Source organism: Lepidothrix coronata, unplaced genomic scaffold, assembly GCF_001604755.1.
Source record: "Lepidothrix coronata isolate B3197 unplaced genomic scaffold, Lepidothrix_coronata-1.0 Scaffold196, whole genome shotgun sequence".
Lineage (NCBI taxonomy): Eukaryota > Metazoa > Chordata > Aves > Passeriformes > Pipridae > Lepidothrix > Lepidothrix coronata.
In genome coordinates, this window is record NW_016690376.1 from 1100162 (window position 1) to 1170866 (window position 70705).

At 43.0% G+C, this 70705-nt stretch overlaps 2 protein-coding genes across 3 annotated transcripts; one reads left to right on the forward strand and one right to left on the reverse strand.

Moving 5' to 3' along the window:
• Window positions 1-8929: 8929 nt before the first annotated feature.
• AP5M1 (adaptor related protein complex 5 mu 1 subunit) lies at window positions 8930-17427 on the reverse strand. The gene is made up of 8 exons (XM_017831779.1): window positions 17314-17427; window positions 13062-13707; window positions 11666-11893; window positions 11069-11208; window positions 10290-10375; window positions 10074-10189; window positions 9736-9832; window positions 8930-9086 (listed from the first exon to the last, which is right to left on the reverse strand). Exons 1-8 carry the CDS (start codon window positions 17379-17381, stop codon window positions 9004-9006), a joined length of 1464 nt encoding a protein of 487 aa, XP_017687268.1. The 5' UTR covers window positions 17382-17427; the 3' UTR covers window positions 8930-9003.
• A 215-nt stretch (window positions 17428-17642) lies between these two features.
• Window positions 17643-44641, forward strand: EXOC5 (exocyst complex component 5). 2 transcript variants are annotated; one of them, XM_017831771.1, is made up of 19 exons: window positions 17643-17747; window positions 22125-22216; window positions 24815-24962; window positions 25355-25549; window positions 30386-30450; window positions 30890-30918; window positions 31057-31166; window positions 31627-31671; window positions 31771-31911; window positions 32992-33074; window positions 33533-33742; window positions 33978-34013; window positions 34889-35036; window positions 37095-37203; window positions 37905-38025; window positions 38449-38535; window positions 40888-40996; window positions 41991-42206; window positions 42350-44641. In XM_017831771.1, exons 1-19 carry the CDS (start codon window positions 17721-17723, stop codon window positions 42536-42538), a joined length of 2160 nt encoding a protein of 719 aa, XP_017687260.1. In that variant the 5' UTR covers window positions 17643-17720; the 3' UTR covers window positions 42539-44641. The 2 variants fall into 2 exon arrangements, with proteins under 2 accessions (XP_017687260.1, XP_017687261.1); XM_017831772.1 differs by lacking the exon at window positions 33978-34013.
• Window positions 44642-70705: the final 26064 nt, after the last annotated feature.

Below are 70705 nucleotides of genomic sequence, written 5' to 3' on the forward strand. Positions count from 1 at the left end.
ATATTTTCTCTCTCTCTATATAAATGTATTTAAATAAGTATAAATATATATAAAATATATAAGTATGTGTATAAAAGTATATATATAAAATATATAAGTATATGTATAAAAGTATATATATAAAATATATATATATATGTAGTCACTGGAGAAGGAGAGAAGGTTGGTTTTTTTTTTAGCAAAAAGCAAGGTGAATCTCAAGGAATAACACTGAACAGCTTAAAACTGGAAAATATCGTCCCTCATCTGCTTTTTCAAGAGCAAAGATCTTTCACACACGCCACGTGCTAATTTGAAATAAAGAGGCATCTTTGGAAGAGCGAGGGAAAAGCAGGTCCCGGGAAAAATCCCAGGGGGTGGGAATATCTCGGGTTTGGAGGCGACGTCTGCGCCGCGCGTCCCGTTCCATCGGGACCGAGCAGCATTTGGAATTCAATTGACTTTCTAACTTGGGAGACAGGACTTTCCATCTTCAAATGCTGCAAATAGATTGCATTCTTGGCCCTTCCCTTTGAACGGCTGGGGAGAATAAACGCACACCCTGGTCGTGTTCTAGTGATCTCCCTAATCTCGGTTGCACTTTGTCAGGACGAGGTAACTGGTAGTTAAGTGAAATACCTTAGATCAAAGGGGGATTAATCGCCAACTGAATCCTTGCTGAATAAACCTGTCATTCAAGAAAATTATTTCCACTGAACTTAGCAGAGGATTGAAGGTATTTGCATAACAGGGACCCAACGTACTTCAGCCAGGTTAAAAGGTTCCGAATTCAGGCAGTGTTTAGCTTTTTGGCTCCTTTTCCTTTCAGCGGCCCTGTACAATGGTTTTTAATCTGATAATACAGCTAACTATCTAAATGATGTCAGAACAGGAAAGTATTGCAAAGTTTGGCTGAGGGATGGATCAATTTCACTTTCAGTAACTCCTAAATCTGATTTGTCGGAATTTAAGATGTAATCCTTAAAAAAAAAAAAAAAAAAAAAAAAAGTCCCTTTAAACTGGAGGGCTGTTTATTAACATCCCTTTTTTTATTTGACCTTTGTCTTAGGAAAAGCGGGTCTTGCCTGCTGCCATAACCGGGGCTCCTTGGGATCATTTTGGACAGGTTTATACCAGCATCCACCAGTGGTGCCCATGGATTCGTGTGCCCACGGATCTGGGTAAACACACACACACACACAGACAGATTTTTCAGGGTTTTTTCCCCCTTTTTAAGCCCATCTTTCGGAGGTCACGCTGAATTTGAATGTAAGTGAGAGGGAGATAATTAAATAACGGGACCCAACAGGCTCCCATCATTTCCCAGGATCAGCCTTGGAAGAGATTTAAGCGCCGCAGCCTCGCTCGGGGTTTGTTTTGTGGTTGTGGCGATGATTTCAAGCCACATGAATTTATCCCTGGTTTATGGCTGTGAGTTTTAACGGGGAATTCATTTCTCTAAGAGTGAAGAGGGGCTCTTCCAGACAACGGCTTTTTAATCTGTGCTATAAAAAAACGGAAAGAGCAGCTAAAAATACACGTATTTCTGGAGGATGCTTCATGCCACCTCCCTCCCCAGCCTTCCTGGGGTTCATTTGCGAGCGCTCCCACCTCTCCTACCTTTCAGGCATGTGGAATGATGTCAAGCTACACGGAGGACGTCAGGTTTCATAATCAGATTTTGACAATAAATGGAATTTAGGCACTTCTGCATCCAGCCCGAGCCCGACACCATTCATTCCTTGGGTGGGTGCAGCTCATATTCGTCGCAAACTCAAAGCATCTTTCAAGTCAAAAAAATCGCAAAGAATGGTTATCAAAGAAAATGAATAAAATCCATATTGAGATAATTTTTTAGAAAATGATTGAAGTTTTAACCCAAGAAAGGACTCTTAGAGTTTCTTATAGCTTAGAATAAGAACGTGTCAATCACGATTAAGCTTCTGGAATTGGAATCCCTTTGAAATGCAGCTGTTTCTTCTTTAATTGTGGCAGCGGACTCAAAAGAAAAGAAAGGTCCAGCCTTAAAGATGAGTAAGGAATACAAAATAGCTCAGGATTAGTTGTGGAGTTCAAAGGTCGCTAATTACACTAAGGAGTTCCCAGACACAGGGAAAACATTAAACAGGTCACCTACCAAACGGGAAACAGACTTTGACTTCAAAAAAAATAAAGAAAAAAGAGGGGGAAAAAAAAAAGATCTTGAAAAGATTGGTTTCTAGAGAAAATCAAAAGCGACCAGCTGATCTCATTGGGAAGAAAATGGGTTGGGTTTAGTTCTTTGCTGTTACTACAGAAGGCATCAGGCTTTCAAAAATTCATCTAGAGCTCAACCAGGTTTCAAGGAAGCAAAGCAAGAAGGGGAAAAGGGGGCAGGCCTGTGCCCTAAAATACCTGAATTTCAGTCAGACTGTGGGTGGAGAGTCCTTGGGAAAAAGCATCCATGAGGGTAGAGACCTCCCTGTGGTATTTAACTTGGTTTGTTGAGGATGTGGCATCTTGGTGAACAGGTGCATCTTTAATGGGAAGCCTCTTGGGAGAGTCTTATGGCCCCTTTGTGGGCAGTGAGGTGAGGTTTGGGGTGCAGTGGGACATCCCACTCCCCTGGGAGAAGCACAGCTCCTGTTTTCCAGCTCCTCCCTGGCCTCATTGACTTGGGATAGACTGGTGAGGCTGCTGTCCTTCCAGACATCTCACACATGCAGCAGCTCCTTATGGATCAGCACTGAAGTTCCTAGGATGCTCATTTCCTCTGAAATCCTCCTGGGAATATGCAGCTGGTTGTCCTGTCTTTTGGAGGGCTGCTGTAAGCTATGAACCTCTGGTCCTTTAGATCTGGCTGTGGGTGGAGAGAGGCAGTGGTTTATTGCCAGCCTGCTCACAAGAGAGAGAATTCCCATTTTTGGGGGGGTACAAAGCCTTTTTTTCTCTCAGATCCTTCTCCCCTGCATGAATTACCAACTTATTTCTGCAAAAAAGTCAGCAAATTAGTGCATCTTAAGGCAACATGGGATTTGTGGAAATAAGAAAGAAAAATTTCAGAAAATCAAGGAGATGCACTATCCAAGTGGCCTGTGCTGGGCCCATACAGGATCCTGCTTGTGCCCCTGGAATTTTTAGCATTGAAACTAGGAGCCACTGCGAGTTAAAACTCTGTTCTCTGTTTCCTGCCCCTGAATAACTTCAGGGTGTTGTACTGGGTTTGTGTGGCAAGGCTTTGGTAGCAGTGAGGGGCTACAGGGGTGGCTTCTGTGAGAAGATGCCAGAAGCTTTCCCTGTGGCCTAGGGAGCCAATGCCAACCACGTGCAGGACAGACCTGCCACTGGCCAAGGCTGAGCCCATCAGCAACAGCGGCAGCACCTCTGGAATAACGTATTTTAGAAGGGAAGAAAAAAGACTTGGGAACCTCAGAAGGAGAGAGGAGTGAGAATATGTGAGAGAAACAGCTCTGCAGATCCCCAGGGCAGCGCAGAAGGAGGGGCAGGATGTGCTCCAGGCGCTGGAGCAGAAATTCTCCCACAGCCTGTGGTGCAGCCCATGGAGAGGCAGCTGTGCCCCTGCAGCCCATGGAGGTCCATGGAGCAACAGAGATCCACCTGCAGCTCCTGAAGGAGCCCATGCTGGAATGGGTGGATGCATCCAAAGGAGTCTGTGACCCCACGGGAAGCCCACACTGGAGCAGGCTCCTGGCAGGACCTGTGACTCCATGAAGAGGAACCCAGGCTGGAGCAGGTTTTCTGGCAGTACTCACAACTCCATGGAGAACCCACTCTGGAGCAGACTGTTCCTGAAGGACTGACCCTGTGGGAGGGACCCACACTGGAGAAGATCATTAAGAACTGCAACCCATGAGAAGGATCCATGTGGGAGAAGTCCCTCCTCCTGTGGGAGGGATCTCATGCCAGAACAGGGGAGGAGGGTGAGGAGAAAGGAGCAGAAGAGATGACATTGTGATGAACTGACCACAGTCCCCATTTCTCATCCCCCTGTGCCACTGGGGGGAGTATGCAGAGAAATTGGGAGTGAAGGAAGGGTGGGGCAAAGATCTTTTAAGATTTGGTTTTATTTTCCATATCCTATTCTGATTTGACTGGTAGTAAATGAAATTCATTTCCCCAAGTCGAACCTGAGTGCTCTCCCTGTCCTTATGTCTCTTGTCCTAATTTTCTCTCCCTGTCCTGCTGAGGAGAGCAATGACAGAGCTGCTTTGGAGGGCACCTGGTGTCCAGCCAAAGTCAACTCACCACAGGGGATGTGAAGGGAGCGGAGTTTAGGAACAATTCCAAGGTGCCCCTATGGGATTCCCACTGACAGTCCTACAGGGACTATGGCAGCTCTACAGGGACTATGGCAGCTCTTCCAAGGAAGCTTGCACTTCCCAAACTGGGATCCACAAAACTCATCTAATGTCTTCTTTAGGACTGAGGGCTGCAGGGATTTCCTGTCCTGGTGCTCTCAGGATGGACTCTCAGGATGGCTGGGCTTGGTTTTCTCCACTCAAAAAGATGCTGGAAAATACACTTGTATTTTGTCCACCCTCTAAGGGATGAGAGAACAAGGTGGTGGTGAAGGAGTCAGCAGGAGTAGTGAGGGACAAACATGGACTTACTCACAAACTCTCATGACTTAAATCTCAGCAGGGCTTGTACAAAGACGACAAAGTGTGGGAAATTCCTAGGACAGTGTGAATAAACAGAGGACAACTGCCGTTGATTGTTTAATATCTTGTTGTTTCAATGTTTACTGTTCACAAGTGGCCAAAGTAGTTAATGCTGGGAAAAACAGTGAAAAATTGCAGCGAAGGGCTGAATTATGTAAAAAAAGTGGCTGCTTCCAAATTATCTGAAGGAATGGGGTTTACCCCAAATACTTGAGGGACTGGCATATACCATCTTGGGGCTGTCACCAAGTGCCTTGGGATCCTGGGGGAGGGAAGGGCTTCCAGAAAACTGGAAAAGCACCAAATTACTGATTAGTGATCAGTAAGAACCGGCACAAATTTGACCACACGGAGACATGTTAGGTGGGCTAAACCCCTCCTGTGGTGAGAGGAACAGGCCCTGGGAATTTGGAGGGGAAATTTGTGTCACACATGGACACTGGTGATAGCTTGACTCTGCCTCCCAACTTGACAAGCAAACTCAGGAGTCAAATTGAAGTGACAGTGGAAGGATGGTATTCCCAGGGGCCTGGGAAGCTGTTCTCCAGCAGTAGTTCCCAGTCAGGAAAGGTGGGCTTCCTGGTCCTGTCTTTCTTCTGGTACAGCTCAGGATTTGGAGCAGGAAGAACGCACATGAGACACCTGAAGAGGTTCTTCTCACTGTGGCACCTTGGTACAACCCCTTGGACTCCACACTTTGAGGGAGAGGCAGGTTACACCAGGGTTACACCAGGGTTACACCAGGGTAGTGAGGGGGTAGGGGTGAAGAACAAGGGAGACTTGGAGGTCTTGGTGAGCTCAGGATTTCTCAGGAGCTTCAGGGTCTAGATATTTTCCTAGAAATAAGGGCTGTTTGGGCTGGTGAGGATCACACCAGTGCCAGGTACTCCAGGAGTGATTGCTCTGGTCCTTCTGGCCACAGCAGTGCCCACCTAAGCCACATATTAGGAATTTTTGACACTTTTTGGTCCCCTTCTCCTCTCACCATGTATCATGTATCTTCTTGGATCCACACTTTGGCACCTGCTTGTGCTGAAACATCTATTTCCCCCCAAAAAAAAAACCTCATTGAAACCCTGATGGTTTCAACAAGGTTGAAATGGTTTCAGCATTGGCAGAAGTTGCTGCTTCTCAGCCACTGCACCTTCTGTGACTTTCAGTGCAAATTCCCTGATTCCTTCCACAAAGTTTTAAGTAAAACTTGGAGGCTCCAAAATGTGTTTGATCCCCCTCACCACTGGATTTGGAAGTCTCAGCCTTTTTTACTGAGATTTGGTAGGTTATACATGAATTTTCCATTATTGTAATTTCTTAGAGGTCTGTTACATCAATTCTCATTGCCAACTGAATGTTCAATCTAAAAAACTTGACAGTGTGTATTTGCTTTAAATTAATTTTAATTGCCATTTCTTACATTACTCTCAAATTTTAATGAAATGAAACAAATAAATAAACTAATGAAGTGGGTTACATAATATCTTCTAAATATTTATACACATTATTTTATATGGGAAAATGTCAGGTTGGCAACCCAACGTTTATTTAAGTCCCTACATTTCTTGTTTTCAATTATTTCCATCTTAGTTTTCCTCTGGCCCTCTGAAATGCAACATAACTTCTAGAGAACCCTTTGGCCACTTATTTTTGGAAGTCTTTGAAGTTATCTCCATAGATCTCATACAGCCTGTACCTGTGAGGAAATTATAAATAAAAGCAATCCAAGCAGCAAACACTCTTGTAGAAGAAACAGCACTCTGTACAAAAGAGAAATATTTTTTTCCCCTTTAACACTTTTTTAAAGAAACTGTTGTGTTAAAAACTAGCGGATTTTATTGAAGAGTTAAAGGAATACCACTGACACTTGATGACCTTTGGAGCCCACCAGAACCACTGTTAGATGCCAGCTCTGCCATGGAGTCCCCAGGCTCATATGAGCCCTCAATCATATTAATCAATTCCTGATTTAAGTTTTGAAGATTTTGTTGTTTTTTTTTTCTCTCTCTTAAAACAGGAAAAGTGGTCAGACCATGTAGAGAAACAGTGAAATTGTCTGGGCAACTACCAGGGAACAGAGAGAGAGAGGCAGACAGGTTTAGTCATTTATAAATCCTTGAACTCTTCCAGCGTCCCCTCTTGTGCCTGAGTTGTGACACACCTGAGCTGTGATCCATCTCATTTACCAAGCCTACTAAGTTTAGTACAGAGCTCACTTTACTAGTTTTCTACCTTACAAATATTTCTGAAGTATCCATGGGAATGGGCCCTTCCCAGAAGAGAAGTGTAGCCAGCAGGACAGGGGAAAGGCTTCCTCTGACTTCCCTCCCCCCAGCGTGGGTGTCTCACACTTGTTGCACAAGGCTTTAGGATGAAGGTGGGTACCTTTAACCTGGTTTGTTTTGCTGTCTGACCCGTCCATGGTGCTTCCCAAAGAATAGGCCGTGCTGCACACTCACACCTGCCAGAGACACCTCAGCCACTCTCTTAAAACAGGCAGACAGAGCTGCTTTCCCCACTTCTCTTACCACAGAGCTGCCCCAGAGCACTGCAGGAAGGGTGTGCAGGATTCTAATCCAAGGGTTTATGGAGCAAACCCTGATAACAAATCAAAACAGGTGATGGCTTGCATGAAGCTGTAAAAAACTGCTCAGGGCTAGAAAAGAAACATCACCCACTCCCTCTCTCTCTCCAAACCTGCACTGATGGGTGTGGGTGTGCAAAGTGACCCAGAGCCACAGTCCTCCCTTCCTGAGCACTGCAACTCCCTCAACCATGAGAGAGCTAGAGGGAAACAAAAAGGAACAGGATTTGGAAGAACCCCCTGCTGTTAAGTGCAAAGGGTCTCCTTTTCTAACACACTGTGAGTTTTGGCAGCCCCATTTCTTCCCAGTGTTTTTTTTTGGGTGGCACTTTTTGAGCAAGAAGAGCCATCCCTCCCCTGTGCTGCTGTGCAGAGCTCCCACCTTTTCTCACGGGCAGGAGAAAACGAAACCTGAGTGGCCTGGTGGACAGAGCATGATCTGAGCCCTTCCAGCAGAGACCACCTCTCCCCACTCACATCCTGGTGCTCAAACACACGGACAACTGTAACAGGTAGGGGCTGGATCCAGGGCAAAATCACTAATTCACCTGTCACCTGCTGAGCAAAGCAGACAGCTCACCTGTGTGAAGCAGGTTGCAGCACAGCTCTGTTTCCTAAGTTCTGCTTCCTGAGTTTGCCCAGCAGTTTCAGCTGGACGGTGTTTCACACGGATTGATCCACCCTTTAGAACATTCAACCAAGCAATTAGATCACTATCTCAATCTAAGTATTTTTTAAATTATAGAGCTTGGAACTTCTCTCCTTACGTAATCACTAATCTGATTTATCACACGGGGTACAGTGAAGCAGGAGGTAGGGCAGGAGCAGCTGGTGCACGTGGTTATTACTCAGCATTCTCTGCTTTTGTGCTGCTCTCCAGGCTCTGTCAGCTCTTCACCAGCTTTCCAGAATCTGCACATTTCCTGATGACTCTCCTAAAGTCCATTCGTTCCCTCTGTTCCTGCAGATATTATTCTAAAAATCAGAGATCTGTCTCCGTAAATTGAGTCCTTTTCCACCTATTTTTCCAGGTAAAACAGCTCAGTGATGTTTTTTGGGACCTCCAGCAAACTTGGCTGATTTTGCCTGCCCAGAGCTAGTCTTGTGATTTGAAAAAACATGTTCACACCTCTGAGCAAGCAGCTAACAGGCATGTGGGAAAGGGAGTCACCACTTCTGCTGACAGAGGCAATAAAGACTCTTGTGTCATCTCCACTTCCAGAGGTGCTGCTCATGCCATGCTGCCCTTCTTAAAATGTGGCAAATCATTGATAATTTATTGACAATTTATATTGACATATAAATTATCTATGTATTCTGTAGGCATCTTGTGAAAATAACAGAACTCCTGCTTTTAACTGTCCTCTTAGTCTGGGGTCTGATCAGATTCTTGTGATTTCAGGACAGGAGTAAGATACTGAAACCTTTCCCATCCTGAGAGCTCTCTGCTTTACAAAACCAGTGAAGTAACTGGAGTCCTATGTCTGTATCACCAGGTGCTTATATTTTGTACCAGTTAGTTTTAGAAGGGAAAGTAAAAACAGCCACAGCAAGTACATTTCAAATTGTCTTCCCTAGGGTGTCATCCAGGACTAAACAATATAAAAACCAACTTATGTTTTTAAGAGACTTACGTTTTTAAAAAAACCCTCTTTTGTTTTTTCTCAACAGAAAATTTTAAGGACACACACAAGGCACAAGTGCTGGAAAATATTTATTTTCACTCTATCATCATCTCATTAACTATAGGCTTTGATTAAATACAAAAAATTATTTGCAAGCAAATTAGTCCAGTGAGGTTTTGTACACCATGGGTGCTGGTGCTTTGGAATTCCAGAGGTAGTAATCAGAAGAAATCAGTTCCCGGGCTAAAGAGGAAAAAAAAAGGCAGGAAAAATAAGCATTACAGGATGCCTTACAATCAGACATTCCTTCATCCAACTTAAGTGATTACTAATCCATCCTTACTAGTTTACAGAAAAGGCATAATGGCCTCTTTAAACTGTAAGACTCTTACTATTATTTGAAAATCGTTTCTGATAATGAGACATTTAAAGTCTCAGCTTCAATTACCTTTACTAATGTATCAGTCATGAGCTTAAAATTCAAACAGAGGTTAAGTCAAAAGCAGGTGGATGGCTTGGATTTTGCTTGATGAATATAAATTGCACACTCAGTATAAAACACACAGGAAGAAAACGCTGCTTTTTCTGCGTTACAATTTGGGGCAGAATGTGCCCTGTCACAAAGTTAACAGTGCAGACCACAATTTTTATAAGGCATTTACAGACTTCTGCTGACATGACTGGCAGAAGTTGCAACAGACAGGCAGCTACAAATAAAAATGCTTCCATTAGGCAGAGCTGCTCGGGTTTAATGAGTGCCTTCTGTGCCCCAGTTAGTGTAATTTTGGAGAACAAAAGTTCAACGTCAGCTCCACAATTCTGGTCATTGTCACACAGTTCATAACTTCAATATGCAGTTGCAGTTAAATAAATGGCATTTTTAGCAACTCACCTGCAGTAATTTTGGGTTTCCCTGGTACAAAGATCTGAACAGAATGCTGGTCTACGTAACATCCAGTAAGTGTAAAGTCTGGGATCCTAAAATGCAGCTACAGGAAGAGAGGGAAAACATGATCAGGTGCATGTTGCCACCCTTGCTGTGCAAATACTGGCAATCTGTGCTACGTGCTCTTGGTGTGAAACAAACTCCAAAGGGACAGGATGTCAAATCCTCCAAGCAGGAAAACAAAACTCCATGCTGAGAATAAAGATTTTAAACCAATTTTAGCCAGCTCAAGGCAGTTAAAAAAGTGCCTACTAAGGCCTCTTTTTCCAGAGCCTGTGACTTACTTTGACATAAGCAGTGTTCCCAGTGCACATGTAATCACTAGGGTGCTCTTTGCCTGCAGGGCCAAAAGACAAGGTTCCAGTCAGAGAAACTTCCAAAGACTTGGGGAACTTCTGTCCTAAAGCCAGAAACAGGATCTGTTAGAAATGCTCCAGCTGTGCCCACACTCTGGAGAACTGACTGGGGAGGAAGGAGAGTGCACAGGGTGTGTTTCTTACCGATGACCCAAACCAGGAGGCTCTTCTCCCGGGACAAATCCAGTTGGCCATAACTAACTTTGTACTCCAGCTGAGCAATTGGGCCCCTACGTGTGACAGAGGAGAAAGAAAACCATTGGAATAACTACAATTTAATGCCTATTTTGTTAAAGAAAGCAAGGATTATTTATGTGCATAGAGACAAACCACCCCTATGTGAGCACACTGCTGATTTATGAGGAGAAATTACAGAGCAGGAGGGTCTCAACCCAGGAGTCACAAAGGGGCTGTTGCTGATCTTTCAGTTCACTGATACTGTTTTACCAACACTATGATCAGCATCAGCCACTTTGTATCATCTCACCTTTAAATTTTCATGATAATTATGTGCCAGCGCAGCCCTGGCAGATGTCAGAGAGGCTTAAGTGCAGACTATCATTTTAATTTGAAATAGCTATGTTTTTGATAAGCTGATCTGTAGCTGGGATTAGCAGCCTTAAGGAACAGGTAGCCCCTAGGCTGGAAGTGATCTCGAGGCTTAATCCACCTGGAGGATTGTGGCACGTGAAAACAATCCCCAGGGAAACAGGATGAACAAGAGAAGTATCTGGAATGTTACCAAACAACCTGGTACAATTCTGTATCCTGGAAATTACAGGAAATCCAACGGGGCTTCCCAGCATTTGCAAGGTCAGTGTCCACTGGTGATAGAGCATAACCTGTTATATTGAATCCTCACAAGTTCATTTCAAGATCACAGAGCAATGGAAGGAATTTATTTAGGATTTCTTTATTCTCACCTGTTGAAAAAAGGTATCCGAGCTTCGCAGTACTCAAAAGAATTCTTTATGCTTTCATGGAGCTTTAAATTAACTGTTATTTTTATCTGTGGTCCCTCTTCAACGAGTTGATAACATCCCAAAATCGGTGGAACAGGAACCTGGAGAAAGCTGCATTCATTCTCAAGATATATTAACACCATCATCATAAGATCAGTTATATTACTGTTTACATTGCTGAAGTACTTTAAAAACCAAACATATTAATTACTGACTGTGCCAAACTCTTCAAGGCTGCTTGCAATGCACAGAGTTGTGGTACATGCACTTGACATCTCAGCCTGGATAGATTTTGTCTAATTCGGGCATTTAAGTGGTTCATTTAAAGTTAGAGCAGTGTTGTCAAGAAATAAAAAGTACCAGCAACTCCTGAACTCAGACAACTCAACTCCTGAAGTGCCTTCCAAGCAGTCAGTTATATTAAAAAAACATTTAATTATGTAAAAACCATTTTACTACTTGTATTGGACTCAAATTCATCCCCACAGCTTCAACAACACAGGGGTTTTTATTCCCATTTGAAGACTCAGAAACGACGAGGGTCAGGGATGTCCTTACCTGGGAAGTGTAGTAACACAAGTTGAAGGAATCTGAAGGAGGAATGAAGGGGAATTTGTAAGGTCCATTGTACACAGAATCATCCAGTGGCTCAGCACTAAAGGACATGAGCATGGCAGGGTCAATGGAGGTCACACAGTGATGGATCACGACATCCTGGAGCGGAGGAGCGTTGGTTGGGAGATTCAGGGTGAGGGTTACTTTTGGTGCAGATCCCTCTATGTCACACTTGAAAAAACAAAGGCGAGAAGTTATTCTAAAATACCTCCATCGAGTCATAATTAGATGTTCAAAAATCTAATACATTTATAGCTTTTGAGAAAACAAACACGCTCAAAATCTTCACCTTAGTGCTGACAATCAGTACTGAGACATTAATATCACACACTTGGGGACAGTCTAACTAATTCAGTCACTTTTACAACATCCACTTAATGGATTCCAGCCTGCTATTAATGGTCATTGTGAGATATTTTAATATTAAACAATGCCCAGAGAAGCTGTGGCTGCCCCATTCCTAGAAGTGTTCAAAGCCAGGCTGGATGGGGCTTGGAGCAACCTGGGCTAGTGGAAGGTGTCCCTGCCCATGGCAGGAGTTTGGAATTGGATGAGCTTTAAGGTCCTTTCCAACCCAAACCATTTTGTGATTCTACACTGAAAACCATTGTAACATATAAAACCATTCAAAATAATTACACAACCCATTTCTTTCACCAGATTCTTTATCAACTGTTCTTATGTCAGCCAAACAACCAACATTTGTGCATTCAAAATGGTGTTGTAATAGCATAAAGCAGTATAGAAGATTAAACTTTTGTCTGGTAGGAAAATTAATTAGAAATGTTCACGTAAAGATACTTGTGGAAGATATTTAGAAATGCTGTTTCTAATCATTATTTAACACATTGCTCATTAGATAGCTGGAAATAAACTTGGTGTTAGCACCACCATTTCTTAGTCTTTATATGCCAATACTATATGAAATTATTTCTCCCTGTTTCCTTTAAAATAAGAAAAATTTGGGAAAATATATGCAATGTAACTACTGCTGGAAACTTAAGTCCTATAAGTAGTTAATGAAAAAAATGCATTAATTATAGAACAATAGAGTGGTTTCAGTTGGGAGAGACCTTAAAGACCATCTAGTCCAACTCCCAGTGCTATGGGGAAAAAAAACCACAGTAAAAATCGAAATAAAAACTAATGCATCAAATTAATGTGTAATATTGGTACACTCTGAAATATTACAGTATTAGAAACTTGCTGGTGAGTTTCTTAACTTTACTGAGGAGTAAATAGCCATTTCACTTTACTTTCACATGTAAAATGACAAGAGTATTTACTTTCCCAGTGTCCCACAAAAACTACTTCGTTCTTGCACATCAGATACTCTCACCTTGCAGTTTACAGCTCCATAAACCTGCCACGTGTCCACCACATCCCTCTGGTCATACTGCATGCACTTGACCTTCTCAGTGATGCAGACATTGACCTGAGGTTTGCCTTTGTAGCTGCTGGATCTCCAAGCCGGCTGATCCTTATCCGCAGGCATCTCCTGGATGTCCTCGAAGGAGCTGTTCAGGCTGCGGATGTTTGCGTTCAAGGGGGTGCCCAGGGGGCAGGCCTGGATGAGCAGGTTTCGGAGCTGGCCCACCTTTGTGTTCATCTCAGCTTCGTTCTTCCGGCTGGGAGAGACGTAGTCCATGATTCCCAACAGAAGAGCCAGTCCCTGGGAGAGCCCGCTGACGGTGAGGAGGGGAGGCCGTGGCTCCAAGGGCCCCTCAACCAGCGGAAGACAAGCGTAGATCAGCCCGCTCTTCTGGAAAGCAAGGACAGGCCAGAGGTCCCCTGAGTCAGTGGACACTGAATACACCGAGGAGTGGTCGATCCGAGTGCAGGTGTCCCGATGCTCCACAAAAATGTGGTCGTCCACCAGCCTCAGCTCAAACAGCAGGGCCTTCAGGAAAGCGCCGTCCGAGGGCACCGGCACGTGCGTGGACCCGTTGAAGGTCTCGGCGCGCAGCTCGACCGTGGGGTAACGCCTGGGGCAAGGAAACAAGAGCCTCTGATTTACCTGTTTATTTATTTATTCACCCAAAATGTCATACCAATGGAGTTGCCAGGAGCAGAGCCACCCAATCCCTCTTCTGGCTGTCAGAGAAAGCAAAAACGTTATAAAAATCTTTGGGTTACTGTTAAAATCAAGGATGGGTTTCTCTTCTCTTCTCTTCTCCAAAACCCACCGGTCCTAAAAATAACCTTGTGTACATGGAAGCCAGAAGCAACTTGGTAGAAACACTGATGGGATCAGAATCTAAATCAATAAAAGTATTTAATGAGTAATTAGGATTCATTCTAGCCCGTGGATTTTTACTGGAAAATTTGAGCAGTTACATTCACTCATTTTTTTAAATAAAATGTGAATCTGCCCCTGCCTGTTGCACAAAGGCACGGGATGATCAATAAACACTAATGAATGACTCCCACCAGTGCAGCAAAACTTCAACACCCAAATATTTCTAAGAGGTGAGATCACACTGAAAACAAGTTCTCAGATATTTAAGAAAATGGAAGTTATTTATATACAGGCTTCCCGTTGCTGTTCTGAGCTTACACAATTGATCAACAAGATCAACTAAAAATCTTTACAATATTACAAATCAAAAAATATTTCACTGTACACATGTCCAATTTTTCCAGCAAGGCCTGTATAATTTGAGTGGACGGGGCACAAAACTGACTTCACGCTGCACATGCAACGTATGTGACTTAAAGCTTTTATGACTATTTCATTTTTTTTCAAGTATTTAAGATGTAATCGTGTCGCAGACACAAGGTACAGCATATTTTAAAACTGCTATGTTGCACCATGTTGCTTTCATTTATTCTGCTTTTTATACCATCTTTTTAAGGTCACGCTGACAGTCTGTTTGTTAAATTGCCACGGAACTTGCAACCCCAGCAATGTGGTACTTTGTTATATCTATGACCTCCATCTGTAGCACTTCCCTCCTGCTTCTGAACACTTCCATGGATCTTATCCTGTTGCCTCTAAGTCCCACCTACACCCTCTTTTCTTAACTGAGTAGCAGAGTCTCTGGCTGGAGGCAGCTACACTTCCTCAGGCTTATTTTCAGTGACTGTGCTTTTTTTTCTTTGATTCCTAATCAGGCATTTAGGGCTTTTGGGTTTGGGTTTTTTTCCAGTAAGGAAAAAGCAAGCACAGGCAGGGCGAAGCCAGAGCTACAAAATCCGTAAACAGGATACAGATGACTTTGTAAAACACCTCCCTGCAGTCTCACATCTATTCTGGAGAGCCAAGCAACAAAGTGCTTGGCTTTTGCAGCTCAATAATTTATGAGGCCTTCCAGAGAGAGGTTGCTCATAAGAGGCTGTGTGTAACCTTGGTGAGCAGCTCTTATTTTTGGTGGACGTTTCCAAAACAAGGGAAGAGGAGATATTTCAGTCTGGTTTTGTCTTGCTCAAGTCCCAGTGCCTCTGCTCTGTATGTCGAAGTTGCCCCCACACCTCAGCAACCTTCTCCTCCTCCCACCGAATTTTCCCAGCTGTAGCTGAGCCATTAGATGATTAATTAGCCCTTCAGATCTCCGTTTTTCAGTATTCCCTTCCGGAGAGCGAGGCAAACTTAAAAAGATGAAAGTTTCCAGGGACGTGGCGATTCAAGAGAGACACCATACTTGTTGCCTGAATTAAGTTATGATCAGCTCAGGGGGAAAAAAAAAAAGGGAATGCTTTGATGTCCCCGATGTCTTCCCCGAGGTTAAAGATCAGGGCTCACGTATCTCCAGCTGAGTGCGTAAGTCCCGAAACCAGCAGCTTCCATGTGATCCCGCATTCTTTATATTGTCTGCGTGCTTTGTTGAATTTAAGGTCAGTTAGGAGGATAAACTTGGGGCTTCCACGGCCCTATTATTGCCTCTGGGAACTTGAAAGATCTAAGTCTGGAAATCACTTGAAGCATCAAGTATAGTTTGCCCTTTCAAAGGGCAAGGACTCCTTGTCTCTGCCGCTCACTGTGTGACAAGTTACTTCACATATCCCTGTCACCAGCCCCCCCTTCCTCCCTGGTGATTACACTCCCTGCTTTTTTGGGACAAGGCTTTCTCTTTATCTGTGTTTGTAGAGGGGAGGCCTCATCTCTAGTCCTGTAGGTAATACAAGGACCATAATGCTAATCCTAAAACAATCAGAGGAATGTCCAATGTGGAGATCTGTCTGCACCTGAAGATGGAAGATAGTCTACTTGCTCTTTTTTATGTTGTTTTTTCTTTAGTCCTAGGTTCTCTCTCTGGTTTTACTGAATTCAGACTAGGACTGTAGCTCTCTTTATCCAGATTTTTTTTCTTAAACTTTCCCTAGCCTCAGTTACTTTTCCTCTCATTGTTTGGAACTGATTTCCTTGAAGTCACAGAGGTAAAAAGGGCAACAAATTTTGCCAGCCCAACAAAAGCAGCCTGTCTAGCCCTAAGTCTTACTTAAAACTCCGCAAGAGTTCTGAATGAAAACTCCTCCTTTGGAGGGCTCCTTAGTGGCCTCCTCCAATAACTTTAAAAACCCCTGTATTTGTATGGAAAAATCAATATCAAATGTAAAGTTAAATTTCTGACTGAAAAAAAGTTACTTTTTGTACAGCTACAGAATAATATGAAGATAACGTAAGTAAAACGTTAGCAAAAAAAATATGTTTTTTTGTTTGCCCGTTTTGTTAATTTGACAGTATTCCATAATCATTGCCTCATCCTTTTCCATGTTAGGACGGAGAAGAGCTGGTTAAAATCTTTACAGAGACGAACAGAAAGAGGAACAGAGCAAGCAAAGTCAGGTGCAAAATGCAGAAGTTGTAAAAAAGCCAAACCCAGATATAGTTAAAAGCACATGATCTGAAGCCAGAAACTTTCGAAATCAGGGTCAGAAGCGAACAGTATCCAGCGGCGCTGGGATGAGCCAGGGGACTTATTTATTCAGCATCATAATGTTTTGGTGTTTCTGCGTCCGTTTGTGGTCCCGAGGATGCTCTGAACACTCCGGAGCCTCCGCGGTGAACCAGGGGAGTTTCCTCTGGGCTTCCCCCGGCACCGAGGGGAGGAGCGGCCGAAACACGGATTCCCCAAAGCACCGGGACACCCCAGAGCACCCAGACCTCCCCAAAGAACACTCGGACCCCCAAGCACATTCTGATTCCCAGAACATCTGGACCCTCAGAGCACCCGCTCACCCAAAAACGCCCGGACCCTCCGAAGGCACCCGGTCCCCCCAGAACACCGGGAGCCCCAAGAACACTCGGACTCCCCTCAGAGCACCCACTCCCCCCAGAGCATCGGGTCCCTCTGGGCATCCAGACCCCGCCAAGAACACCCGCACCCCCTGAGGGCACCCGGACCCCCCCGGAAGATTCTGATTCGCAAAGCACCCAGATCCCCCAAAGCACCCGCTTCCCCAGAGCATCCCCCAGGGCACCCAGACCCCGCCAGAACACCCACCCGCACCCTCTGAGGGCACCCGTTCACCCCAGAGCACCCTCTCCTCCCCCCAAGAACACTCGAACCCCCCCAGGGGCCCAGACCAACCCGCGGACCTGCCCAGCCCGCCGCGCCCGAGCCCTCCTCCCTCCGCCCCGCCGCCGCTACCTGGAGAAGAGCACGGCTCCGCCGGCCGCGGGGTCGTGCCTGAGGAGCCACAGCGCCCGCAGGGCCATGGCGGTGACGCCGATGCCGGCGGTGATGCCGACGGTGATGCCGATGCCGGCGGTGATGCCGATGCCGGCGCTGATGCCGATGCCGGTGGTGATGCCGATGCCGGCGGTGATGCCGGCGCTGATGCCGACGGTGCCGATGGCGGCCGGGGAGGAGCCGCGGCCGGGCCGTGCCCGCCCGGCGCAGCCCCATTTCCGGCGGGCGGAGGCGGCGCCGCGGCCGCCGCTGCTGCTGCCGGGGCGGGGGACACAATGGGCGGCCGCGGCGGGGCGGCGGCGGCGGCCGAGGGGCGCTGAGGGGCCGCCGCCCTCCCTGCTTCCCTGCCTCCCTTCCCCGCGGCCATGGCCACCACGGCCGAGCTCTTCGAGGTGGGTGCGGGCGGCTCCGGGGCTGGGAGGCGGCGGCCGGGCTGGGCCGGCTCGCTGTGAGGGGATGCGGCGGCCTCTCCCCGCGGGGCGTGCGGGGGCACCTGAGGGAGCGGGGGGTGGGTGTGTGGGGCTGAGGGAGCGCGGGGAGCCCGGGCCCTGCCGGGGGGCTGCGGTTCCCTCCTTCGCTCCCTCGTTCCCTGCCCGGGCTGCCCGGGGTGACAGGCCATGCCAGGCCCGGCCCCGCGCTCCCTCTGCCTCCCTCTGCCAAAGGAACACGCTCCTCTGACTCCGGCGCTGGGGTGTCTCAGTGCGGCTCCTGCTGCAAGGAAATAAGGAAATGACTTTGCCCTCCCTCTGTGGAACCGGGGAACGGAAAAGGGAATTGCTCACCCAAGGCCACGGAGGAGCGGGAATGGCAGGAGTCTGTCAGATCCTTCTCGTGGAACCACAGAATGCCCTGAGCTGGAATGGACCTACAAGGATCATCTCCCTCCTGAAGGGAGCCCACTGGAAAGGTCTAGAGGGACTTTTGGCAAGAGCATGGAGTGGCAGGACGAGGGGAAATGGATTCAAACTGACAGACAGCAGGATTAGATGGGATATTGGGAAGGAATTCTTGGCTGGGACGGTGGGGAGGCCCTGGCACAGGTTGTCCAGAGAAGCTGTGCCTGCCCCATCCCTGGAAGTGTCCCAGGCTGGGTTGGACGGGGCTTGGAGCAACCTGGGATAGAGGAAAATGTCCCTGCCTGTGGCAGGGGGTGGAATGAGATGATCTTGAAGGTCCCTTCCAACCCAAACCATTCTGGGTGTCTGTGACTCCAACTCCTGGCCTGGACCATGAGCTCTCATGATGTGACCTGTGATAAACAAAAAGTGTGTCCCCCCCTTCGTGCGTGGGGATGTGGTGTCATCACCAGGTGTCCTGTATTTGCTCTCCAGGTCTCTCATGAGCCAGTTGTTCATTTGATGGGCTATCACTGGGACATGCTTTGCCCAGCCTGCAGGGAAGGTCTTCCTGTTCCTCTGGAAGATCCTATATCTGTGGTTTATGGTAAATGCATTGTGTGCACTCGAATTTATGAATCACAGTTATGGCACAGAAGTGTTATGACTCACATCATTTGGCTTGCGTGGTTTTAAAAAAATAGCAGGACTGAAATGCTGTGTTCCAAGTAGCTGGATGCCAGGTTTTGTGCCCTCTCTATATCTCTCTAGGAGCCCGTTTATTTCTCAACATAATGACAATGCAGTTCTGTTCTTTGTGGGATGTTGGATGTGGGGTAACTTGGATACAGAAAGTAAACTCTTATGTTTTATCTGCTTTGGGCCATGCAACAATTCGCTCCATTTTGCAATTAAATTTCAAATTAGGTGAGAATTTTGCCTAGAGACTGGGCTTGAAATTATGTTTTCCAACATGAAATCCAGTGTTTTTGTCTCTCCTGCTTTCACTACTCTTTCAGCAAGAGAGGTTTTGTTGGCGTTCACTAATTTAATGTTGCCTACTAAGTTAGTTTGAAGTTGCTTCCTTATACATCAGAACATGAAAATGTGCTTGTTATGGGAGTAACCCTTTACCTGTGTGCTGAGGGTGGAATTTGATTACCGTATTTTCATGACTGTGTGTTTTGAAGTCATTTTCATTCTGGATATGTGACACTGTGTAGCAGGGTCTGTGCTGAAAATGGACACAACGTGGACTCCGTTCTCCCTCGCATCACTTAAAGCATAAGTGAACAATTATTACTTCTAAACTGGTTTTTAATTTGGCTGTTAGTATAGTTTCATTTATAAAGACCAGACCAAACCAGGTTATCATCCACTTGAGGCCTATCTCTTATTAAATCAGGAGTATTGGCTGAACGGAGGGGATCACGCTAATTCATCTGGAGCCAGAGGGAAGTTCAAAGCTGGGAAGAAATTGACTGTTGGGGCTCATCTGATAACAGGCAAAGGACTTGCAAATGACATTTGTAATAGCTGATTTTCAGCAATTTCTGCAGGACAGGATAGGAGACTTAAAATAGGAATTAGGCTGTCTGCTCTGGGTAACCCTGTTATCAAGATAACATTTTAAAAAAGCAAATGGATGTGGAAGATACGACATAGAAACTGAACTAAAAGTTTTGGATCTGCAGTGGAACCTGGGAAATCATGTCTTAGAAAGACACTGTTGAACTTCATTTATTCTTTATAAATCAAGTAGATTATTTTTAGCCCAGCCTTTGTGGAAATTTGGAAGAAAAAGCTCTTTTTTTTTTTTTTTTCTCTGTTGATCAATATTCTTCATATAATATCCGCTGCAATTATTGTTCCTTAAAAAATACAGAACGTGATTTATATGATATAAATGTGATATATTTATATGAATAAAGAACTGAAGGACAGCTGTCCCATGCAAGTGTTCCTGAAAAACAGGTATTCTCCAGGTTATGCCCCTTTGAAATATTACACCTGCATATGGGGTCAGCCACAGCGTTTTTGGGATGCAAGGGAGGGAGCTGCAGGAAAGACTGTGATTTTCATGTAAAGGAGAAGTGCTGCAAAGAGCCCTAAGGTAATTGGGAAGCTGGAGGACTCCCCTGAAGGGAATGTTACGGTATCAAATGTCTCAGTTCACCTCTAAGTAAACTTGCAAAGATGCTCCCAAACTTTTAGATGCAAAGGTGGAATAAAGAGAGAATTTATACTGGTATGAAAGCATGGCATTTTGATTTTTGGTGAAGAGGATTCGGGTAAAGGAAGCTTCGTGTTTTGTATAAGGAGGAATTTGGTTAAAGAGATGAGTGACTTGTAGGGAAATTGTTTTTATGCAGCATCAAGCAGTTATTTTTGCAGTTTAACCAGTAAAACACAGTTATTCGAGTCAGTCTGTGCATGAGGAATTACTGGGTGATCTGTTGAAAGGGTGAAATTTCTGCCCCATCCAGCAGGATTCAGTATATTGCAAAGTATATTTAAAAAACTTTTAATCTTTCTCTTTAATGGCTGGGCCTGCCTGAATGGGGCATAATTTGTTTCTGACAAAATAGACCTTGAACTGGCAATATGTGCTTTTTAACCCTTGGTTTTAGCTATTAAACTAACTCTATAATGCTGGGGTTTTTTCCCTCCCTATTACTTGTGACAAAGTTTCAGACATATTGATACCATAACCAATTTTATACCTGTTTATTTTTTATTATTTTCATTTTTTAAGACCAGGTTTTATCAAAAGCATGGTCACATGTGTCATCATCAGAAATGGCAAATACCATCAGTTGTGGCAAATACCTCTAATAACCAGAGCCACTCCCAGCTCTGTTTTGGGTTGTTTCACACTTTCAGAACTGTTGCTGTGTGTAATTTAAAAGGTTTCTATGAAATCCTGATGGTTGTGGGAATAATTTACTTGCTGATTTTAGATGTGCTGAGCTTAGCACCTACTCAACGCTGCTAAATTACCGGTGAAGCTGAAGTGATAAATACTGGGTTTTTAAGGATAAACGTTGGACTGTGTTTAGAGTAATTTAGTATTAACCATGTGAGGAAATGTTTGAGCTGGTGTAAGTATTGTGCCAGCCAAAACAGGAGATGTTGGTTTTATAAATGAGGTTTCTGCCTTCAGGAAACATCGCTGAGTGGAGAAATAATCTTAACTCTTCAGCCTGGAGCGGTATTTTAAGGGAAGAACTAGCAAATATGAAAGAAACTTGCATAACCTTGAGCTTTTAGCATCCCTCATACCCCCTGTTTTTCCTTCTTGGGAAGGTCAAGTCCCTCATGTGTTTGTGTGATTTGTTTTTCCCTTTTTATCTACTTGGTTCCTGCAGCTGCAGTTCGATGTTGCACAATGTCCGGTGGCATCTGGTGCTGGTTTTGCCACGGGGCAGTGCCTTGGCCAGCTCTGGGTGTGATGCCATGTTGTTGCCTCTGACCTGCACCAGAGGGTTGAACCACTTAAAAAAAAAAAAAAACAAAAACAACAAACCCTTATTTTTCCACATAATTTCTTCAGACAGATGAATTCTCCTGCCTGTTCTGCTGTGCAGCTGATGGCTGGTGATGTAACATCCCAAACCAGCGGAGCTGCTGCACGGGGCGGACACTCTGTCAGGACAAGGCACAGGCTCAGCTGGAAATAAGGTCCTTTAGAGCCAACTCACAGACCTGCAGCAAATCCTAAAATCTAGACTAGATGTTCAAAGTCACCATATTAAGAACGGTGTTCTTCAAATTAAATATGTAAAGCTAAGAGGTGATGGGGGTAATTGTCAGCACTGTGCTTCCTCTTGATTGTAATAAGGCTTTTAAACACTTTCAAAATGATGTGTGAGCAGCTGCTTAAGGAAGAACCTGCTGTGGCCCATTGTAAGGAGGTTTTTATTCTGTGGCCAGGAGCCTTTTGTGGCAGATGAATACATTGAACGCCTGGCATGGAGAACACCTGGAGGAGGTTCCAGAGGTGGAGAAGCTTTTGATCCGAAAAGGTAAAACCAAACTGCATAATGGTCAATGTGTCTCTGATTGTACTGTTTCATTCCACATGTAACAAAAAGCCTGTATGTGGTGTTCCTGTGTGTCCAAGGAGGTTTTCATCTGGGAGAATTGCTAAAATTTGTGACCATGAGTTAATTATTCAGAACTAATTACTCAGTGACAAGAATAGGGAAAATCACTTTCCGATTTAGACCTTTTAAATGAAGGAAACTTGGTGTTGTTTGTCCTTGTCAGACACAAATGTTCCAAAGCACTGGAGTTGCTGGATTAAAGCATAACATGAGGCTTCACTGCTGTGCTAGTTAATTTAATGAGTTTCTTACTTCAGCTCCCTGAGCTGCCTTGTCTTAAGACCCCATAGTTGGCAGTCCTGGTGCAAACAAACAGCACAAACAGGTAGGGTGAGAAGAAAGGCAGCTCTAGGGATGTGATCCCATGATAAGCTATTCTGACTTCTGGATCTACCTGGATCTTCTTTTGCTTGAAAGAGTACCTTTCAAATAGTGCTACTTTTTAGCTTTTGTACCAATATTTGTGATATTTTTAGAGACACAACTAAAGTGTTCTCATTTTCCACATGATTATAGATTGGGAGATCACCAACTGCAGTAGCTGTGCCTTGGGGACTTCTCATCCACGAGATCCTATTCCAGATTGAGATGGTTTGCAGTAACCTGAGCTACAGAAATTTAGGAATAGCCAACTTCATAGACCAGCTGTTGCTGTTCAAAAGCAAATAGAAAACACTTTATTAGCATGGCCAAAGACATTCCTCCTGGAGCAGTCTGGCTCTCTGGAGGCACACAAGAAGAGGAAGGATATTGTTGGATTTCTAGCAAGGTGCTGAACCCTCGACATTCAGTCTGGGGCCTGTATCCTGTGCAGAGCTTTACATGGGATTTAAGCAGGAAGAAGCCTGGAAAGACACAACATTGCTTCCTGGAGCTCTTTCTCCACACTTTTTCCTAGGATCTACTTTAGGGTAGTGGATAATTTGTAGCAGGACCAGTTCATTTTAACAGATCCTCTACATTTCTGCTGGTTTGCCTGTGTTAACTTTTGTGATACACCTTCATGTTTTTCAGGAAAAGTAGGAGAATTCTGCAGCAGTTAATATTTTTCTTGTGGCATGTTCTAGTATTGGGAAGGGAGCCAAAATTAATATAAAAAACCCCAGATCTTTTCGTAAAATGTTTTCTGTTCTGTTTTTAGAAGATGCTGCTTTTGTTTGGTTGTAAGTGTGTTGGAGTCTTTATTTATATTTTGAGAAACCTGACCAGCAGCTGCCTCTTCTGCTTGAGCATTCCTTCCTCTCTCACTATACTGAGTACTGTGGCTGAATAAGTGATGAGTTGGCACAATATCTGTTTAAAAAACAAACCCCAGGTTGAATCAGTTTGTTAAAATTAATAGAAACTCTCTGCACTTCCCTAGGGTTTTGTTTGAAAGTGTGCTGTGTGTCACTATCGTTCAGGTTTTATTTCAAATATATTTCTGTAAACTTGGACCTGTTCCTTGTGGTTTTCTGTGGAATCTAACGCAATGTGCTTCCTCTTGGGCTTCTGGCAAGCAGGGAAGGAGTCTGTGAGGGTGGAATAATCCATTCTACCTTTTCTTTCTGGTTGCTGCGAGTCTGTAGCCTGTACTTGGCAAGCCAGGAGAGGAGCAGTGGGCTCATTCTGCCTTGCAGCAGCACCACAGGTTGGAGGGCTTCACATCCACCTTCTGAACAGTGTTTGTGAAAATGCAGGTTCCTGAGTAGTCCAGAAATAGCTCCCTGGAAGGAATTCCCATTTCCTCTCCTCTTCTGCTTGGACATTAAAGCTGGACAGTGGAGTTCTCTAATGGTTCAGATGTTTTCGGTTACTGTCATGAGTTTCATGGCTCTGGAGGATCTGGGAGTAATCATTCCCTGACCATCAGTGACTGGGATGTTTGGAAAAGTAGAAGTGAAAAGGTGACAGGAAGGGGACAGGATGGGCAAGAACAGGAGTGAGAAGGAGAGAGACATTAAGAATGGAATGAAAATAATAGTGGGAATTTAAGAATGCATTGAGGTGTACTGTGATTGAGGAGAGTAAACTGTGAGTCTGAAAGAAAAATCAAAGTGATGGGAAAGGGCAGAAAAAACCTTAAAATGGGTATAGGAAGAAGTGAAATCAATCAAACCAACATTATTAAACTGTGTATTAATTGCCTATTAATAGGATGCTGATTTACAACTTTACAGTAACATGTACAGTAGAAAATATTTTCCCTTTGTAGCCCTTCCATTGAAGGGATTTAGTGGCCTGAGCTCTTTTTGTCCTTATGAGAATTATTAAGGGAAGATGGGGATAGAAGGATTTTGAGCCACGTTCTTGAGTGATTGGAATTTAGTTATCCCCCTACATTCCCTTGGCCCGGTTTTTATGTAGGCATTGAGTGCTGCACAGCCAGGGGGATGGTCCTTAAAACAAAAGAGCCTTTTTAAGTTGTGGTTATATCAGCCTTGTTGGCAAGTTCTTTCCTTCAAGGTGTTTTAAACTCTCTGCAGAAGACAGTGTGTTTCAAACTAAAGTGTTTTCCTCTATTTTGTTCTAAATCAGATTATTGGAAGAATTCGTAAATCATATCCAAGAATTACAGGTAATGGATGAAAGGATTCAGAGGAAGGTGGAGAAACTAGAACAGCAGTGCCAGAAGGAAGCAAAGGAATTTGCCAAGAAAGTGCAAGAGCTGCAGAAAAGCAACCAGGTAAAGTCTGAAGAGTAGAGTCAGTGCAAAGCTGTGCAAGTTTTAAAAGCATCGTGTGCTCCTTTAACGTTTCTTGGTACATTGTGCTACTCTTTGAGATAAGAGTAAAGAGGCTTTGATGGAAAACAGTTTCTCCTGTCAAGGGGGACTTATCTGCATGTTCCATTAATGAGTGTTAGTGATGGTGAAAGTAGTGAATCTTCACAGCAGTTTAAAGGAAGACACTAAACTTCAATGGGATGTGTGTAATTCATTAGTGGTTCTGAGTAGGCCTGTGGTTCTGAGACACAGCACCTGCTTTCACAGTGCCTGTTACTGGAGTAAATCTAGTGTTTCCTGGAGTACATTAAATGGAAATCATGGGTTTAGTGTCCATGTCTCTGTTCTCCCAGGTTGCCTTCCAACATTTCCAAGAGCTGGATGAGCACATCAGCTATGTAGCAACCAAGGTCTGTCACCTTGGCGACCAACTGGAGGGGGTAAACACGCCACGGCAACGGGCTGTGGAGGCTCAGAAGCTGATGAAATACTTTAATGAGTTTCTGGATGGAGAGCTGAAGTCTGATGTTTTTACAAACTCTGAAAAGGTAAGAGCTGTCAGCGGGATGAAAGCAGTTCAAAGCAACGAGCGGTGCTGCCCTAATTACAAGCTGCTACCATGACTTACCATGGTCAGACTTCAAACCACTGGGTGACTGACTTGTTAAAGTGGCATTGTTCTGAAATGTAAATGAACAACACTGGGCTGCAGATTGCTGATAAAGCATTTGTATTCAGCGATGCTTAATGTGGCAATGTTGGCATTTCTCATTTTATGAAATTATCGGAGATTTGAGGAACGCTGGGAGGGCAACTTTGGAGTCCACACAATATCTGCCTTTTCCCTTTGAACCCCTTGCCTCAGTTCCATCCTGTAATGCAGAACAGTTCTGAATGCAACTTCTTTGTGAAACTTTGCTCTGTTGGGTCAGTCCACTGGCCTTGGATACCTTTTTGTCACAGCATGCCTTGGGGCTTTGTATAGTCCTGTGGTTATGTCTCCACCCTTGGAATTTAGAGGAACCAGGCAGGAAAACTTCAAAGAACTGTTAAAGCATTTTGTTTTTCTTATGCTTCAAGAGTGTGTTCATGAAGCAAATACAAGCTGAATGGTGTGGCAAATAGAAATAAACTGAAGGAAAAGAATCCAGCTGTAGACAAAAGAGCACTGGGTTTCCCTATGCAGATTAAGTAGAGTTGGCTTGGTGGAGTTTTCTTTAGAGTTGTTGGTTTGGTGTTTTTTTGAGTTTTTTTAGGTGTGTCTTGAAGAATCTTCCCTCTCTCCTTAAATTCTGTGCAGCGGTAGGATTGTAGTCAGGAAAAAATTATAATAATGTGGGAACAGCAAAAACTTGGTTTGCACATTCAGCAAAGAAATATGTGATTGAAATGCAGCTCATAGAAGACCTGAGAACAGGTTAATAGTCACCCCCTCTCTACTGAGCTGGAGGTCTCTCAGGGAAATGAAAAACTCATCATTTCATGCAGTTGTATTCCCTGACTTTCAGTTCATGGGCTGTGGATAGATGGTAATTACCAGTTGATAGTTTGCCCTAATTCAAGAGGGAGCACAGGAAAAACTTCCTTGGCTTCCAAAGGAAACAGAGAGGTTTCAACATAATGAAAGTTCTTCTCTGACCAGCCTTTTCCAGATCTAGGTAAAGTTTTCTGGTTTTTTTTTTCCTATGTAATAATAAAACATGTATTTTAAAGAGATTTAATGACAGCGTGGCAAATAACAAAGCATAAGTTAGAGAATTATGTGTTGTCTGCTCGAGAGTCTCATAGAATTCAGCTTTCATTTTATTTGTAAATTAGAGTTTCATAATCCACCCTGTTGGAGGATCAGAAAAATCAGGTTTCTAAATAGGGTAAAGCTGGAAATTTGTAAACAAATGGATCTTTATACGTCCCTGAAGAATAACAAGATATTCAGCAAATCTGGAGGAAGACAAATATAGTAAAGGCTGTAAGTCTTGTGCCAGTCTGTAGGGGAAGTGTGTGGGAACACAAACAAGAAATTCTGGATACAAGTTAGCTTACTGAGGTAATTTCAGTCAAGTGGATTCTGTAACTTTTTGCCTCCTACTTTATTAATAAAGTAGTGTTTATAAAAGAACCTGCCTAGACATGTGCTGTTACACCTTAATGCACCTCTGAACTAAAAACAGCTCTAAAGTATGAGATAGTAACAAATGTTCTTAAATGTAAAACCTTTGTACTTTGTCAGTGTCTTCTATCTTTGAACTGATGTGGCTTTTAGATGGTGTTTTGGAGGATGTTAAGATTTTTTTGTGCTGTGCCAGCCCTCACAAGTGTGGGTTTTTCTTTGAGGCATTGAGAGGAAGAGATACTGTGAAAGGAGAGGCACAAAATGAATTATAATGCAGTTATTTCCTAATTGATATTTTCCTCACTAGTGTCAGTTCTTAGAGTCCACTGGATTCCTTTTTTCCCCCCTACACTCAATTTGTTGCTTCCCATATTGCTTTCTCTTGGTCTAACTTCTACCTTGTCACCTCTGTGAAGGTTTTCCCTCCTGTATTGTCCCGTCCTATGTATTGTGTCTTCATCCTCTGAATCCTTACAATTTTCCTTGTGGTACCAGCTGACCAATGTTTCTCCTGTGCTGAAGAGTCTTGAAGTGAGCAAATCACTCCAGTTAATGCAATTAAACTATCAAAATGATCTAGCAGCTCACTTGTTTATCGTGCAATAACATTGTCCTGCTGAATGTGTTTACTGTTATTCTTGTATGTCCCTTTCTCTCTTTATGTTCTGTACTCAACATTATTCCATTATGCATTTTCAGTTGTGCATAAAAATGTGCCTTGTTAAAATTCTCTTATTTCTCCATGATTTCCAGGGTGATTTTTTGCCAGATATGTTCCAGTGCTATTTTATAGAATCTATATTTATTTTGTTTTTAATAGTTTACAGAAGCCTGATTCAATTAAAAATTGAATATGTCCGGATTTAAGCAGAAACCACAGAGGATTGATTTGTCATGGCTTCTGTTGTGCTTAAGAAAAGGCCCTGAATTCAATAAAATATAAGTTTAACAGCTGTTGTGTGAAGAGGAGACAAAGAAAATGTTGTGTCTGTGGGTTTGTTTTTTTTTTGTTTGAGTGTTTTGGTTTTTGTTTTTTTTATATTTTATAGCATTGGTGAATAACTGCTGATATATAGACTATTTACTGACATCAGTATTGATCACAACTGTTGGGTATTAGGGTTGCTGTAAGCCAATAGAAATAACTGCTCTTTCATTGGATTTATTTGAGGAGCGTGGCTGCTTTTGACTTAAGAGGCTATTGTGAGCTGACAGTTCAAAACATAAGCTGCTCTTAATAATCAGAGTGGATATACTTTGAGTGCCCCTATTTTTGCTGAACAACCAACCTCGTGTGATGCCTGTGCTCTCCATTCTTACCTGTGTGTCTGGTTCTATTCTTGCAAAGTTTTAATCCAGCCCGCTCTGAGTGCTGGGAGAATAGGATTTGGTTGCTTCCTTTCCTCTCACTTCAGCTCCCTGGATCATCACTAACAGGAGGAACAAGATAAACTGCATATTCTCCATGTTCTCCATTGTGTCAGCTTATAAAGGTTTTAATCACAGAATAATTCAGGCTGCAAAAGCCCTCTAAGATCCTCAAGTCTAACCATTCCCCCAGCACTGCCAAGCCCACCACTAACCCATGTCCCCAAGTGCCACATCCACACGGCTTTTAAATCCCTCCAGGGATGGGGACTCCACCACTGCCCTGGGCAGCTGTGCCAGGGATGGACAACCCCTTCTGTGAAGAAATGATTCCTAATATCCAATCGAAACCTCCTCTGGCACAACCTGAGGCCATTTCCTCTCATCCTGTCACTTGTTCCCAGGGAGCAGAGCCCGACCCCCACCTGGATCCACCCTCCTGTCAGGGAGTTGGAGAGACCAAGAGGGTCCCCCCTGAGCCTCCTTTTCTCCAGGCTGAGCCCCCCCAGCTCCCTCAGCTTCTCCTCATCGCACTTGTGCTCCAGACCCTTCCCCAGCTCCATTGCCTTCTCTGGACACACTCCAGCCCCTCAGTGTCTTGTCATGAGGGACCCAAAACTGACCCCAGAATTCCAGGTGAGGCCTCACCAGTGCCCAGCACAGGGGGACAGTCACTGCCCTGGTCCTGCTGCCTCGCTGTTGCTGATCCAGGTCAGGTGCCATTGTCCTTCTTGCCCTCCTGGGCACACTCTGGCTCACGTTCAGCCACTGTCAGTCAGTACCCCCAATACACAGACCTTTATTCACCAGCCCCTTTGAGGAGCCTTCTAATCCCCAGGACAGCTCAGTAAAGCCTGTAAAACCATCCCAGAGCTGTGTCCGGTTTGGCCCAGCCAACACTGTGCTTAAATCCACTGAGGTTCAGCTGCAACCAGCTGCGTCCCCCACATTTTCAGATTGGTGTTTTCTGTCATTTTATTCAGGCCAATGGAGCTGAAGTCACTAAGCACTACTTAGATGCACTTCCCATGCTGATCCATGGTGGAAGAATAAATGATAAAAGGTTTTGCTACCAAGGACAGAGCACGAATTTGCATGCTGTGTTATCTTTATTTGTTAACCTTTGTGTTTATACAGCTATTCTTAATTTGTAGCTATGTAATTAACTGACTTTCATCTTGGTTTTTGCTTTGGACCTCAGAGTTTATAATTTCTAATGCAGCCTCTGTTTCTCCTTCCTTGGGAGAATGCTCTGCTTTGATCCCCTTTTTCCCCTTCCTCCTCTCTGTGTGTTGAGCAAGGTCATGGCTTTTTTAGATACAGCCAATTTCATCAGTTTTAAAGCATTTCCCAGTGCTTTCCTTGACAGGGTTGACGAGCCATTTCCCTTCTGAGTTCAACAGAGGTCTCTTCTGGTTGGGTGTGAGTCAGTAAGACTTTCAATCCCAATTACTGTTGAAGTTTGATGTCACAGCTCTGTGTTACGGTTATATATTTTATTCCCAAATGGAGGGGTACAGATTTCCATGAGACTGCTCTACCCAGGTGTGATCTAATCAGCCCTGAGGAATCTTTTGGTCTTCAAGCTCTGTTGGCCTAGTGCAGTGAAGGGATGTTTGTCCAGGTAGCTCATACACCCCCACAGACCTGCCCAGTGGGAACATGCAGCAAGACTTTTCACCATGTTTTGACCTATATAACTTTGTGTTAAAGAAAAATACCTTAAGCATCTTAAAAGTACATACAGGAGGAGCTTGAAGGGGTTGATCTCTTCCATGGGTATGTCAACTCAACCAGCTTTAGAAATAGGAACTATGGGTATGAAATTGGACGGGGGGGTAGGAAAGGAATAGCCCCCAATCAGACCTTCTTTAATAATTCTGTCATGCTTTCCTCTCAACAGATTAAAGAGGCAGCTGATATTATTCAGAAACTGCATTTGATTGCACAGGAACTGCCTTTTGACAGGTAAAAATCTATCTGCACATCTTTTTAAGAAACTAAATCTTCACATAGCTGCAGTTTCCCGATGCTTCCCTTGTCTCCCCTTTGGTGCTGTGCTTAGTGATTCATGCAGCTGCTGAGCTGGATTGTGTGCTTATTTCCCTCTCCTCTATTCTCAAATTTGTGTTCACATGCTCATGTTGTAGGATCATCTTTACATACACATCCTAAACTGCTTAACAGACTTTTAATGGGATAATTTTGCTTTGCTGACTTAATGCTAGATTTGAATTAGATGCTTGTAGGTTTTTAGGGGTATAAAGCGGGGAACTTTTCTGTCGTCTTTGTGTTACATGTTTTCATTTTTAAGTAGAGTGCCTCTTATTCATGTTCTGGGATGCCTGTGATTCCTCTTGTGATGTGGATTTGAGTTTAATCATGCTATTTTTTTTGTTGTTAACAGGTTTTCTGAAGTAAAATCGAAGATAGCAAGTAAGTTATCTATGCAGTTCAATCCATATTCCTATATTTGAATTGTTAAAGATGATTAGAGAAGTAAGCAATACTGTCAGTATTACAGTTTTTGTCAGTGCCTGATGGATTTTTGTTGTTATCCCCTTTTCTCTCCAGGTAAATACCACGATTTAGAGTGCCAGTTAATTCAAGAGTTTACCAGTGCACAGCGGAGAGGAGAAATCTCCAGGATGAGAGAAGTAGCAGCAGTTTTGCTTCACTTTAAGGTAAAAACTGAGGGGTTTAATTTGAGTACATGAATAAAACAACCCGTGGTACAACAAGTGCCTGTTTCAAGTGAACATCTTGCATGGGAACCACCACCATCTCAGATGACTTGTATAACTTCAAAAATACCCAGATGTTCCATCTGAAATCAGATGAAAGAGAATAAAGGGGGGCAAATGATGGGGGATTGGAGGCAACATCAGTGGAGAACATTCTAAGCTAATCTTTTCCTGCATGTTTGTGAACTTCTATGTTTGAGAAAGAATGTTGAAACTTGTGTATATTCCTGTAGACTGGTGGTCAGTGAAGGTTTGTTAGATCCGTGACAAAAATGAGTTTGGAAAAGTCTACACTTTGAATGAATCTCAACTTTTTTTTGCAATAACTTTCACAGGTGTTTTATTTGCTTGATTTCATTCTGCACTGCTTTAACACTGAGTTGTTTTTCTCCTTCCACAGGGCTATTCCCACTGTGTTGATGTGTACATAAAACAGTGTCAAGAGGTAATGGAGTTTGTTTTACATATATCTCTTTGGGTGCTGATTTATTTAGTCCTATAGGTGGTTGTAAATCTGTTGTGAAATGTGCTTTTAAATCCCTAGGGAGCATTCCTGAGGAATGATGTCTTTGAAGATGCAGCCATTCTCTGCCAGAGAGTGAATAAGCAAGTTGGAGAAATCTTTAGCAATCCAGAGACTGTGCTAGCCAAACTCATTCAAAATATCTTTGAAGTTAAACTTCAGGTATTTCACATTCTAACATGTTGAAGTTCATCGAGGAAACTTTTAATAAAAAAATATTTTATCCAGTAACAGCAACTAATGAGAATTTACAATATTTGTAACCTTGCAGAATCATATTCATTGCTCTGTAACAACTCAGACAGATAATCAAGCCTATATTAAATAAAGCTGCTTGTGCTCTGGATACAGGGTGACTGAAAATACTCAAATTCAATATGTAAAATTATTAGGGAATATTGTTGGGTAATTCATGAGATGTCATATGTGTATTTGATTTCTTTTCTATGCCCCCTACCAAGAATATGTCAGGAAAAGAAGTTTAATAAGCATCTTTAATTTGTTCATTCTTGGGATTGGGTGTCACGTGTGTTCACTGAATAAGTGAAAATAACTTATGTTGTGAATACTGTCTTGCAGCTAATGCAATATTTATGTGAAAATCTAGAATAATTGAAAATGTTAAGTTTTCCATCCTGCAAATACACTCACTTAAGTGCTTAAAGTCAACAACATGACATCCCTTGCAAAAAGCAATTTCCCTGTAGACGTCTTTCTTACGGTGCAGAGATCGAGCTTGTGTTTCAGCCCCAACTTTCTGTGTCAGTTTGGGCTTAGTATGTTATGGTAAATAATACTTTTGTCCAAATAGTCAATGACAAGAAGACTCTAAGCTTGTATCTGCTTTGTGTCTGTATTATGATAAGCAAATATAGAACCATCTCCTTTGCTTACTGTCAACTGCAGAGATGCCCTGAGGCCTCTCATGCTTTTGATTCTTAAAACGAGGGGATTTGGTGTTAGTTGGTCAAGCATATTTTCAAAGCCATCTGCCTTTTGTCTCTGCTTCACACATTACTGCCTTTATTATTAAATACTTTTCTTCTAAAAGATGCGTTCAACTTTCTCTGTAGATAATGCTGGATGTGTAAATTAGAGATTTAAAAACAAAGGATAGATGAATTACCTAAAGTAAGACATAAATTTTGCAGGAAATTGTATATAATCTAGGAAGAAGTGGTTAATAATCTAAGAACCTGTGGTTGTCAGTTGATCTTCTAACAGATGTACCAAATTCCACAGGGTTATGTAAAGGACCAGCTAGAAGAACACAGGAAATCAGATGCAGAACAGTATCTAAAGAATCTCTATGATCTGTATACAAGGTATTTATATATCAGTGACGAAATTATTGTTGTAGATATTCTCTTGTAATAGATGGATTGATTCTCAAGATGTTGAAAGAGGAGCCAGAAGTGGAAACATCTCATAAAAATTGAAAAAAAATGATATGGCCATTAACTTCTGCAGTGGTGGCTTTCCTAAAGAAAACTTAAAATTGCCATTATTATTTTTAATGGGAAGTACTGAGTGCAGTGATCTCTGAGGGTCGTTTTAAAACTGGGCAAAAGCCAGTCCTACCCATCTCACTGGCGACTTGATGGGAGTTGTGCTGTGTGTAGTTAAACCTGAATTATGGGAAATTCTTTCCTTAAATGTAGAACGGCTCCAAGCCTTGCAGGGTTCTGTTGTGCTGTGTACTTTACAAACATACAGTGCTGTAATTCATCCAAACTCAACCTTTTTTTTCCCCTCTCCCCTTCTTTGTTTCTTTTGCATGAAGAACCACTAATCTGTCAAGCAAATTGATGGAATTCAACCTGGGTACTGATAAGCAGACTTTCTTGTCTAAGCTTATCAAATCCATTTTCATTTCCTACTTGGAGAATTACATTGAGGTGGAAATTGGTTATTTGAAAAGCAGGAGTGCAATGATTCTGCAGCGCTATTATGATTCCAAAAACCACCAGAAGAGGTCCATTGGCACTGGAGGGTAAGTTCCTTCTGGGAAGTTCCATGATTTTAAGATGGAAGGGAGGTGGTGAGGGGAGAAATGTCCTATTTGCCCTGTCAGATGTACAGTGATGAACTGCAAAAGACCTACAACTTTCTATAATTTGCTTTCACTTTATGTTCTGCTGAAAAGTGTGTTACATGTGAAAGGTGATGCATGGTATTTATACATATGGGAAGTGAAAAATACCAGTTCAACCTATGTTTCAACTTAGGATCCAGATCCACAAAAGGACTGAAGCAAAACTAAGGTACCTAAAGCATGTATATGTGTGTATCTAAAAGCATACATTTTTTTTCACCTGCCCAGGTCTTGTGGTTCCCCTCCCAAGACCTAGGAAGGGGAAAAGACCATAGCAATGTCAGTGAGAAAGCTCTTAGTGAGCCCAGAAGATGCAATGGACTTAGAGAAAGGTAAAACAAGACTTCATTATCCTCAGGGTAGAGGAACTAAGAAAGGAGTAGTGAGAAATGGGATAGGAATGATTTAAACTTGTGTGAAGCAGAGGTGATGAGGCTACTGCGCCTTACAAAGAGCTCAGTGTGTCAGGAGTGAGAAGTGATGTGGAAAAAGCAGCAGCAAAGTAATTAAAAAAAAAAATGAAAATTTAATTTTCTTGGGGAAAATTAAATTTACCATAGTGAGTAACTTTCTGGGTTGTTTTATGCATGGAAATGTGTCGGAGCATGCTTGGCTACATAAAGGACTGCTGAGGATGAGAGGATTTGTGGGTGTGGATGAGATGGAAAGCTCTCATTAGTGCTTTGAAAGTGCAGTGTGACAGCGTGTGGAGGCTAAACTTTGTCCATGGAGCATAAGTGCCACAGGATTCCACTGAAATTACTCTTATCCCACAAAGGGGAGTAGCTGGTCCCACGTGTGAATGAGCCCTGGTAGAACACAGCTGATGATGGAATCAGAGGTGGTAGTTTTGCATTTACTGGCAATGTTTTTTAAAGCTTGCAAGACTTGTCTTAATGCTTGCATATCCTAAACCGTGTCTTGGGTCCTGGTTTGTTGTTTTTTTTTTTTAAGTTAACAACTAAAATGTCCTAAATTGTTGAGGAATTTCAGCAGCGAAATTTCCATCCAGTGAATTCTTCTTTGGGAATGTTTCTGTTCCAGTATCCAAGACCTCAAAGAGAGATTGAGGCAACGTACAAACCTACCCTTGGGGCCAAGCATTGACACACATGGGGAAACTTTCCTGTCACAAGAAGTGGTGGTTAACCTTTTGCAAGAAACCAAACAAGCTTTTGAAAGATGTCACAGGGTGAGTTTGCTTCCCGTGATCTTCGTTTTGCGTGTGAAATTCTAACTCGGGGTTAAATTTTGGATTGAGGAATAAGAATAAGGGAGGACGTTGCTAAATAAATTATCTTTTGGGGTTTTTTTCCACTGGAACAGGGTCATAGTGGAGCAGGGTTTGCTCTTACATGTGTATTTAGTTGTATTTTGTGGGGTTTAATACTATTTTAATACCTTTTTTTGGAAGAAATGAGGATGGTTAAACCTACTGCCTACATTGCTTTTCTTACTGAATTACACCCAAGACCTGAGAAGCCTTTAATGTGGTTTTCTTTTCCTGCTTTAAAAATACAGTGAACAGTTCAACACTTGTTTTCCCTGTGTCAAGTGTCATTTCTTCTTGCCTTGGTGAATGATCACTAATGAGAAAAATAGTCTTTAACATTGTTTACCCTCTAGTGTTCTTTAAATGCTTTAGTCTAACAACAAAAAAAAGTATTTTACTTCTGATTAAATTGCTGCTTTTACTGCCTGCCAGTCATATTTGTCTGGCACTTGGGGTAAATGAAAGCCCTTGAAATTCAATTGCAATCTTAAATGCTAGTGATTTTTTTTTTTTTATTAGCTAAACACACTGATTTCTAACAAGTTTTAATTCCTCTAACATTCCAAATGAGCTGAGGGCAGAAAAACTTAACATTTCAGACATTTAGAAGTTTTAGTATTTTATAAACCTAGCAGGGCCAAAGATAGAACAGGATACAGACACAGCAGTGTTACCTGCACACCCTGGGATCACCTCCTTCCTAGAGGTGAAACCACTGCCTGTAAGACAAACAGGTGGATCATTAATTTTCTCAATATCCCAGTTGCTAGAAACAGTTGTTAAATTTATGATATAAACTAATTTTTTCCACGTGTGCACAACCTTTTTTTTCCCTGCCTTCCTGTTGGGATCAGATTTATTCATATTTGGTCTAAGAATAATTGTATTGGGGTGGAAACCCTGATGGATCTTGGCATATAAGGAGATTTTTAGAATTAGGGTTTTAGAACTGAGGGGTTTGTGGACAAGGGAACTCACTTTGCAGAAGAGAAGGTACACATATCCCTGGCTATTTAATTGTGATATTAATGTCACATAGCAGATGTGTGCAGATACACTGCACCAACTGTGACTGCTTCAGGAAAAATAAGTTGTTAGTTCTGAATGTAACCATATATTGAAACATTTCAGTGTTTGTAAATGTCTGTTGTTGGGAGTTTTGTGGTTTTTGGGGGGCAAAAACAGCAGAAATATCTGTGAGCGTTGTTGTGTAAATTAACTTGAATTGCAGTAGTAATCTTTCTTACTCATAAAAGTAATTCCTTAAAAACCAAAGCTGTATCTTTTATGTACAAAAGCCCTGCCACGTTTTCCTTTAGAAAGGGGATTTACTGACAGGTTGCTGTCCCAAATCCCACGTTGCTCCCAGCTCATCAAAGCACAGGTGCTGTGTGGAATTGTGGGCATTGCCTCACCTCATAGAAGTGTTCCTGCTCCATTGGCTCCAGCTGAACTGGCCCAAATGGAGCTGAGCATCAGCTGCATTAGTTTTGCTGCAGTGATAAAAGGACAGAAACTGGAGGTCCAGCTTAACCCACTGTCCTGGCTCTCACTCTGGCCTGTGGCCTTTATTCTTTATTAAAAGAATAAAAATATAAGGAATGAATAAAGTAATTTCTTCTGTATGCATATTCCCAGCATCCAGTGGTTTAGGTAATTCCTAAGATTACATCTGAAAACCTGTGTTTTAAGGACTATTAATTAATATCTTCCTTTATTATTATTGTTAGAAACTTTAGAGATTTGCTTCTTGTAGCATCTGTGGCAGCTTAGCTTTACTTGTAAATGCTGAAGGGTTTATTGATACTGAAGGCTGTTTCTATAATTCTCTATATGGATACTTTTCACTTAAAATAAAATTCCAATTATTCTGGAATACTTGTTACATTTTAAGCTTATCCCCTGCGCCATATCAAATAAACTTTCAAATCTATGTAGAACTGACCTTTAGGATAATTTTTTCCTTTTTCTTTGAAGCTCTCTGATCCCTCTGACTTACCCAAGAATGCTTTCAGAATTTTTTCTATGCTTGTAGAGTTCTTATGCACTGAACACATCGATTATGCATTAGAAACAGGCCTTGCTGGTGAGTACAGAATTCTCATTTCATCTCCTTGGCCTTTTTGTGCAGAGGATCTTTGCAGGTCCTTGCCGTGCCTTATTGATTGGCCTTGTTCACAGTGTGTTGGTTAACTGAAATTTTATGTGTTTTGGAGTCAACATTTAATGTCTTCTGAAGTGTAACTTTCATTTGGGAAGTTGGTGCTCAGATGGGAACAGGCTGCTGTCTTCAAAAACATTTTTATCACAGGAATTGGGACATCAGCACTCTCTGCCTCTTTTAATTGTTCTCTGTGCCATAACAAGAGAATATTTTTATATTAAGGCTTAGTGTCTTAATTTTCATAAGAATTCTGTGCTTGTTTCTATGTTTGTGCTTTTTAGAGTGGCAGTAAATAAGAAAACTGCTTTTTTAAAGAAATTAATATCTTGACAGTGAGAACCTGTCATTTTTACATGACAAAATTAAACTCCCATTCTGAAGGAGGTTTTAAATTGACTGTCCTGTTGTGCTTTTAGAAATTTTAACAGTGAGATATTTCTCTGTGCCTGTTACCCAATATAGCTGTGAGAAGTACCCTATATATGGCACCACTGTAAATTTTCAAAACTCTTAAGCCTGTGATTTAAGCATTCATGGAAAAATTCTGCATATTTAAAAAGTCATCATGCTAATTATAAGAACTGCATATCTGTACAATCCTAATGAAACCTCCTTTGCTTTAGGCATTCCCTCTTCTGATTCAAAGAATGCAAATCTGTATTTCTTGGATGTTGTCCACCAGGCCAATACGATTTTCCATTTATTTGACAAGCAGTTCAATGATCATCTGATGCCATTAATCAGGTACCTCTGTTTTGATTAATATTTCCAATGTGAGTGGTGGTTTTTTTTGGTAAAGAAAGCAATTTTTTTCACTCCTCATCTCTGTTAAGCAGAGTTTATGCTCAGAGTAGATCAACTTGATATTGTGGAAGATAAAATGCCATAATGGGAGGGGGAAGAAGGGAAATTAAATTGGTTCCTTTGAAAACTAATGAAGGAGAGTGAGCTCCAAGAGTATTGATAGGTAGGAGAGGCAATTTTTCCTTGGAGACATCACTGCTGCATTCCAGGTGGGACTAAAGGGGGTTTGTGGCTGTGCCTTGGGGTCCTTTCTGATGGGATGGGAAAACTTCACTGAATCCTGTTGTAAGCAGCAAACCCAGCAGAGAAATTTGTCCTGGTATTTTAACACTGTCACACATCCAACCTTTTACACTGTTGCAGTTCCTCTCCTAAATTATCTGAATGCCTTCAGAAGAAAAAGGATATCATAGAACAAATGGAAGTGAAGCTGGATATGGGCATTGATAGGCAAGTAGAGATTTAAACTTTCTCTTCATTCTTAATTTGTGTAAAACTCCTTTGTGATGCATGTTAACTGTCCTTTTAAGCATGAAATATTCCTGAATGCAAAATTGATATTTTAATATTTTTTAAAAATGATAAACATGCATTATTGTGCATAGGGAATTCAGATTTTATATGGTTAGAGGGTCATCTTTTCCGTGGCACATTTCTGACCCATGAATACTTCTGGAAGGATGTTTAAAGATGGTTATGTTGAAAGAGTGCAATAGTTCAGTTTTACCTTATTGTCTCAAACTCTTTTTTTCTACTTATAAAAGGGGGAGCAATGATGATTGAAATAGGTTAAACACTTACAGGATTTCCATTAGGAGCAAAGTTTGACAAAAATAGGTTAGATGATTTGCTGGAATCTGTGCAGTGCTATGGATTAGACCCAGTCATAGAAGTCTGTAGACCTGGAATAATTTTGATTCTGACATTGACTTGCTTTGAGGTTGTGACTCGTTTAATCTTTTTTCTATTTCTCAGAATATAAATGAGGGGATAGCTATAAAAATTGTAAATTAAAATCACAGCTGTTTTGCAGCAGAGGCAAATAATAAACTAACAAGCTTAATGTTAGGAAATGGAGCTGTTGTGTGATGCCCTACTTTTGATTTGGTGTATTATTTTCTGGAAGTGCAGAAAGAAAGGTGGAAACAGGGGATGTGTAAGTGGCAATTGAGATTTTTAGCTGCTCCTGCTGCAAATGACCTTAGAGATTTAAACACAAAGTTTGAAATATTTCAGGCACTGAGGCCATGAGCTTAGATCTAGACAGATACAGGCTGGTCATCAGCATTAAGATAGTTTGTGTATAAAATAATTAATCTTTTAAAAGCGATAGCAAGACTTGCGAGAAGAAGTTGGAAAACAGTATGTTCAAAGGTTTGTGGATGGAGAATTCAAAAAAATTAGTGTTTCAGCCATACAAAAGAGATTAATTTTGAGATGAACATTACATGTGTCTGTGTGCCTCTTTCATGCTGCTTTGTGGTGCCACTGGTGGTGTTGAGAATGGATTGTCTTGCTTAAAGGAATTGAGTTTAAAATATAAAGCAATTTTTCTGAACATTGGTGCTTTTTCAGCGTTATCCAATCTGGAAAAGTCCAAGTGCAGCTTCTTGAGTGCCATTCACAGCAATTGAATCTACCTCTAAAAGTGATTTATTAGCCAAACACAATTAGTTCAGCCAGTTTTCTTTCAGCATGTGTTTTGTGTAAACAGCCTTCTGGGAGTATTTATTGCAAATGGAAACTGAGGAGAATGAAAGATATAATTTCCTTAAATTTCTGTGTGGATTGTTGGATGAAGTGCACCTGAAATGCAGGTCTGAGCTCTGTGCATAGGAAAAAAAAGGAGTTTGTTCCCTCTTTGGATACATATATTTGCGTCCCCTCCACCCCACTCCGGCTTGAATCCTTCAATGCCTGTAATGGCCTTGACTGTTTTCTTCAGGGAAGTTGGAAGGGTGAGGGAGATGAAGGAAAGGGGAGGGGGGGGGGTGGAAACCAGAGGGATATTCCTGGCCAAGGTAGGCACTGGGAGAGGTTTGCAGCCTTTCTCAGCTGCTTTGCTGTTTGACCTTTGCTTTGGACTTAAAGGAAACCAGGGCCTTGACCTTAGATAATGTTCTGAACAGATAAATCCTATAAGGGAGAAATAAATGACACTGTAAAACTCCATTAGATTTGTGAGAACAAGAGAAATACCAAGCTCTGGCAAAGGAAGAGGTTTTTCCTTCCCCCTCACCCCTCCTTCACTTTCCAAGTGTGTTCTGATGCTTCTGACTAATATGCAATGTGATCTAATTCTCCTAAACCCTTTGGAATGCTTCCTTCAGCTTTCTGATTCCCTCTGCATTGAAGGATCCTCTCCAATTTCTCTGAAGAGCTGGATTTGAATGGATTACCTTCCAATTAATGTGTCCCCTTTAAAAGCAGCTGGCCAGTGTGCTGTGTGCTGTGCTCCAAGACACTGAACTTGGAGGGAAGAGTTTTTAGGGATTTTTGGGCTGATGCTTCTTTTTCCAGCTGCTCACTAAAAACCAAGCATATCTTCTCTATAGAATTACATTGCAACTCTAGAAAAGAATGTGTATTTGTGCATGTTTGTTAAATGAAATATTTCCTTTGACACACTAAAAGCATTTGTTGTATCTTCTGTAAATTACTCAAGTATTAGGTGCTGGGCTTTTTCCTCATTGCTTTATGCTGCTGACTTCTGTACAGAGTCGTGTTAGTTTGTGTAAATATAAAAATCAAGGAAATGAAAATGTTCCCTCCCAAACCCAACCCGTGTTTGTAACTTTAAAGGACACTGAATTGCATGATTGGACAGATGAAGCACATCTTGGCTGCAGAGCAGAAGAAGACAGATTTTAAACCAGAAGATGAAAACAATGTTTTGATTCAATATACTAATGTAAGTAACTGAAGTCTCAGCTCAGGAGTGTCATCAGGTAGAGGATGTTCCCTGCCAAACATGCTTCAGACAACATGTGCACGTGCTAAATTTGCTTCCATTCTGCACCAAGCACCTCCAAACTCTCTCGTGGGCTATTTTCTCAAGCTGAAAATGAACATGAGCAGTTTTGTCTCCAGTGTCAGACACAAATCAGTAGGTGCTGGAGGAAGTGGCACATTCTTTCCCGTCCCAAGAGGCCCAGATTTGGAACAAGGCTTTTAGCTGATAATTAGCTTTGAGCTATCAGTTTCAGAAAATCAATTATCAGGTACTCTCTGGTTGCTGGGTGGTTTTTCCCCTCAGAGTGGCAGGAACATGACAAAGCATCACAGGTACTGCATGAACATTCTTTGCTGCACAATGCTGTCTGGGCCACCAAATCTGTCTGAATCCCAGCCTGGGGGTTTCTGAGGAGCTGTAGGGCTGCCTCACATCGGGCTCTTGTTAGGGAACAATGCAGGGAGGAGTAGAGAACAAACTCACTGGGAAGAAGTGAGAGCACTCCCAGATGGGAATGGGAGAAGTGGAACAGTAGGATGTGGAGCCTTTTACTATGTGGGAATGGTGAAGATGCCTGTATGGTTGTTGATTTGAATTTATAACTACAACTGACAAAGTTTTTAGTCACTTCCCCCTCCCCACCCACCCCTTGGTTGATCATTGTTTGAATTAAAAGTCAAAATGAAACTGTTCTATTCTGAACTGCTCTGAACTATAACTTAATTGGATATTGTCTTGCATCCATCTTCCTACTCACATTTTTGCATCTTTACGTGGCAAATAAAAAACTGTTGGAAAATTGTTAATTGGAGAATGACTAATTTCAGTGCTGTGCTGTGAGAGTTTAAAGGTTAGTGGCTGATGTTTGGCTTATGATACGGAAACCACTTTGAGAAGAACAGATTCCTAGAAAGTAAGTTACCTAATCATTCTTATTTTGTTTTAAATTTAGGCTTGTGTTAAGGTCTGTGGCTATGTTAGAAAGCAGGTGGAGAAGATCAGAAATTCCATGGATGGCAAGAACGTGGACACAGTTTTGATGGAGCTTGGAGTTCGTTTCCATCGACTCATCTACGAACACCTCCAGCAATACTCCTACAGCTGCATGGGGGGCATGTTGGCTATTTGTGATGTGGCTGAGTACAGGAAGTGTGCCAAAGACTTCAAGGTAAGACACGAGGAGAAGATGATGGATGTGAATCCTCTGTCAGGAGGGAGTATTTTGAAGATCTAGGTGGACAAGCTGTTACAAGACTTCAGGCAACTCTAATAATTTATATCTGTTTTTTCTTTCTTTTCTCTTGCCCACAGATTGCTCTGGTGTTACAGCTCTTTGATACCTTGCATGCACTTTGCAATCTTCTGGTTGTAGCCCCTGATAACTTAAAGCAAGTTTGCTCAGGAGAACAACTTGCTAATCTGGACAAGAACATCCTTCACTCCTTCGTTCAGCTGCGTGTCGATTATAGGTCTGCTCGTCTCGCCCGCCACTTCAGCTGAGAGCACAGCAAGAGAACCTGCACCTTTGGGCAGGCCTCAGTTGTCAGAAAGCACAGGGAATGACTCCTTACCAACCGTGGGCGTAACTTTTGTGGGACAAAGACTGTTCAGAATAAAGCAGCAGCCATATCTAAACATGACAGTGTAGGAGGTGGGCAGGTAAAACTCGGGGTGGTGTTTCATGTGAGCTAAAGTTCTCCCAGTGAAGAATTTCACAAATCTACTTGCTACTGATTTCTTTTTTCTTTTTTTTTGGTTTGTTTTGGTTTTTAATTGGAAACACGTTGGTGTAGGAAAGCAAGTGGTGCATTGGAAGTATTTTAGTCTTCAGTATTGAATTATGAGATACCGTTTGTTAGACTTGAAGTACAGAGCATAGCGTAGGTAATGGATTACATAGACTAGACCAGTGTAAAAACATCCTTCATCAATTTTAATGACTTAGACTTCAGCACAGCTAATCATAATCAAATTATCTTTGATTGGTGTTTCTAAGTCATTTCTTTCATTTAAAACCTTATCCTGCTCAATGTAATTTCTTGCTCTAATTAATTAGCTTGGAATTTCTTTCAGATGGAGGAGCAAAAGCAACACTATCCCAGAAAGATGTAATTTATTCATTGTGTAGCATTCTAAACAGAACTAAAGTGGTGAAAAGTTTTGGATTTTTTTTTTTTTTAGCTCTTTGACTCTTTTTTTTTTTTTTACCTGATAGTCAAAGGCCCACTGGAATGTACTGGCATTGTATGATCTGACATTATTGTTTCTGTTTGATACCAGGACACTGAATTTTGTACATGCTCCTGAAGTAAATGCGGCTGCCTTGCCTAAGGCATCCTTACTACAAGGTGAAGGTGCCCATCTTTGGGTTAATATACAAGAACTTTCTCCTGTCTTACTTTTTATGTAAATAAATTCAAATTCTAATGAAGTGAAAGGATAAAATGTAGCCCAGTTTTTCCCATGTGGCTCTGGCCAAAACCTCGGGTGGAAAATTCCTGTGCTGAAGGTCATTGATCCTCAGTGCCTGAGCAATATAAAATGTTGAAGTGTGCAAAAGCTGCTCTTCCACTGCTCATAATTTTCATACTGGGCACAGGCTGCTCTGTGTCCCTTGTGCTCCAGTGTTTATTCAAGGTGTTTCTGACGTGGACCCACAGTGAACTGAAGGAACAGTGATGTTTGAAACATCCGGGGTGGCTTTTCCACAAGCAGTTGAAAATTGATGTAAATAAACCTTTTCTCAGCGCAGACTCTTGTGGAAACCAGGTTGGAAGTGCAGTGGTTTGTGTCTTTCAATCTGACCTACACCATCCCTGAGCAAATCCTTTCTAACACATTGTTTGTACTGTTATGGAAACTTCTCTCTCCCCCACCTTCAGAGCAGCATTTCTATCAATTTACTTTATGGGTTGGTCAGATAATTCTGTTTTCCTCTTTCCTTAATGAATTCCCAGGTGTAGCCAACATTGACAAGACTTGTGTGGGACTTCTCTTGGTTAGCTGAGATTCTCCTGCTTTGTTTTATATTTAGCAGAGCATTGTATCAGTAAACAAGAGGATGGATGCCAGAGTGTCTCCAAGTATTCCAGGGGACTGGCTGCTTTGCTGAGCTGCACTGCTCTATTCCTTGGCCATGGCAGAGCCACAAAGAGTTTTGGACACTGGAGGAGGCACATGCTTGTACTGCTGCCATTTTTTTTCAAAAGCTCTGATGTGAGTTCAGATGATACCTCTCTGTTACCTCTGTAACCGAAAGCCAACGATTTTAAGGCTGTGGTTTTATTAACCAATACAAAATCTTTCTACAAAAATAAAAGAAAAAAAGTGTCAATTTGTAAACACCTCAGAACAGTGAACATCATCTTGAGACTGCAGATCACAGAAGTGCTTCAGAATTTGTTGTATGATTGTTTGAATTTTTTTAAGGTTGTATGAAATGTATTTACCATATTCCTCGCTTTCTTAGCTGTGTTTTCCATGCATATGCTCAGTGCAATATTTCCATTATGCCTGTTAACAGGAGGCAGCAAAAAGTAGGTGAATACTTAAACTTAGATATGTAAACTCTTCCTCAATAAAAAAAAAAAAATTCCTTCCAGACACTTTTTTTCATTTCATTTCCATGTTCTTCAAAGATATTTATACTCAATTGTATAAGCCCTTCTATTTAAAAAAAAAAAAAAAAGAATAAAAGTAATTTTACTGACCAAATTTATCACTGGTGTGAGCTTTCCCCTTCCTTTTAAAAGCTTCCCCCAGCACATACTGAAAGTTTTTATTTCTGGAGAAGGCTGCATTGTCAGTAAGTTTATTTTATAATACAGGTTGGATTGGGATGGGGCGGGGAACTATAATTTTCACACATTTTTAAGTTTAAGGCTCTTATAGCAGGTAATTTAGAAAAATATTTCCAGTGGCTTCTGAATGCAATGAAATAGTATCTTAAAATACAAATATGCCTTTTAATGTTCATATAATGAGTTAAAGTACTGCCTGTCTAATGTTCCCTCCTACAACGTGGGCATTTATTTATCAGGCTGGCAGCCAAACAACTGCCTGAGAGGGGGAGAGTGTGTGTGTGTGTGTGTAATTATGTTGTCTACAATTGGGGAAAATGGCTTTGCAGCAAACTGTTGTAGGCTGGAAAATAAGCTGTGGGTTTTTTTTTTTACAAGTCCTATAATTTATTAAGATCATTTGGGTTTGTGTTCTGTTTGCGTGTGCACAGAGGGCAGGGAGGAGTTGGTGTTCTGTAAGAGTACTTCACAAATAATGCAAAAAAGAATGGGAAATGGAAGTGCTTGGAAATATGGAAATAGAGGGTAAGGAGTGAAGAAGACATGAACTAAAACGGTGTGGAGAAGGAGCAGTTTGAAATGAAGAAGCACATGAAGGAGGAGGTTAAAACAGGATTGATGGAAACCTGACACACACATCAACCTGGGAGAATAAGCAGGATTGGCATTAAATCTCCCACCCTGAAATGAAGTGAGCCTCTAGAGGAAGGGGACTGGCTCAAATACTTTGCTGTGCAGCTGTTCATTCATCTGGAGACTTGGATTCACCAGGAAGAGGCTCCAACCCAGCTGTGGGTCTGCTCTGCAGGGCAGGTGGTGATGCTGAACCTGAGCTCTGTGAGGAGCAGAAATGCCTCAGCACTGTGCAGCCTGATGGGAGGGAGGGAGAACTTGCCAGAGCTGAGCTTATTTTTTTAACTTGAAGACTACAGTGATCTGGAGGATGGTAAGTGACTGCTGGATTTGAGGATGGGGAGTGGGTGGGGTTAGCTCGTGATCACTAAGAAAACTTTGGGTTTGGTTTTATTTTCCTCTTCACAAAGTCATTTTAAATCTTTGGTGGTGTAATTGAGTGTCCTCTGAAGGGGTTGCTCCATTTCTGCAGGAAATTTTGTGTCTTACAAAGTGACCTGAAGAGTGTGAGGCCTGTTGGGTCCCTTCATGGATTGGGTACACCTCGGCCTGTCCTTCAGAAACCCACAGTTCCAGGTTTCTCAGTCTGCTATGTGCATGGCACTAAACCTAATGTACTCAGTTTTAGATGCCATGAAAAATTCCAACACACTGGAGTACTCTTTGGATTAAGTTCTCATGGCAATAACTACCTCAGTTCACGTTAGCACTTGAGTTGAACCACTTGTGGAAACCAGTCTGAGGTGATGAATTTTTTCTATTCAAAGGAAAACATTATCTAAATAATCGCTTATCTAATTTTAAGTGCAGGTAGCAGCTCTTTTCCTTTGCCCTTCTTGTCCCAGGAGCAACAGGGTGGATAAGCCAGCCATCAACACTCTTCCAGAGGACAACAGAAAGGTAGGAGCACCTTCCCTCTCCTGATGTTCTGCTGGAAATTGGGTTCTAGGCATTATTTCTACCACCACCTCCTCTGTGGTAGCTGTAAACAGAGATAGATTTTTGTTTTGCTGTCTGCATTGGAGTATTTTCTCTCTGGACATCAAGGCTGGCATGTTGTTGATTTTTTTTTTTCCCTTGGTGTTTCTACACCTGTTTCAGGGAGGGGAGGGAGCCAGACCTCCTGCCAGTTATGTTCACTGCTTTGCTTGTGTTTTTCCCCCCCCATTCTGATTTCTTTTGGTGGTAGTAGGTTTATTTCTATACCACCTCTTCTGCTTATCTTAGAGTGGGGAAGCAGCTGTGTTTGCCTCTCTTCTTTTCTCTTGTGTGGGGCACTGCTTACTCTGTGTCAATACAGCCCTCAGTGTGTGTGGAAACCTTGGTTTCTACTTTTATTCTATTAGCTTTATGTCCCTGTGCCCTATTTTCCTTTCAGATCTCAGGACTGCACTATCCCTTCCCCTCTGTTACCACACTGCCAGAGAGAAAAAAATCTTTTAACTTTGCAGTGTGGCTTCTGGAAGACCTTTACATGTTACATAGTGGTTCTTCATCCACACGTAGCCCAGTAGGAGGAGTTTGGCTTCATTCCTCTGTATTTTTCTGCCTTCCCATATTCTCTCATCTCTGCAGGGCTCTGTTTCCATATTCTCTCCCCTGACCTGGCTGTGCATTATGAAACTTCATGTAAGGGGCCAGCCATGGGGCAAAAAGTGTTAGATATCTCAGCTGATGTCCTTTAGTTAATGTGCCAGCAAAGCAAGATGAAATGCAAAGTTGAGCCAAAGTTGAGTATCTTTGAGAACAGCTTAATAATCCAAAATGAATTGTTTTTATACTTGAGGGTCAAGATGTCTTGAAATTTTATTTGTAGTTTATTTGTTTGTAACTGCAGTCCATCCTGATATGGGATGAAACTAAATCTGAGGCTCCCTTGCAGCAGTCCCAGATCCTGCTCATCTGCACTGCTGCTTCCCCTCTGTGAAGTGAGAGGACCTTGGAGCTGAGGCTGGAATACTGGCTGAGCCACAGTATTCCACTGTGGCAGTTCCCACCCTTGCCATGCCAAAGCCTGTCCTGGTCCCAGCTGAGCAGCTCATCCCTGCTGTGAGGGGTCAGCACCCACGTCCTCTGCCTGCCTCTGCCCTCCCCTGGTTGTGTGGCCTCAAGTGTGCAGTAATGTGAGGCTTTTGTGTCACCTCTGTGCTACAGAAGAGATCTTTGCTTGTCCTGTGGCCTGTATGGGAGTTTGGGTCCAAGAGATACAGGGTCCAGTAGCTCTGAGCTCATGGAATCAGAGAACAAGCATTATCAAGTCCAACTCCCTGTTCCTTGCAAGACTACCTAAAACTAAATCATATGACCAAGAGCATCATCCAGATGCTGCTTGAACTCTGGCAGGTCTGGTGCCCTGACCACCTCCCTGGGGAGCCTGTTCCAATGACCAACTGCCCCTTCAGTGAACAACCTTTTCCTGATGTGCAGTCTCCTTGGGGGGATCAGAATTGTTCCACCCCAGTAATGTAATTTTAGAGCATGTGTGACCATCTCAAGAGAGCCACAGCTGCCAGTGCTGGCCTGTTCAGCTGATCTTCCAGTATACAACAGTCTTTGAAAGTTGACATTTTAAAATTTTTCTTCTTGAAGTGTTAAACCTTCTCTCTTGTCTCTCACTGAAACCCAAAACTGTCTGTGAGGCTGCTGGAGCCAGAGTGGGAAGAAAGAAATGCTGTTTGGGAAACAGGCATCACAGCAGCAGTGGCTGTTGCAAAAAAAAGCTTCCTCACGCTGTGTTTTATTGTTCTTAAATCTGGATTTAGGAAGGATAGAGGGGAGAATGGACTAAGAGGTGTTGGTCTTTTTAGTTTGTCCCCTTTGTGTGCACAGTGGGGCTCTGCAAGTTTTGGGGCTGTTTCTTGTCCCCAGAGGAGGCTGTTTGCCCCACAGCCTTCCCTTGACATTTATTCACCTTAACCCCACCTCACCTGTTCCCAGGGCTGCCCTTGTCCTTGTCATCCCTATCCCAACCTCACTTCTAGTCAAGAGCACAGAGGAGCCCTGGCAGGTCTTGGATGTCCCTCTGCTTTTCCGTGTTGATCATCAGTCTGATGGGGACAGGAGCTGTTGTTCTACCAGGTGTCCAACCTCATCAAGGCTCCTTCTTTGCCTGGAAAGAAAGGAACTGTGGAGAGATGTCCCAGAACCAATTCCTAGGTAAACAAGCTCCATGGTGTCCGGATAAACAGCTCCTGCTGGAAGACACAGTTAAGGTTCACCTGGGTTGATGTTGCCAGTTGAAGAATGGTCATTGTGAGCTCTGCACTGCTTTGACTGTGGCATTTGGGTGTTGTAGAGAAGCCAGAGAACACCAGCTTGCATTTGAAACATTTTTGTAACACCCATTTTGCTGTAAACAATTCATTAAAATGACTTTCTAAGTCTTAGGCAAGTGGATTTTTGAAGGTTGCTCATTTCACTTATCCACCCAAAGTCAATTTGAGTATGAATATATAACATTTTACTCATAATAGCAAACAACTTCAGAGAAGAGACATTTATTCTGGAGGCAGAGATTCAAACTAGACAGCAATGATGCATTACAAATATATAATTATTTGCACTAATATTTGAGCAGGTGGAATGGATTAGTACATGGTCAACATTGCACTGCTGATAACATGTATTTTTCTATATTAATATGTACTGTGCAACATGTATTAAAATTGTCAATAATTCATTTTAACAGAGATAGCAATATTTATATTGCTGTGTTCTACAGACAGCAGAGTGAATTGGTAAAATGTGTAAAGCTGAGCTAGATTTAACTTAACTTTGTTTCCCAGCGTGTGTGTTTTTAATTTCTCATTAAGAAAAAAAAAATTAACCTTTCAACCCAGAAAGATTCTTGTTCTTCTGTGGAATTTCTGATCCAACTCCATTCCTGCTCTCCCTGGCTTGTTAGGAATTAGCTTGAAATGAGACCTCCAAGACCCAGCCCAGCCTCTGGTAATAATACTGGGATACAACCTCAGTTTAGATGCTTAATAGGTGGATTCTTTCTGTGCATGTTCCTGAATTAACTGGAGACTGCTTTTTAATATATATATATATTTTATTATTTTTAGGACCTGTTTTGTCTTCTGCTGTGTTGCTTGTTGTTTTCCCTTCTTAATGCATTTTTGGAAGCCTCTGGGGGTAAAATTAGTCAGTTTAACCAGTGAATGTATCTTTTTATAAAGAGGGATCAAGGGAATAGGCTGCACTCTGGGCCTTATCACTGGAAAATCCAGGGATATGCAGAAAGTGCAACACGGGGTGATCCACTAAGTTTTAGAGGGATATCTTAAGCTGACGGAGGGCAGGGTTAGATGGAATATTAGGAGGAAATTCTTGGCTGTGAGGGTGGTGAGGCCCTGGCACAGGTTACCCAGAGAAGCTGTGGCTGCCCCATCCCTGGAAGTGTTCCAGGCCAGGTTGGACAGGGCTTGGAGCAACCTGGCCTAGTGGAAAATGTTCCTGCCCATGGCAGGGGGTTGGAACTGCATGGTCTTTAAGGTCCTTTCCAACCTACACCAGGCTATGATCTTAAATCATGTTGTCTGCAAGTGTCTCTTTACAACTGTTCTGTTCTGAGATGCAGAGCTGGGGTTATATTCAGGGGAAAAAAGTGGATTTTGTTGCTTTTCCCTCCTGGGGTCACCTGTCTGCAGGGAGGCAGCTGAATTGGATGCAGCAGCAGTTCAAAGCAGCCAGAATCCTTGCATCCCTCTGAAGGTTTTAAAATAATGTTCCTGACCAGCCAGACACAAGTTAAACCGGGCTAGTGAACCTCTCCATTTATTTGTCCTTTTTTTTTAATACATGCTGAGATATATTAATATCAGAAGTGTCTGTGGGGGTGGATTGCTCCTTCCTCTTGTCTAGGCAACTCCTTTATCCTGAAATAGCAATGTTACATTTGAAAAGCTTCTTTAAATGTGTAAGGACATCCTTCTGTGGTGTCGGAGCATCTGCCATAAATGTCTGCGTGAACTGAGCCCCCGGTCAAGACTAAAGAAAAGAAAGTCTAGCTTAGCTGTTGAGAATCAACTTGCTGGTTTTTAATTTACTTTTTTTTTTTTCCCCTTCCTGCAACAGTGAGAGCCTTAAATAGTAATTTTGAGGCAGAGCTTGAAGTCCAGGTCTTCTGAAGGAGACCAGAAATAGCTGGCTTATGTTGGCTCAACATACAGGGCGCTGTGCCAAATTCACTGCTGGTGTGAGCAGCTGTAACTTTGCCAGCTTCAATGGAAATATGAATTTTTAAAAGTCCATAAGCACGTTAGACACATACCTTTGTCTTCCCACAATTAGTTTTGTTGCTTACATAGCATGAGGCTTTCTGTAGTGCATAATCCAATGCCTAAATATAGTAATTCCAATGCACTTGAGATCAATTAGATTTGTACTTTTAAACTCAGTTTTGTCTATAAAGATAATGTTATGTTGCTGAAGGGATTTGGTATTTAAAGTGTCTGAACAAGTCTAAGTGGCTCTTGGGCATTATAATTTTTATTTAGCTGCTTTTAGCCCAATCACTAATCAAATTAAAACCTACCATGACTGGTGTGTAACTCAGAGCAGACGGTGGAGCGTGTTTAGCTGATGGCACTTAGTTTTTTTGATGAGAGGGGTGCTAAGGTGGCGCTTTTGTTAGCAGCAGAAGAATGCTCTTCTCTGAAAATTGAAAAATAGGTAAAAGTGACTTCGGGGGAACAAAAAGATGTAAGTTCAAGGTTGTGGTAGTCACTACAAAGGTGGGCAAAGGCCTCTTTGAAGTCTTTACACTACGAGGGCGCTTTGCTTTAAAGGAAATTACTTTATTTGGTCTTTATAAATAACAACCCTGTAAGAATAATGCTGCTGGTTGTGTGTAGGGAGGAGGGGGGGAGGGTGTGAAAGAGCTGTCAGCTTCCCTCTGGGAAATTATTCCAGAATGTACCCTCGGATCAGACCACCAGAGGGAGAATTCCTCGTGTGGCAGCGACGTGATCCAAAACGTGGTTTGGTTCCCATTTAAGAACGTCAAGAAAGCCCAAACTGTTCTTTGTGCAACACGTAATTCCCTCCACGTTGGTGTTTTCCATTCAGACCCCACTGTATGAGGTAATGAACAGGAAGGTGGGCAGTTTTCTGTTTTGTTTCATGTGAAAATGGTACATTTAGCAACGTTAGGGGCCTTGCTTAAAAAGAGAAGGCAGGAAATAATGATTCAACGGGAGTGCTTAGTGCTCAACTGTTCAGTCACGTTGTGAGGGCAGAAATCAACAGCAATGTCTGCTAAAGAAGAGAGTTCATCCTGGTTCTTTATTTCCAGGGCTGAATAAGGTCCTAATCAGGCTCAGGATGTCTGCTCTTTGAAACTTGTAAGAGTCTGTCAACTGGGTTTAAAAAAAATGGCATGAGTTATATATTGTGCTGTCAGACACACTCTTACACTTGTCTCCAACTTTGAATTGAAGTGCACTTGTTTTTAATTGTCAGTGCCAGAAAATTGCTTCATGCCAAAAAAAAGACAAGGAATGGCTCTTCTTCTTGAACATTCTCTGCATAAAATAGGCATAGAAAGAACAAGATGTGCTGAGGAAGCTCAGGGGGAGTGACATAACACTTTCAAATTTTTTGGTTTAATTTAGCGGGATGTTATTTTTTTGGATGTCGGTCAATGTGGACTCCAAGGGGAAATGGAACAGAGCCAGTTCTGTGATGAAATAAGATTGTAGAAGACAACAAAGCTACTCTGCACTGCCACACAAGACGTAACTGGAGCCAAACGAAGCAAAAGTGGAGCAGTTCTCCAGGCATGGAAACATCATGGGGGACTGATATCACCAAATTCCCGTTCTGTGAGTTTAAATGGGTACTGTGCTAGTTGAGTAGGCTCCCTAAGTCATGGACTAAGAGAGAAGGGAGCCGTTCCAAAGTCTGATTCATCCTGGCATAGAACTAAAGTAGGACAGATGATTTGCTTCCTAGAAGAGTCTCAGTTGCTTCATCAGTTCTGAAGGGACCCAAGCCACTTGTTTTGGAGCAGCTAACATGAGATGCCTGGTGAGTAAGACAGCTCACCTACTTGTAGAGGCCAAGAAAACCATGGATGCTTGATATTTTGACCCCTGAAAACTGTCTGTGATGAATTCAGCCCTTTCAGCTTGCATAGCTTATTGGGATTCCCTTTACCAGTCAAATGGAATAATCTAGAGCTGATGTTGTTTTACTGGTAAGTCTGGTGGTGGACTAGAGAGCAGAGAATTTGATAGCAGGCAAATGCTTCCTTTCTCTGTTCAGGAGTTGTCTTTAGGAATTCTGCACAGTCCCTCTGGCTGCTGTGGCACAGCACTGCTTGTGGATTTATCTCCCATGGCAGTGCTGTGTGAAGAAGCACGTTGGTGCACATGAGGATGCAGCCATGAAAACTGTGCTTCCTAAATTGCTTTGATCTTGGTCTCTTTGGGGATCTCAAAGCCAAGGGATGAGCCTCTTCTGGAAGAGCCATTCTGTTGTGACTGATGAAGGAAACGGGCAAATGGAGGAGCAAGAGAAAGGAGGTTAAACTGAACAAAAGGCTTGGACTGAAATCTGAAAAATGCTTCCTTTATTTCTCTTTGCTTTACTCTAAACAAGTCTTTGATTTCTTTAATCTGACAGTGGCTAACTTCAAACAAAATGAGTTTTCTTGTAGCTTGGTTCCCTTCTGCTTGGCATCTCTCTTCTTGCACACCTGCTGGTCCTTGGCAGAGCAGAACAGGCCCCCTCTCACGTTGCTCCCCCTCGGATCCCAGCTCTGCCTGCCTGAGTGGCAGCTGCTGTCTGACCATTTGCTCCACTGATGATTGTGCACTTGTCTGAGGCTGCAGGATGAGGTACAGTGCAAGTTAGACAATCTACAGATGCCATCCATCTGTTCCAGCACTGCCTTCTTGGAGAAATGGACTTTCTTCAGATGCCCTTGACAGTTTCTTTTCTGGATCTCTTTTTCCACACCTAACACGGTGAACTTCCCCTCACAGGTGGGAGGTGCAATGCTGGGGCTGCTCTGAGTGACTTCTCAGGCTTTTTGGTATTTCAGAGCTACTCTGGCAGTCTGGGGTGCATCTCATGTCTGTCTGCTTCCTTCAGGGCTCTGTTTAGGACCTGCCCTCAAATGTCCTCACTGCTTTCACCCTCTTCTTTTCTGGGATCCATCTTCTAGCTGAGGCTTATCAGGTCATAACAGAAATCATGTCTGTTGCCCTTCACAGAGCAGCTGAAGAATTAAGAGATCTTTTTCCCCTGTGCAGCAGTGAAGGGCATTTCCAGCCATCATATTTGCCCTTCTCTGTGTTATGAACCGTGAACCACAAAACATCTCTTTGTCCCATCGAAGGATCACTTCGGCTTCCCGATCAATTTATTTTTTCCTAAACTGGTTCCCTCAGATTTAGGAGTTTGAGAGTCTCTGAAACTGAAGGCTACCACCAACATTAAGGAGAAATTATTTATCTCCAGGAAATCCTGGTTTTGGCTGGACATCCTCTCAGATGCCCAGTCTCTCCCAGGGTGCTTCCATCTGAGCTGCCGTTCTCTTTCAACTCTGCCTTGGGTCTACCTTACCTGGAGGCAGTTTTGATCCTCAGCACTCCCTCACCTTTCTTCATCCTTCCTCCCAAGCCACCACACACTCCTCGGCCAAGGCATTTTTGGCAGGATAGGCAGGAGCTATTCCAAGAATAGGATCTTTATCAGTCCAGCAGTTGCTTGTCATCTTGTCCCCTCCTGACTCACAGGTGGCTTTGAGCTTCCCCGTCTGGCAACACAGGAGACAACAGCTAACAGAGCCTCATTGACTGAACTCAATAAAACAGCAGAATTTGGAATGACAGGATGGAAGATCACCTTTTTTGCAGTGAGGTAGCCTTCTTATTCTGCAAAATCCTGGAAACTGTGGTTGACATCAGCCTTGGTGGAATGAAACAGGGTTTATGTCCAGCCCAAGGCTGTCTTCTTGTGTTCAGTGTTGTTGCCATCCCTGTCTGTCTCCCCTGCTTGTTGAGGGTGTGACATAGGTTCACTGTGCCAGTTTGTAATCTGTGAGTTTAATCTTTCCTAACTGGAATTTTAATCTTTCCTAAATGCAATTTTTCTTTAGAGTAGCCTTTGCAGTTGGAATATTCAACCAGGGCTGCACTTGCATGGCAGGTGTAGGTTTCACTGCTTGTGTTCCCAGATATATGATAGACACAGGATAATTCAGATTGAAAAGAACCTCAAAAAGTCATCCACTTCCCCACACACAGCTACTTTTAAAGCAGGATCAGCAGAGACTTCAGGCCATAAAGAACACTGCATTTATTTACTGACTGTGTGTATCTAAGCCCTGTTTTGTCAGGGTGGGTGTTAATTGCTTTTATTGTGCAGCTTTTTGAACACTGGAATAAACCAAGTTTGGTTTCCTGGGGAATAATGTCCAACAGGTTCCTCCCTCTCCTTGATGATCTTGGAGGTCTTTTCCAACCTAAATGATTGTATGATTCAAAACTCCTTTAAATCACTCTGGAGCACCCTCTGTGCCATGCTGTGTCCCCCAAATTTTGGGTGGTTGAGCGTCCATCTGTATTGTGGATCCTTCTGAGATACACACAACATCCCTTATATCTCCCATATATTAACATATGATCTAACTGGACGCCAGTTCACACATTTCAGTTGATCAACAGGGGGATAAACAACAAACTACTGCTGAGCTCACTCTGTAGCCTTTGTTTAGTGATAAACAAATTTATACTTCCAAACTTTGCATTGAACTTTTCCCACGAAATTTATCGGAACATTATTTTTTTTTTAATCTATACCTTTGCCACTTTTGTTTAAAATGGACTAATGGGCCATCCCTAGAAATTAATGGGACCCTAGAGCAGTTTGTTGGAAGGGACCTTAAAAATCATCTCGTTCCAACTCCCCTGCCATGGGCAGGGACACCTTCCACTAGACTGGATTGCTCCAAGCCCCACCCAACCTGGCCATGAACACTTCCAGGGACGGGGAAATTCAGAGAGAAGAATCAGTTTGGATACATCCATGGCAAGACCCTGGACTTAGATGCTGGTTTCAGTTTAGGAAAAAGCTTTAGGTTTAGTCCCTAACAGAGGAAATAGTGAAGTTGTTTTCCACCTGCCAGCTGACATCACCTGCATCTCACCTGGTTTAAAGCTCAGCTGGTCAACTCTGCTTGTAAGAGACGTTCAGTCAGACACTGGCTGAAATATTTGGGGTTTGCGTGGCCAGATGAGACAGACACACTGATCTCCCCAAGGAAAGTGGCCCAGGGTTGTCCTGTGCAGAAGTCCGAAGGCATAAATCTGAAGTCACTGGTTGCCAGGCTTGAGGGATTAATCTTTATTACAGTGTCCTGGAGCAGCACAGAGCTCAGTGTGGATTTGTTATGCAGATTTTTACCTGAAATTCTTCATAAGAGCACTCTGCTCTATGGCTACCTTCCCAAATGTTATTTATATTCCTCTTGTCCCAGCACATAACACAAAGAATGTTCCCCAGAAGTCAGAGGATACCATGAATGAGGGGTTTGTTTGGTGAACAGGCTCATGTGACAGTGAAAGATGGTTTTGGGAACCACATCATGCAGAAAGGGAAGTGTTGTTAAGCTGTAGAGTAGTTGTGCCCTCTAGAAAGATTCCTGTGGGAGTGGGACACTGATGGGAATGTCTCTTCCCTCTCTCCTTGTCCAAGTGGGATCTCCTGCTTTCTGTCCATGTGGTGAGTGAGGCTTTCTTGGTCTGTGTTTCTGATATTCAGGGTAGCTCAGGTATGACTTGTATGAAATATATTATATATATTCCTTTTGTATAGGAATACAAAAATAGCTTTAAATCATATTTAGAATAACAAGTTCTTGGTCCAAGATGGACACTAGTCATTTTTGATGTTCCTAGGCAAGGAAGAAAAAATATTAAATACTGTCCCAAGCATTTTAGCCATTAAGTTTTTGATTCTCCGAGGGAAGCTTTTCTTCCCCACCCTCATCCTTCTGTGAAATTTGGGGGGTTTTTGCTGTCACTGAGGTCAATACTCAAAGGAAGGAAGGTGCCTCACTCACAACCCAAGCAGAGAAACAGTTAAGCATCTTAAGCTGTGTAAGCAAAAAAAGAGGGGAAAGAAGTTGCCAACATATTATTGACAAAAGGCAGGAAAATGACAGGCTGTTTGGGGTATGCAAAAAATTTTTCCTTTCATACATATTGACAGCCAGAGGGGGGTTATTATTGAGAATATGGGTAAAGTTACTGCCAGTTTCTGCTGGTACTCATGTTTAAAAAGAAACTATGGAAACCAGGAGTAGGAATATTAATTAAGTTCAAATTTGGAATGCCTTTGCCAGGAGTGGCTGCATGAATTCAATGAAGCGGCCTGTTGGGTTGCAATTCACTATGTTGTTTGCAATTTAATAGAATGCTGAACTTTTCATAAATTAACATGTTGTTTCAATAATCTGATTAAAAGGTTATATGTTGATAAGATTAGCCTTAGCTGAGGTTTTTCCCCTTCTTACTTAAAGAACCAGTGTATATTTTCTTTAGTCAGTTTGCAGCCATGAGCTGTACCATAGGGGCAAGATCACTGGCTCCTTTAGATTTTGGAAGTGCAGATGGAGTCAGTACAGCTTCATACCAGCTGAGGGTATGATCCCTGTCCTCAAGTTCTGGTGAGCATCTCAATTACAAAGATATTCCAAAAATATTCATTTTGAAGAAGGTTTTAAGTAGCTGTCAAAGTTGATTTAATCCTGTTTTTGTGGACTAGGATAACAGTGATACTGTATTCTCTTCTGGTTTATCTTTTTCTTCCTTATGACTTGACTGCTACATACCATATGTTCAAAAATGTTCTAAAGGTGTACAAATGTGTGTATAAATATATATATATATATATTTACAGAGAGAGAAGGGGAGACACAATCATAAACAGAGGCAGGAAGAAACCTTTGCTTGGGGAGGATCACATCCAAGGACATTTGAGGTATCTGCAGTGGAAACCTGAGTAGACTCAGGAGAGATTTAGATTGGACATTAGGAAAAATTTCTTCACTGGAAGGGTGGTCAGGCATTGGAACAGGCTGCCCAGGGCAGTGGTGGCATCACCATTCCTGGCAGTGTTCAAAAAAATGAGTGTGGATATGTCACTAGGGGACATGGTTTAGTGGTGATTTTGGGTTAATGGTTGGACTTGGTGATCTTGGAGGTTTTTCCAAACCTAAACAATTCTGTGATACTAAGACTCAGCACCACAACACCCAGTTTAGAAACTTGGATCCACAAAAATATTCCATACTTTCAAAGGGGTTTTACATGTCTGGATACCTTGAATGGGGCTGTGCCATAATCTGGCATATTTTAGTGCTCTGCAAGCATTAGCTGAGTCTGCAAGGATGGACATGAAGGATGGGATGGATTCGTGTTGTCTCTGGCAGTATCCAAAGAGATGGAAACACAGAACATCAGCAGGAAATGCCTTCAAACAGAGCAAACAGGTCCTTGTTTGTGTAGGCAGGTACCTCTCTGCAGGATTCCTTGTGTAATTTCTCTTTTACATGGGGCGAGTCCCAGAGCTGTTCATCCGTGTCCTGCTCTCCACAGAACTTGCATGTGCAGGTACCTGAGTTGGCACAGCAGTTGTTGGGCAGAAACAACCAAAAGCCTAAGAATGGCCTGAATTTTACATCTGATAAGGAAAAACCACGTACCTGGAAAATCAGGTACTAAGTTATGAGTCAGGGCCCAAACAGCAGCCAGGTCTTTTAACTATCTCCATAAATTATTCCCAGTTTATGGCCCAATCCTGAGCTTGGCTCACTGAGCTGGCACACACATTCAGTGTTAATATTTATTGACCAAATCTCCCTATCCCGTGGTCTTTTCTGACAGCAAATAAGAGAGTTTTTCTCACTTTGCCCAAGTGTCTTGTAGCTCAACCAGGAGAATGTGGGTGAGGTGGGGAACAGATCTGGAAGGCTGAGTGTTGACTCTCTTGTGTGCAGAAGGACAGGTGAGTTATCCATGGGATGCTGATCTGTTTTTAGGACCACAATGAAATGCATTCCAGGCAATTCCCTCACAACCCTTAACATGGAAGTTGGTGATTCAGGGAGGCTGCCAGGTCTGTGTACAAGCAGAGCAGCTGCTCTGGTTTTTAACTGCTTTACATCTTTGTGATGAGAACGAGGACTGTGTTCAGAAAGCACTTATTAAGCCAAAAATAACCCCCCATTTTTCTGTGAAAAGCAAGTTATAAATATAATCACAGTCAGCAGTAGATCTCAAATCTAAATTGCATGCTTTGCTGAGACTTTTTTTTTTCCTCCCCAAACAGAGGCTGACAGATGGCAAAGATGCACTTCCCGGAGATGGCAGAAGGGAGGCAGCCTTGTTTCAAGTAATGCTGCTTCTGGGCTATAATCCAAAATGCACAGTAGGCAGAAGTTAAAAGGAAGTGCTTGCTTTTAGGTTTTTAAACTATATCCCTTAATCCTGGGTGATGATTGACAATCATGATTTAGAGTATGAGGTGCCCCTTTCTAATCCGGCAAGTTTGATGTTATTTGCGTATCTAGTATGGCTTTATTCAACTAAAACTAAATGGGAGCCTGTGCAATTGATGCCACATTTCAGAGATGAGTCCTGGACTGGGAGTCTATTTACAGATTAGTGGATACACAGCTCCCATAGTAGTGGCCTTTTTTAATGCTCGTGTGTGTGTAATTTAAAGACACCAAAAGGCAAATTTACAATTAAAATGTTTCTTGCTGGGTAAGAATACTAGTGGGAGACTTTTTACATCATTTAATTCACCGTGAAGGGAAGCAATATATGAGATTATATTAATCCCAGTTCGATAATTACGGTAAAATAAGAATACATGTTTGTATTTAATAGTGATAAAAAAGCTATCGTTTATTGGCTTTGTGTTTTTATTATAACATATGTGCTTGATCTTAATTTCAGCAGAAATGCTTCTCCTCTTGCTGAAGTTTGCAGTAAGTGAATGTAAAATGAAGAGGACAAAACAGTTAATGAGTATTTGCCCAGGGTTTGTTATTTGTAAAGGTGAGGTGACACTTCTTATCTCCTGCGATCAGCAGCTTTTAAATCAATTTTGCTTAAAGAAAAGGAATAATAGATCATGATACATTAGAAATGGCAAATAGAGGAAACATCGGGGGGGGGGGGAAGCTGGATATAACTTAAGCATGTAGAGCTTTGCAGCATCTTCTGCATTTTATAGGGTTTTCTGTTGATTTACCAAATGCAGACTAGCTAAGATGCCCACACTTGCTGATTGAAGCTTGGCATGTATATTCAGCATTAATCACAAGCAGCTGTGGTGGAGGGAAACCTTCTTTCTAGCCAGCCAGATTATATTAGATTAAAATGATCCATATGTAAGGTGTTGCAATACCAACTACTGGGGCAGGAGGGAAATCATATTATACTTGCAACTAGATTAACACAGGGATTGAGCTGACAAATAATTCTCTCCTGCTTTTTTTTTTTTTTGTCAGGTAGGAGAAACAAAATATTGCTGCACTGATGACCTGCCTCCACCAGGCCCAGCTGTGCAATTGCTTTGGCCACACATGTCAGCCCCTGAAGATGATGGAGGATCCCAGAGCTCTATGACATGGGAATCAGATCCATTTAGGTTGGGAAACAGTTCTACCCATATTTTTTTTTTTTTTTTTTTTTTTTTTTTGTCAGGTGGGAGAAACAAAATATTGCTGCACCGGTGACCTGCTTCCACCAGGCCCAGCTCTGCAATTGCTTTGGCCACACATGCCAGCTCCTTGAGATGATGGAGGATCCCAGAGCTCAATGTCATGGGAATCAGAATCATTTAGGTTGGGAAAGACCTCTGAGACCATCCAGTCCAACTGTTCACTGAGCACTGCCAAGCCCACCACTAACCCATGGCCCCAAGTGCCACATCCACATGGCTTTTATAAATCCCTCCAGGGATGGGGACTCCACCACTGCCCTGGCAGTGCTCGAAAACCCTTTCTGTGAAGAAGTTTTTCTAATATCCAGTATAAACCTCTACTGGCACAATTTGAGGCCATTTCCTCTTGTCCTGTCCCTTGTTCCCTGGGAGAAGAGCCTGACACTCAGCTGGCTCCACCCTCCTGTCAGGGAGTTGTAGAGAACAAGCAGGTCCCCCCGAGCCTCCTTTTCTCCAGGCTGAGCCTGCTCCTCATCAAACCTGTGCTCCAGACCTTTCCCCAGCTCTGTTCCCTTCTCTGAAATTGCTTCAGCACCTCAATATCTCCCTTGTCATGAGGGACCCAAAATTTAACCCAGGATCCAAGGTGTGGCCTCAGCAGCGCTGAACAGAGGGTCACTGCCCTGGTCCTGCTGGCCACACTATTTCTGATACAGGCCAGGATGTTATTGTCCTTCTTGCCCCCCTGGGCACACTCTGGCTCACGTTCAGCCACTGTCACCAGCACCCCCAGGTCCTTTTCCACTGGGCCACTTTCCAGCCACTCTGCCCCCAGCCTGTGGCACTGCAGGGGCTTGTTGTGACCCAAGGGCAGGACCCAGCACTTGGCCTTGTTGAACCTCATACTGTTGGTCTTGGCCCATCGATGCAGCCTGTCCCAGATCCCAGAGCATTCTTTGTGAAGTGTTTGAACCCCGGTTACAGAATCCCATCTGCAGGGAACACAGCAGCCTGTGAACTGCAATGGACCAACTGGTGGGTGATGTTGGGTGTGTATTTTGCACCTTGGATGCTGGAGAAGCTGCCTGTCACCTGCCGGGGGGGGGGAGGGCATTGTTTAGAGTGCCTGGGGATAACACCAGCTGGGGAAACAGGCTGCCTGGATGATAACTGGTGTACCAGACCTTGTGAGACTGTGCTGCCACGAATGGGGCGTAAGCACGTGCTGTGTGCTTGCAAACCTCAGCTGTGAGGGCAGGAATGTTTTCCTTTGTGGCTGGAGACTGTCAGCAGAGAACAATACGTGATGTTTTCTGTACTGTCCCAGAGAAACAATAGCTCAATAAAATATTGTACAGAGCTGAGGAGTGGGGGGGGCAGGGGGGGCTGAGCTGGATTTGCATAACCCCAGTGTAGGAATTTGGCTGCCAGAGGGGCAGGGGGAAGCAGGGGGCCATAGAATTCACTTTCTTGATCGTGAATAGCACCGGGGGCTCCACGCTGAACTACTGGGATGGAGCCATGGTGGGCCTGGGCGTGCTTCCAGCGCGCTCTGTCGCAGAGGAAATTCCTCTCCTCAGTAGTTTTGTCTGAGCAAAGAGGACAGGGCTGGGATCCTGATTATGTGGGACTCCTGAGGAACCCATCTATATTGTCATCTTGTTGCTGGTTTTGCTGAGTTTTTAAATTTTGGGTTTTATTTTCACACAGCCTCTAACAGCATCATATTTTGGGACACCGTTAGACAGTCTCTGAACCAGGTCTGAGGCTGTATGCTGGTATCCATTCTTTCCTACTCCAGAATCACCTCCTTACTAATTTACTGGTCTCGTTTATTGAACATGAAGCTCAGAGCTGGCTCCTGCTCCCTGAAATTAAAATCTGATGTCTCATACTCTTGCAGTGCTGTTCTGCCACCCTGTGCTGTTCTCCTACCTCATGAACCAGCTGTAGTTGTCTTGAGGGCGAGGTCTTGGAACGTGAGAAGCGTTGTGGTGCTGTTGTGTGGTTTGGGTCCTGTGTCCCTGCAGCAGCGTGTGCTGTCCCTGAGGGAGGCACATAGCTGGGCTGCAGCTGAGCACTTGGCTTTTCACAGTCCTCCAACTTAGCCAGTGAGATGTCACATGCTGGGAGAAAAAGTCCTGAGAGGGCTAATGTGTGACTTGGAAATTGGATCCAAGAAGTGAGTGCCTGTGGAATGGGTGTTTGCCACCCACACCAAGGCACTGGGGTGAGGACAGGGTGGCCACAGGAGCAGGGGGGCTTGGTCAGAACATCCCCAGCTGCAGTTTTGATGTTTATTAACAGATCCCTGCATGCAGGGATTGGACTAGTTGGTCTGGGATTGGACTACATGGTCCTTAAGGTCCCTTTCAACCCAAACCATTCTATGTGCCTATGATTCTAAGCAGGATAGAACAATAAGGCTGTATCACTACCCCTGGCCTGCTCCTGGCTCAAGGGGAGAGCATGTTTGGGCCTCAGTCCAGCAGTTCTCTTTTGTGCCTTCCCTCCATGCTGCTGGTAACAGCCTTTCTCCTCTGCTCCTTTTCTTTCCCACTGGTTGGCCAAACATTGACCACTCCACTCAACAGCCCTGTGCTTTCCTTTCTCTGCTTTTTGTGTGCACTGTGCCCCTCTCTCATGGTCAGTCCATTTCCTTCACTAATCTGCTGCTCAGATTGTTTCTCTTTCTCCACCTGACTCGTGTCACCTAAGGTCTGGTGGCACAAGAAGTTGGAGTCCTACCTGTAGTGGGTTTATGTAGTTAAATAACATAAACACTAACATAAATAACATGAAACTACCACACTCAGAGAGCTCTCTCTGCAGACATATCATTGTACCCTTTATATCACAAGACTTGTATTATGTATTTGAAGAACATGGTAATGTCTGAGATTGTCTTTAAGCCTGCAGAGCTGGTATGGTCTCCAGCCAAATTCTATGGGTGATAATGCTCCACTAGCAGTTTATTTTAGCTTCAGTATTCTATACAGTAATGCATTTAATTGAAGTGCCAAAAACGGCTGGGTAGGAGTTTTTAAAAATGAGGCTCGCGGAGGAAGGTTCACTTGGAAGCTAATCCAGGTGGACTGCAATCTCAGAAGGATTCTGGCCATCTTCCTACCCAGTCCTGTTAAAATGTCAACAGGAAAAGAGGAAACGGCCTCAAACTGCATCAGGGAAGGTTCAGGTTGGACATCAGGAAGAATTTCTTCTCGGAAGGGGTGGTCAGGCATTGGAACGGATTGCCCAGGGAAGTGGTGGAATCCCCATCCCTGGAAATGTTCAAGAAATAACTGGATGTGGCACTTGAGTGCTATGGTTTAGTTGACAAGGTGGTGGTCAGTCAAAGCTTGGACTCAATGGTCTTGGAGGTATTTTCCAACCTTAATGATTATGTGATTTCATAAATATGATACCATGGGGCCATGTTTGATGCTTCTGCCCATTTACATGTTAAGAATGCAGGGAACACTTTGGTTTATACCAGGACTTAGAGGTCTGCAATTTATTTTTTTTAGGCAGTGACTCCACTTTCTATGAGATCTTGGACTGTACCTGTAGCTTAATGTTGCAGTAATGTTGTTAAGTAAAAAGGATGCAGGGCAGGGAATTGGAAGCACTTCCAGTGAGTCAGGAGTGGAGAGATATGAAAGGCATCGAGGTTTGGACTCCTGGCTCCACTCAGGAATCCTTGAAAATTAAATCTGAGCCCAGTTAAACCTTTTCCTGTTTAATGAATACTCTGGGTACCTGAGGCACATGCCAGTACACCTTAATAATATATTCCACAGCTTCTTATCTTTTCTTGTATCTCAGAGAAGGCCAGAGAGCTGTTGTAGGAAGGATCAGCAGAACAACTTTGGGGCAGCAGCACTCTTTAGGTATGAAATCAGAAATGGAGCCTGTGAAACCTTTGTCCCTGCAATTACTGTCTCTCCCAGATGTGTTTCTCAAGCAGAACTGGTGGGAAAAAAGCTTCCTATTCCTATTTGAATTTGGGCTGGTTTTAAGGATGTGTCTACCTGTAAAGCCACGTGTCCTTATGCCATAGGGCAATACAGTGGCATCTTCCAGAGGATGGAAATAACAATTACCAGTGCCCAGAGCAACTTTTACAGGTTGTAATATTACATATTCAGGAATCTGATCTCTCTGTTCATAAGCTTTGCTCATATGTTGAGAAAGGCCAACTCTGTGATGAAGAACTGCTGTTTTCTCCAGATGTAGGTCACAACTTGAACAGGACTTGTCATCACTCTAAGATTAAATGCTGCTGCCATTCTTCCAGGATAACTCTGTTTTCTACCCTGTGTGCAAACCATCTGTTTCTCGTGAATTTGTAGATATAAACCGTGGTTGTTTGGACAATTGATGTCTTTAAAAGATGTCTTGTTCTGTACGTCTCAATGAGATTTAAAAAATCAATCAAAGCCTGAAAACTATATACTTTCCCCAGCCCTAATGAATGCATGTCTCTAAGCAAAATTGCAGCTTGCATTATATTTTGAATTAATTGGCAAACAGTTACATAAAGAGATCATATTAAGGTCTCTGAAGAAGGAAGCTGGGTTAAGAATGAGCTTTCATCTCTAAATCTGCTTTTTCTGACTTTTTAAAAGCTTCATTTGTCAAGATGTAGTTGACTTCTGTTTTGTGTATAGATTTTCTGTCTTTGTTTTTCTTTTAAACAAAACATGTCGAGGGGAAGCCAATATAACATCAAAGCATTGAAATAAAGAGCTTTAAGGGAAGGAAAAGAGAGATGTTAAGATTAGGTGAAGGAGGGAAGGCAAAGGTGTGGAGAAGATATAAATCAAGTAAATAAAGACATGGCAGTGAACTGCTCTAATGAGACATGGGCTAATTAAAGAAAAGGAACAAATTTAATTATTCTCAGATATTTTACAAGGCATGAGAATGAGGTTTACTGAAATCTCAGTCCTGCTGCAAATCCAAATTCTTTTTCTTTAGCTGTTTTTTAATATTCCCTTATGAAGGCATCGAAAGCCTCCGTGAGTTCTGGCCTCATGACTCATGTGTTATTTTCCTTCTGGTGATGCTGTTCCAAGGAGAAGGGTCTGTAATGTTTTCCTGGCCCTGCTTTCCACTCAATGTTCAAGGAATCATGTCTGAGACCTGGGTTTCAAACAAGAAGAGTAGAACTCTGGGTTTTACGCTTGTTCCTGGATGAGGCCTATTTTAGGACTCAAATTTTGGGCCATAGCATCAATTCCTATTAATCAAAACCTACCTAGAAATGAAGTGTAAATAGGACAATGGAGCTGGGGAAGGGTCTGGAGCACAAGTCTTAAAAGGAGCAGCTGAGAGAATTGAGAGTGTTCAACCTGGAGAAAAGGAGGCTCGGGGGGGACCTTTTTGATCTCTACAATTCCCTGACAGGAGGGTGGAGCCTGGTGGGGGTGTCTTTTCTCCTAAGTAAAAAGTGACAAGACAAGAGGAATGGCCTCAAGTTGTGCCAGGGGAGGTTTAGATGGGATACCAGGAACAATTTCTTCACAGAAAAGATGGTCAGGCATTGGAACTGGCTGCCCAGGGCAGTGGTGGAGTCACCACCCCTGGAGGGATTTAAATCCAAGTAGATGTGGCACATGGGGACGTGGCTTAGTGGTGGACGTGGCAGTGCTGGGGGATGGTTGGACCTTGTGATCTCAGACGACTTTTCCAGTCAAAATGACTTTGTGATTCTGTGACCCATTCCTGCTATCCCGTGGGGGAACCAGCAGCTTGGGCCCAGTTTGCATCTCTCAGGCTATAGAGTGGCCTATTTGGATATTGTTCCTTGAATAATCCCAGGAGAGGATGGAAAAAACTTGAAGCGTGAGTTGTTTGGACCAAGCTGAATAAAGGTGATGGTGTTACTATTTCAAGCATGAGCTGCAAAAACTCACCAGCCGAATTCAGAGGTCTCCAGCTTTCCCTGTCCATTGATAGAAGTACAGAGGCATGCACCATGAACTGGGGGGTCTCCTGGGACCAAGCACTTGGACCAAGCTTTGCAACCCCTGATTCGTCAGTGCTTAAATTCTTCATTAGGTTAAACATGTGGGTTGGAAGGGACCTCTAAGACCACCGAGTTCCAACCCCTTGCTGTAGGCAGGGAGACCTTCCAATGGACCACGTTGCTCCAAGCCCTGTCCAAACTGCCCTTGAGCATCTCCAGGGATGGAGCAGCCACAGCTTCTCTGGGCACCCTGTGCCAGGGCCTCGCCACCCTCACAGCAAGAATTTCTTCCTAATATCTGTTCTAACCCTGCCCTCTATCAGTTTGAAGCCATTTCCCCTTGTCCTGTCATTCCATCTTGTTGACCAAAGTCCCACTCCAGCTCCCTTGTAGGCCCTATTCAGGAATCAAAAGGCTGCAGTAAGGTCACCCCTGAGCCTTCTCTTCTCCAGGCACTCTGGAGAAGAGGATCTTGACCTGCTTCACCCGAAAAGGAAACAATTTGTAAAGATTTTATTTTGAAAATCAGGCACGTTCCCACCAAAGGCTGAGGCGCCACACGGGCCCAGAGGCCGGAGCTGCCTCTGTAGAAGTTAATGGCAAACCCTCTGTTCCCTTCCATGGTCCAGATCATTATGGACCTGTTTTTTTCATCACCAAAATGAAAGAACCATATGACAGGTTCAGATTTCAGACAAGATGCCTTTCTCCCCCTTCACACTCCTCACCCCCTCCTCCTTTCCTTCCCTTCCCTTCCCCTCATCCTCCAAAGAAAACTCGTGTGCGTTCGCCTCTTGTGCCCGCCTTGGCACGGCATGAGAATACTCAGAGCAAAAGGAAAGAAAGGGAAAATCCTGAAAGCCATGCTTTTCCCAGTGGGTTGGCACCATCACTCCGGCTTTCATCCACGGAAGCAGCGTGCCAATCTCCCAAACAGATGTGACTCTAGAGCTTTGAGTGTCCAATGAAAGGGGCATTGCTCTCCAAACCGCGCTCTGAAAGCCGCCAAATGTACCAGCCTCCGGATTTTCCGTTGAGACACGCACGATTTTCTCAGAGCTTCGCTTCAAGGTGCCTGGATTTTGGGCTTACTTATTTATTTCCCCCTTTCCCTTTGTGAACTGACATTATTCCCACGTTCAGCATGTGACTTCTGCCTCGGAAGAATGTTATCAGACCAGGGTAAGTGCACGGCGAGGCCGTTCGCTGCTCCCTGAAAACCACTATATACATAACACAGGGCCGAATGTATGGATGGGCTGAAATGTATCCCACATGCACTGGGAGCTCACGTGTATTGAAAACTCGTGCAACAGATAAAGTGCATTTTAATTTTCACAAAACCAGCCAGTCTTTCGTGCCGTTTGAAACATATAAAGCAGGAAAACACGGGCGATTCCGTGCGCTCCGCTGAATCGGAAAAAGGAGGTGCTTAGTTGGCAAAACCACTTAATCCAGACATCTACAAGGGAAATCGTGTAAGTCCGACGATGCTTAGTGGCAATGAGTGCCACTTAATAGGGATTGTAGTTCTGCTTAACTGGGACACCTCCAGACGATTTAGGAGGCTTAGTGGAAGGGGGTGAACAATTTGCAGACTCCATTCTTCCGAACATATCCCTTTTCCTCATATGCAAAAAAAATATTTCCCTGAATGGCCTGTGATATCTGGGGTGGTATTTGCTCCTCAGAATTTTGCAAAAGTTTCCTTGTGGCTACAACTTGTATGGCCTGTGGGGGTGTAAGGCACAGGTCGCCCAGAGAAGCTGTGGCTGCCCCGTCCCTGGAAGTGTTCCAGGTCAGGTTGGATGGGGCTTGGAGCAACCTGGGCTAGTGGAAAGTGTCCCTGCCCAGGGCAGGGAGGTTGGAACAAGATGGTCTTTGAAGTCCCTTCCAACTCAAACCATTTTGTGATTCTGTGTGTTGATCACTACTTGCTCATGAGCCTGAGCTGAGAGTTGGCCACAGTGGATTAGCCAAATTTTTGTAAAAGTAACGGGATTTACTGTGATCATCTGTCCTGACACTTGGCAGATATTAGCCAGAGAATTTAATCCTGAAATCTCTCCATCAGGCCCATCAATGTTAGGTTGAAACACAGTTCAGCTTTTGTCATGGTAGGAGTCACAAAACTGCCTTCCTTCCTCAGTGATGCCCTCCCGGTGCTCAAGCATTAAATCAGAAATTAAATCCCTTCAGACCCAGGAGCCCTGTACCAGGGTGAGAGATGAAACAGTTCTTAACTAATGAACCCCACTGAGAAGCAATGATGTAGCTGAACCATGTTCTTCAAGGCAGGAGCAATTCTGTTTAGAACATTCTGGAGAGGTTTTTTTTACTAACCCGGCTTGGAAAACTGGACACACCATGATATCCTTTGGCATAATTTCACCAGCTTTCACTAATATTGCTTAAGGGCTCCAATGGCATTGGAAGGCCTGCTCCACAAAGCAAAAAGTAGATACATGTTAAGAAACTATTTCCTAAATAACTTGGGATTTGTAAAGACTGAACAGACAACCTAAAGGAAGCTGTATTATTCCCATTCTACACACGGAAAGCTGCGCCTTGGAGGGATTAAACAAGTTATTCAAAACTCAGAAGCAGGATCAGGACTTGAACTCTTGTGACTTTGCTGCCTAGTCCTGTCTTAACTGCGAGTCTAGCTCCCTCCTGAGATAAGGAATGCTCAAGGTAAGATTAGACTCAGAGGCTGGGAACGAGCTGAATGCTGAGGCGTATGACAAGATGTTCTTGTGAATTTTTAATCGTTGGCTGTGTGGACGTGTGTGTAAGGCAATAACCTGAGGAATTCTGTCCTACATTTTGGAAGCTGTAGTGGCTTTGCAGCTCTTGGAATGAGTCTCAAGTGAAAAATCTGTAGTGCTGCATGTTCGCTGTCATGTTCCCTCTAGATAAAGCTTTAAACCCATGAACTTAGTGGCTGTTATTCCAGGAGTTTTTCCTTGGAACCAGCTGACAGTATCCCTAATATTTGGCTAGAAAGAAGTCTCTTCTGGGAAAGACTAAGATGGTGCAAGTTCACCACAAATTGAGAGCCGTCTGTTCCCTTGTTATACAAATTCAGTGCTCTGTGATTTTTCTACCAGAAAAGAAATCAACATTTAGCAAATCCCTTACAAAATAACATTGAATCTTTTAGCAGTTTGAAGATAAAAATTTCTTTTCTCTTTTATCTGGCCCATAGGTATTGGTTTCTTCTTAGAACTACCAGTGTGAGTTTAATTTCAGGAAATTAAAACTGTGTTCAGTTGTTTTAAAAAAATGCATAAAATTAAAGTGGGAGAAAATAGAGAGCTTTCTGTTCTCCTAAGGAGAGGCAGGACAGGGGAGAAAAGCATGAGTGAAAACTAATTCATATTTCTTTTATAAATTTGGTCTAGATCCATACTGTATAATACTTCCTCCTGTTCTTTTATTCATCTCAGGCTTGAAATGTTCTTTAAAGTCTATCCAGTGTGAGGTTGAAGTCCATATTTCTAAAGAAGGATTTTTACTTTGACTGGTGGGTCTCAAGGGATCTGCTGCTGAAATAGAAGGAAAAGTCAAATGTTGTGCATAGCAGTCTGCAAATTCTTGCTCTGTAATCAGCTGCCTTCACAGCTGGCACATACAAATCAGATATTTTTTGGTTTGTGTGATTTTACTTTGCCCCTTGAGACAAGTCAGGAGCTGGACCTGGCTACCAGATCCTTTAAAATTGTGTGAAATTGTGAAATTGGGGGGGAGAAATAACTGAAAACTTGGGAGCTGGTGTGTTGGAAGTCAGCTATAAAAAACTTGACTGTGTAAGCTGTTAACTGTGTTGATGTAACCCCTCCTTTTGGAATGGTGTGAGTCATTTTATCTGTGACACAGCAAATATCCGAGGTTGGACCAGAATAATAAATCAGTAGTGATTAATAGCGCAGCATACTGGCTGTTTGGCTGTGAGGAAGCCTGAATCAGATGTTGATTCATCAACAGGACCTGGAGACCCCTCATGGGACTGTAGCCACTGCATTAGTGCTGCCTGATGAAACAGAGGGAAGGAATCTCCGTAGGCTTCCACTTCCCTCTATTTTCATTCTTGTGGTGACTAGACCAGTCTCAGCAAAGTTACTCAACACCTACAATGTGAGTCAACACACTCTGGTGGGATTCTTGGGGTTGTCCTGTGCAGGGCCAGGAGCTGGACTCGATGATCCTAGTGGGTCCCTTCCCACTCTCAAGACGTTCTGTGACTCTGTGATGATAACACAGTCCAGCTGGTGGCAATAGCAAAATTCCTATGGACTCTGAAGGGCAGAAATATTCTGCATCCAGTGGACAACTGATAGGGTCCTCATGGTAAATGTAATGCACAGAAGGGAGGGGCACGCGGGTGGCTCGATGGTCTGAAAACTGCAGATTTTCTCACCCTTCAGTGGAATTAGTCCTGATTTCCACAGTGAAGTGAGGGACAGGTGTGTACATGTGTGAGACTCCACACGTGTGTTCAGATGTGTCTTTGTCTAACTCTTAGTCCACATCATATCATGTAACGTGCAATTGGCATTTGGTTTGATAATGAAA

What these genes read in the sequence shown, in the direction of transcription:
- AP5M1 (XM_017831779.1), bottom strand. Translation starts at nt 17,381, where the DNA reads ATGGCCCTGCGGGCGCTGTGGCTCCTCAGGCACGACCCCGCGGCCGGC. An exon ending in CGGATACCTTTTTTCAACAG is followed by an intron (nt 10,376 to 11,068) that starts GTGAGAATAAAG and finishes TGTCACACGTAG; the next exon opens with GGGCCCAATTGCTCAGCTGG. An exon ending in GAAACCCAAAATTACTGCAG is followed by an intron (nt 9,087 to 9,735) that starts GTGAGTTGCTAA and finishes TTTCCTCTTTAG; the next exon opens with CCCGGGAACTGATTTCTTCT.
- EXOC5 (XM_017831771.1), top strand. Translation starts at nt 17,721, where the DNA reads ATGGCCACCACGGCCGAGCTCTTCGAG. An exon ending in AGTAAAATCGAAGATAGCAA is followed by an intron (nt 30,919 to 31,056) that starts GTAAGTTATCTA and finishes TTTTCTCTCCAG; the next exon opens with GTAAATACCACGATTTAGAG. An exon ending in CTTTTGAAAGATGTCACAGG is followed by an intron (nt 35,037 to 37,094) that starts GTGAGTTTGCTT and finishes TTTTCTTTGAAG; the next exon opens with CTCTCTGATCCCTCTGACTT.